Here is a 72,089-nt window from a genome sequence, read left to right on the forward strand (position 1 = left end):
GATACCTGAACTTGTTTTGAAGATATACCGCTGGGGATTTATGACTTCTGCTTGGGGATGAAAGCAATTTAAATGATTGATCTTGATGTACCCTGACTGGGGATAAAAGTGATGGACAATTTTGAAAAGAGAATTATCGGAGGCTGGGTGATGTCAAAGATATAAACTCCGTTGGGGGACTAAAGGTCCTTTTGGTGGAGATCTTTTGAGGATGCAATGCTCTGTGGGGATTCCTCCAGATTATTGACTCTGAGGGAGAACTTCTGGATTACTTAGACATTGTCTAATTGCCTTTCCTGTCTTTTACAAACATACAGATATTTTACAAAGGAAAGTATAAATGTTAATCATGTTCATATGCATATGTTCATTCAAGATTACCATTGGACGTTTGCGCATTCGAGAAATAATGAAACACTCAGGAGAGTAGAAAAGAAAATGATTTGTATTAAGAAAGAGCCATGAATAGGCAAAAATGACAAGAGAACAACGTTGTGTGTTTTTTTGAAAAAAGGTACAAAGTAAAAACAGAAAGAAAGATAGCTATGTGAAAATGATCCTATTGAGTTTCAATTCTGCTATTGCCATTATGTCTTCAAGCATCTCATCCCTTGCTTGTTGGAGAAAGGTGATTGAATTGGTTGGTGCCTTCTGAGCTTCATATTGGTAATAAAACTGAATGATGAGTGATCAAACGAGACATAGTCGTATGCCTCAATCCTTAACTTTTTCCTAGGCCGCCTTTTCAGGTTTTCAACCTACCAGGATACCCTTTTTTGCCCAAGTCGCCCTTTCGGGTTTTCAATTTGCCGGGTGTACATTATATATATATATCCCTAACTTTTGCCCGAACCCTTTTGGTTCGCCGGGATGCCCTTACTTTTGCCTAGGTACGTCGACCTAGCGGGTCTTATTTATGCGTAGTATTTTTTGACTATGTCCGCGTTCACCGGGTGTGGAAATTCTTCTCCGTCCATAGTAGTGAGTATCATAGCTCCTCTAGAAAATATCTTCTTGATTACAAATGGTCCCTCATATGTGGGAGTCCACTTGCCCCTAGGATCACCTTGTGATAGAATGATTTGCTTTATTACCAATTCACCAGTCTGGTATGCTTGTTGCTTGACTCTTTTGTTGAATGCCTTGATCATACGCTTCTGATACAACTGCCCATGACAAACAGCTGCAAGCCTCTTCTCAACAATTAGGTTTATCTGGTCTAGTCGAGTCTGGATCCATTCATCTTCATCTAACTCTGCATCCTTCATGATTCTTAGAGATGGAATCTGAACTTCAATTGGTAAAGCTGCTTCCATGCCATAGACTAGTGAGAACTGGGTTGCCTCGGTTGAAGTACGTGTTGAAGTGCGGTAGCCATGAAGAGTTAATGATAACATTTCATGCCAATCCTTGTAGATCACTGTCATCTTCTGCACTATCTTCTTTATGTTCTTGTTGGCGGCTTCTACCGTGTCGTTCATCTTTGGTCTATAAGGAGAAGAATTGTGGCGCTTGATCTTGAACTGCGTGCAGAGTTCAGTAATCATCTTGTTGTTCAGGTTGGTACCATTGTCTGTGATAATCCTTTCAGGGATGCCATACCGATAGATGAGGTTATGCTTAATGAATTGGGCCACCACATTCTTGGTTACAGAAGCAAATGGAGCAGCTTCTACCCATTTTGTGAAGTAATCCATGGCCACAAGGATGAAATGATGTCCATTAGAAGCAGTAGGTTTGATTTTCCCGATCATATCAATGCCCCACATTGCAAAAGGCCAGGGAGCAGTCAGAACATTTAGTGGAACTAGAGGTATGTGTACTTTGTCAGCATAGATTTGACACTTGTGACAGGTTCTGGAATGCTGATGGCAGTCAGTTTCATAGGGGACCAGTAGTAGCCCGCTCTCAGGATCTTTTTAGCCATAGTGTGTCCACTATAATGAGTTCCAAAGATACCGTCATGCATGTCTTCCATAATCTCTTCCGCTTCCTTCTTGTTTACACAACGAAGCGGAGTTGAATCATGATTGCGCTTGTATAGGGTTCCATTGCTCAGAAAGAACTTGGAAGCAAACCTTCTTAAGAACTTCTTGTCATTGATAGATGCCCCTTCGAGGTATTCTTGGACTTCGAGATATCTTTTTACTTCGTAAAACCATGGTTTCTCCTTAACCTCTTCAGTAGCTATCTCGCAGCAGTATGCCGGTTCATCATATCTTTCAATAATAACTATAGGAGCCTCATTGTCCCATCTGACCTTGAATATGGATGACATAGTAGCTAATGCATCTGCTAATTGATTCTCTTCTCGAGGAACATGTTCAAAAGTAATCTCTTCGAAGTAGGTAATTAAAGACAATACCAGATCCTTGTAAGGCATGAGATTAGGATGCTTCGTGTCCCATTCTCCTTTGATTTGGCTAATTACTAAAGCTGAATCCCCATATACTTTCAAGAAATTGATTCTTAAGTCAATAGCAGCTCTGAGACCTAAGATACATGCTTCATACTCAGCCATATTGTTGGTACAATCGAAACACAGTCTTGTTGTAAATGGAGTATGTCCACCTGCTAGAGAGATAATCACAACGCTAATACCATTTCCGAGTGCATTCAAAGCTCCGTCAAAAACCATGGTCCATCGGGATCCTGGTTCAGGTCATTCATCCGGACCAGGTTGTTCATAATCAGTAACAAGCATAACATCCTCATCTAGAAATTCAAAACTCATAGATTGATAGTCATCTACAACTTGCCGAGCTAAGTGGTCTGCCACCACACTTCCGTTGATTTCTTTTTGTGTTGTGTATTGAATGTCATATTCTGTTAGTATCGTCTGCCATCTTGCTATTCGTCTGGAGAGAGCCGGTTTCTCAAACACATACTTGATAGGATCCATTTTAGAGATCAATAAAGTGGTATGGTTCAACATATACTGTCTCAGTCGGCGAGCAGACCATGTCAAAGCGCAACAAGTTTTCTCGAGTAGTGAGTATCTTGTTTCAAAGTCGGTAAACTTTTTGCTGAGGTAGTATATTGCATGCTCTTTTCGACCAGACTCGTCATGTTGCCCCAGTACACACCCCATTGAATTCTCCAACACTGTTAAGTACATAATTAGAGGTCTTCCTTCAACGGGTGGCATCATAATCGGAGGTTCCTAAAGGTACTTCTTAATCTTGTCAAAAGCTTCTGGACATTGGTCATTCCATTTCACTGCTTGATCTTTCCTCAGTAACTTGAAGATTGGCTCACAAGTAGCGGTCATATGGGAAATAAACCTGGCAATGTAATTCAAACGTCCCAAGAATCCTCTAACTTCTTTCTCATTCCGTGGAGCAGGAATCTCTTGTATGGATTTTACTTTTGCAGGGTCGACTTCAATACCTTTACTGCTAACAACGAACCCTAGTAGCTTACCAGACCTCACCCCAAAAGTACACTTGTTTGGATTCACTCTCAACTTGTATTTCTTCAACCTATCAAACAATTTCTGCAGGTGGACCAGATGTTCTTCTTCAGTGTTGGACTTCGCAATCATATCATCAACATAGACCTCTATTTCTTTGTGAAACATATCATGGAACAGAGCTACCATTGCACGCTGATACGTTGCCCCTGCATTCTTCAACCCAAACGGCATGACTTTGTAACAAAAGGTTCCCCAAGGAGTAGTGAAGGTTGTCTTTTCCATATCTTCGGGTGCCATCTTAATCTGGTTATAACCTGAGAAACCATCCATGAAGGAAAACACTTTGCACTGCGTAGTACTATCAACTAGGATATCAATATGTGGTAGGGGAAAATCATCTTTGGGGCTTGCTCGATTCAAATCTCTGTAGTCTACACACATTCTGACCTTTCCGTCTTTCTTAGGTACCGGGACTATATTAGCCATCCATGGTGGATATCTCACAACCTTCAGGAAACCGGCATTGAACTGTTTCTCAACCTCTTCCTTGATCTTCGGAGCCATTTCAGGCCTGCTTCTTCGTAACTTCTGCTTAACCGGAGGACTGTTTTCTTTGATAGGTAGACGGTGAACCACAATATCAGTATCGATCCCAGGCATGTCTTCGTAAGACCAAGCAAATATCTCAACATTGTCTCGCAGCATCTAGATCAATCTCTATTTGACACCCTCTTCTAGCTCAGCCCTTATCTTGACTTCTTTCTTTTCTTCGTCAGTACCTAGATTCACAACCTCGATTGGCTCTTCATGTGGTTGTATAGTCTTTTCTTCTTGCTCTAGCAATCTAGCAAGTTCTCTAGGTACCTCACAATCTACTTCACCTTCGTCCTCAGCTTGGTAGATCAGACTTTTAAAGTCATAATTGGCAATAGTATAGTCGTTATCAATGGGATCCAGAGTGGATATGGATCTATAGTGTATTATGTGGGTGTGTGTAAGAACACATAGCTATTTTGAAAATAAAGAAAAGTAAAAGAAAGAGAAAATTTAAAATACGAAACGTCCAATGCTTTATTGAATGAAAATATGCTTATGAAATGACAAGCCCTAACAAATGGACCGTTGTGCGGGCAAGACACGCAGCTTTAAAGTTTGTTGTTTATTGAAATACAGAAAATAAAACTGGGAAAACATAAAGGAAAGCAAGACAAAAACTAGAAATGGCAATTACTCCTGACTATAGGAGATAGAGACAATGTCTCCAGTCTTCCAGTTGTCCAGCCCTTTGTCAGGTGTAGGAAAGATCCACTTGTCCAGGTTGTAGTCATATTCGTCTGTTCCTATGGCATTGACCCCTTTGCTGATGAAATGAGACATTAAACCACCAGGGCGAGTGGGATGATTATCCTTCTGATTTCCGGTAGTACAGCCTAAACCACTCTTGTCGGACTTGTAAGGAACATCAATAAGTTGACCCCAAATAGTGCAACCACCTTCTTCAACCACAGCCCTGGCATCTTTCAGAGAAGCCATTGTAGGAGGAATTCTGGTAACTTTAGGAACAGTGTGGACGGGCTTAACCTTAAGAGCCACTTGAGGGACCAACTCAAATTCCTGACAGGGAGATTCAAAGGCTTCTCCAGTAAACTTAACATACTTGGTCTCATCTATAAAGCTCACCACGTATTCTTCCTCGCCATACAAAGTGACGATCTTTCCTTTCGCCGGGTATTTCAGTTTTTGATGCAGAGTTGAAGTCACGGCATTTGCCCCATGTATCCAAGGGAGCCCAAGCAGACAAGAATAAGCGGGATGGATGTCCATCACGTAGAACACAGTGTTGAAAATCTGAGAGTCTAATTTGATTGGGAGCTCAACTTCGCCATATACCGTACTCATCGAACCATCAAAAGCCTTTACTATCACATCACTGGGTTTCAACACAATTCCTTCGGGGTTGAGTTTGTCCAATACCATCTTGGGCAACACATTCAAAGATGAACCATTATCAACTAGTACATGGGCCAGAGTGGTGCCCCCACATTCAATGGAGATGTGCAGGGCCTTGTTATGATTCCTTCCACTGGGACTTAGATCAGCATCAGAAAACCCAAGGTAATTGTCTATCGTCATATTTGCAATATAATTCTCAAGTTGAGTGACAGAAATCTCTTGTGGCACATGGGCAGCCTCTAGAAACTTCATCATAGCTTTAGCGTGAGTCTTGCAATAACTTAGGAGTGAAATTATAGAGATCTTGGAGGGAGTATGCCCCATCTATTCAATAATATCATAATCACTCTTGCGGATGATCTTCAAGAACTCATTTGCTTCTTCCGGAGATGGATTTTCAGTAACAATCTCAACTGGCGTCTGGATGGGTTCAAGCAACGGTCCTTCACCTCGAGTATCAGCATTCTGATTAGGAATAGAGGTACCAGTAGGTGCATCAGTGTTTGGAGAGATTTCTGGAGAAAACACTCTTCCGCTTCTTGTTACTTTACTAGTCCCGGCAATATTACCCACATCAAGATTAGCGTCTTCAGCAACCTTGTCAGCTACAAGTTCTTGTTTAACTCCCTGAATATAGACCTTGGCACCATAGTTCCAAGGGATAGCCTTATCAGAAGAATATGGAATTGGGCCAGGCTTAGTGATGATCACAGGAGCCACACGGGGTTCAGTAGAAATCTTGAATGGAGCCTTAGTAGGGATCTTCAATGGGGCTTTTGAAATTACTGATACGTCTTCAATCTTTAAGTCACGGGAGAAACCTTCACACAAACTCTCTACAGAAGGAATCTTTTCAAACATGATAGTGCGACAATCCATCCAGCCTTGAATTCCTCTCTTCAAATTCTCACAACCATTGGGTTGGGATGCAGAATAATAACAACCCATATCGCAACCCAGAAATAAACCGACTTGCAGCAGCTTTTTCTTGATGACCGGGAGAGGAGTTGACAGATCTCTCACATCATAGACATAGACCATGTCCATGATAGCGTTAATAGCTTTTTCATAATTTGGCATAGGAGCAGTAATAACATTCGGAGTTTTCAGAGGGTCAAACTCAATTTCACCAGCATCTATCATATCCTGGATCTTAGTTCTTAGTACCCAACAGTTATCCGCGTGATGTCCAAGACTATTAGAATGGTATGCACACTTTGCATTAGGGTCATAGCTTGGAGATGTAGTAGTGACATTCTTCGGAGGATCTCTTATAGTGATCAAGTTAGCCTTTAACAGATGTTGCAGGGCTTGAGATAAAGGCATGTTGATCTTAGTGAATTTCCTTCTGGGTGCGTCTGACCTACGCTGATACCCTTGTCTGGGAGTTTGCTGAGGTGTTGGTGTAGAGATTAGAACTTCCCCAACAGACTGGTTCTAATCGTTCTTATTACGACCCTTCTGATTATGCACAACATTAGACTCATTATTTCCATGATATGGCTTCTTTGTAGTACCAGAGGTAGCACCTACCTGGATCTTCCCACTTCGAATACCACTCTCAACATGTTCTCCAGTCAGTATGAGCTCCGTAAAACCAGAGGATGAACTACCCAGTAGGTGACTGTAGAACGGACCAGTCAACGTACCCATGAACATGTCAACCAACTCTCTGTCAGCCAAAGGGGTTGAACTCTTCCAGCCAAGTCTCTCCACTTCTGAGCATACTCTTTGAAACTCTCTTTCGGGCCCATAGTCATGCTTTGCAGTTGAGTGCGAGTAGGCGTAAGATCAGCATTGTATTGGTATTGCCTGTAGAAAGCAACAGCCAAGTCTTCCTATGTATGAATGTTGGCGCCATCCAGTTGATAGTACCATTCGAGTTGGGTTCCAGATAAGCTCTCTTGGAGAAAGTGGATCCAAAGCATCTTGTCAGCAGTATGAGGCTGAATCTTCCTCACATAAGATTTCAGGTGCAGTTTAGGACAAGAGACTCTGTCATACTTAGCAAAGGTTGGAGTCTTGAACTTTGGAGGGATAATGACTCCAGAGATGAGCCCTAGTTCCTCAAAATCCAGCCCAGGTACCTTCTGGATTTCCATAGCCTTCATACGTTCCTCCGATTGCTTGTATTTCACTTCAGGGTATTCCTCCTCAGAGTAATAGTCTCCTTCTTCATCATCTTGCTTAGCAGAACCGGCATTGCTTTTTGCATCAGTCTTGATGCTAACGCTATCCTCATGGTCGTCTTCTTCGTGGGTTTCAACTTCCTTGGCTTTTTTGAGAGGACCTCTGAACCTTCTTCCCATGTTGAAAACACCTACCGACTTCTTGGTCTTCTTCTCCTTCTTAGTTAGAAGGGATTTCAGCTCATCTTGTCCCTTGGACAAGTTCATGATCAAGGCTTGGAACTCAGCATTCTGAGCCTGGAGGTTCTTGACGGATTATTCGAGATCCATTTCCTAACGTGAAATAAACAGCGGATAGATGAGAGACCTGTTATAGAAACCTGTGATGCGATGTTTATGAATGATATGCGTATGCGTATGCAATGTTTTCAAGGACCTTGGAATTTAAATTTGTTTAAACAAAGGAAAAGAAACAACTTTTATTAGTGGTAATTAAATTGCAATTATTATTTTTGCCATTTTTAGGCTTACAAAGGAAAAAATAAGCAACTAAATAATAATAATAGTAATAATAACTCCTTCAAGTTTCCCATGGACGCTTTCTCTTTGCCCCAAGGAAAGTGTTGACGCTTTGCTCCGCATGAAGTTGCTTTGTAAGTTCTAACACTTGCTTCTCTTTAGCACGGAATTGGCCCTCAAAAGTATCTCTTTCTTCCTTCAATTGAAACCATGACCTTTGTAGCTCTTCTAAATCAGTAGGCATGTCTGGATGAAGAATAACCTGAGGGACCTTTTCTTCATACTCTGGTTCTACAATCACAGGTCTGACATAGGGATATGGCATAACAAAATTTTGAGCACGAGTGCGCACCCATCTGAGATAAGACTCTAAAGGAATGGAGTTCTTTTGACCCCAACTCTTGCTATCAACTTTGTATACTTTGTTCCAAGCGCGTATGAACTCTTGACGCTGGTTTTGAACATCTTCTTCGTATTTGAAGACAACCCCTTTAATAATCATGTTATGAGGACCATCCTTGCGAGCATATCCAAATTGACGTAGGGCTAATGAAGGATTGTAGGTGATTCCCCCTCTAATGCCAAGGAGTGGCACATTAGGGAATTTCCCACAATGGTCAATAATAGTGACGTACTCCTGAGATATGACGTGCCAACAGATATCTGAATGAGAAAGTGACATAATCCTTTGCGACCATTGCATCTTTTGATCATTTCTTAACACTGAACGAGGAAGGTGCGAAATAAACCACCTGGATAATAGAGGCGTACAACACATGAAGGTTCCTCGCTTCTTCATGGTACGGGTGTGAAGCGAGTGTAAAATATCTCCGAGTAAAGTAGGTACCGGATTGTGAGTCAAAAATATCTTAATGGCGTGCACATCTATGAACTGATCAAGATTAGGAAACAACACCAAACTGTAGATTAATAAGGCCAGTATATCTTCAAAAGCATGGTAACTCATAGCTTTCAAGAATGATTGAGCCTTCCCAAATAAGAACTTGGCCAAGAAACCTTCGACCCCATTTTTTGTTTCCCAATTAGAAGTGATGTCTGATCTCTTCAGGTGTAATGCAACAGCAATAGTCTCGGGTTTTGGAGTATCCTTCAAACCGGTGAAGGGCAACTGATCAAGGATGGGTATACCAAGTAAATCCGAGAACTCCTCCATGGTAGGTACCAATTGGTAATTTGGGAATGTGAAGCAATGATGTTCTGGATCAAAGAACTGGCATATGACTCTCATCATATCTTCTTCAAACTTAGAGGTGACCAGTCGGAGTAGATAACCATGTCTTTCGGCGAATTGAGAATCTCCAAGAACCTTTGAAACCAGTTCCTTAAGCTTAGAAGGTATCCCCATGAAGTTGATTCGTATGTAATCCCTAGTAGCGAAAGCCATATCCTACAAAACAGAACAAAGATAAATTTCTAGGTCCTTGAAATCGTTATTGGAGGCGATATTCCATGATGTCATGATGTTATGATGTCAAGTAGATAACAAACACGAAAAAGTCACACAAAGTCCTTAGTTTTAAGGGCTTGCATGAAGTCCATAGGTGCATACCCTCCCTTATTGAGTTTTAGTTGGTTCAACCTGTCCTAAAAGAGTAACCGGGTTCTATGGTGCTCATATCCCTGATCTTTCTCACGGGCATTATCTCAACATGGCACTCGATCGGCCAGCCAAAAACATCCCTAGAGTCCAATCTCAATTAGTGTAGCATCGAATATCAACCGGCTTCAGTCAGGAATCCAAAGCCAGCCATCTCGCTACTTCCTATAGGCCAAAGTCAAGTTCGACTAAGGTTCTAAGGGCGAACTAGTGCTTAATGACACCACGCGGTAGCCAAACGTCTCCCATGTTCAAGGGCCATCAGGACAAACCAAAGTGTCACACTAACGGTGGCCACCAGATCAACCATAACGATACATGTCATACAGTCTCCTTTGTCTATTGCCACATACCTAAGGTACACTAAATCCGGGTGTAGGATCTTTCACACAACAGAATACCCAAAACAGCCTTTAAAAATAAAGCAATCAAATCAAACAAGTGAAAACATTTAAGTGAATCCTAAACTTTAAGGTAACCCCTCTTTTTTAAGTATATCCCCAACAGAGTCGCCAGTTCTGTTATACGGTGAGAGAACTGACTTTTAGAAATGTCGCGGTTAAGCAAGAGTCGCCACCGACTTTTATTTTATCCAATATATAGAAAGGCTGAAAGAATAGAAAAAGACCTTAAAAAGATTTTGAGTTCGGGGGGTAAGTTATACAAAGGAAAGGTGTATGCACCCTTTGTATCCATGGTTATCCATGGGCTCTTAATTGCTTAGCTCACTTTTTGTTCTCAAAATGTTTGCAGAGTTTGAAGAAAAATGTTTGAATAAGAACTTTAGCTTGTAAATAAGCGTAGTCTTTTGAATTTTGATTTGAAAAGAAGTGGGAAAAGCATTTGAAATCTGAATTTTAATGGAGCAAGCAATTAAAAACAATTACCCTTAAGTTTAAAATTTCTGTTCTTTTAGACTTTAATGGGAAAGGGCTATCCATACCATAAAGAGGGCATGTAGTCCTTTCATTGGATTTAAAAAAGGGTCATCGGAGTTATCGTTTGCCATAAGACTGTCCCTGCCATAAAGTGGGCAGGTAATCTAGGGAAGGATAGAATAGTCATTTAGGCAACAGGCGAGGATACCTTAGCAATGGGACAATCATCTTATTTCTAGGGCAGCGTCGAGGGACAAAATCTTATGATGATTTTAATGAACTGAGGGCAACATTTGCTTTAGGTATCCTCGAAATCGAGGGACTTGCTATTTGATAGTAATTAAAAGGCAACAAGCAGCATAAGAAGGGTTACCCTAAAGGCGTGTGTGTGGCACAATCACGTGGTTAATTCGAATATTTATCTTGTAAATTAGTGATGCTAATTTAATTAACAGGCTTGCACTCCCTAGGATTACTAACCATGCAGTTATAAACAAATAATACAAAACCTAACTATTACAAGGCCTCGGGTGGGGGATTACATGGCCAAAACCCGTTGATATAGAGAATAAAGGCAATAAAAGAAAAATAATTAAACATATTTAAATAGCTTGAGCCTTCAATCGAACCTTCGATCAATCTTGAAAATTAAGAATGAGGAGGGAAAGATTAGTGTATGAAAGATCTTTTGATTAATTACACAAACCCTGATTGATTAAAACAAACCAGGTAAAACAATTAATTTAATATTTTAAATAACTATTAGAAATTAAGAAAGTCGAACGTGCGATTAAATGTGATAATTACATGATTTTAAATAATTATTGGATTAATCCTAATTAATTAATCAATTTACAAAACACATATGAAAAATAATACTTTTTTTATTATTAAAAACAATTATTTTTGATGTTATGAGAAAAATTGAATCTTCGATTAAATAAAATAAATGGTTATACAATTATTAAATAAAATAAGATGTTTAAATAAATTGTTTAATAAAAAACTATAATAAAAGAAAGCAAAAAAAAGTAAATAAATAAAAGGGAATTATGTAATTAAAAATAAAAAAAATTGGAAAAAAATTTAGCTTGAGCCTTCAATCGAACCTTCGATCAATCTTGAAAATTAAGAATGAGGAGGGAAAGATTAGTGTATGAAAGATCTTTTGATTAATTACACAAACCCTGATTGATTAAAACAAACCAGGTAAAACAATTAATTTAATATTTTAAATAACTATTAGAAATTAAGAAAGTCGAACGTGCGATTAAATGTGATAATTACATGATTTTAAATAATTATTGGATTAATCCTAATTAATTAATCAATTTACAAAACACATATGAAAAATAATACTTTTTTTATTATTAAAAACCATTATTTTTGATGTTATGAGAAAAATTGAATCTTCGATTAAATAAAATAAATGGTTATACAATTATTAAATAAAATAGGATGTTTAAATAAATTGTTTAATAAAAAACTATAATAAAAGAAAGCAAAAAAAGTAAATAAATAAAAGGGAATTATGTAATTAAAAATAAAAAAAATTGGAAAAAAATTTAGCTTGAGCCTTCAATCGAACCTTCGATCAATCTTGAAAATTAAGAATGAGGAGGGAAAGATTAGTGTATGAAAGATCTTTTGATTAATTACACAAACCCTGATTGATTAAAACAAACCAGGTAAAACAATTAATTTAATATTTTAAATAACTATTAGAAATTAAGAAAGTCGAACGTGCGATTAAATGTGATAATTACATGATTTTAAATAATTATTGGATTAATCCTAATTAATTAATCAATTTACAAAACACATATGAAAAATAATACTTTTTTTATTATTAAAAACAATTATTTTTGATGTTATGAGAAAAATTGAATCTTCGATTAAATAAAATAAATGGTTATACAATTATTAAATAAAATAAGATGTTTAAATAAATTGTTTAATAAAAAACTATAATAAAAGAAAGCAAAAAAAGTAAATAAATAAAAGGGAATTATGTAATTAAAAATAAAAAAAATTGGAAAAAAATTTAGCTTGAGCCTTCAATCGAACCTTCGATCAATCTTGAAAATTAAGAATGAGGAGGGAAAGATTAGTGTATGAAAGATCTTTTGATTAATTACACAAACCCTGATTGATTAAAACAAACCAGGTAAAACAATTAATTTAATATTTTAAATAACTATTAGAAATTAAGAAAGTCGAACGTGCGATTAAATGTGATAATTACATGATTTTAAATAATTATTGGATTAATCCTAATTAATTAATCAATTTACAAAACACATATGAAAAATAATACTTTTTTTATTATTAAAAACAATTATTTTTGATGTTATGAGAAAAATTGAATCTTCGATTAAATAAAATAAATGGTTATACAATTATTAAATAAAATAAGATGTTTAAATAAATTGTTTAATAAAAAACTATAATAAAAGAAAGCAAAAAAAAGTAAATAAATAAAAGGGAATTATGTAATTAAAAATAAAAAAAATTGGAAAAAAATTTAGCTTGAGCCTTCAATCGAACCTTCGATCAATCTTGAAAATTAAGAATGAGGAGGGAAAGATTAGTGTATGAAAGATCTTTTGATTAATTACACAAACCCTGATTGATTAAAACAAACCAGGTAAAACAATTAATTTAATATTTTAAATAACTATTAGAAATTAAGAAAGTCGAACGTGCGATTAAATGTGATAATTACATGATTTTAAATAATTATTGGATTAATCCTAATTAATTAATCAATTTACAAAACACATATGAAAAATAATACTTTTTTTATTATTAAAAACAATTATTTTTGATGTTATGAGAAAAATTGAATCTTCGATTAAATAAAATAAATGGTTATACAATTATTAAATAAAATAAGATGTTTAAATAAATTGTTTAATAAAAAACTATAATAAAAGAAAGCAAAAAAAAGTAAATAAATAAAAGGGAATTATGTAATTAAAAATAAAAAAAATTTAGCTTGAGCCTTCAATCGAACCTTCGATCAATCTTGAAAATTAAGAATGAGGAGGGAAAGATTAGTGTATGAAAGATCTTTTGATTAATTACACAAACCCTGATTGATTAAAACAAACCAGGTAAAACAATTAATTTAATATTTTAAATAACTATTAGAAATTAAGAAAGTCGAACGTGCGATTAAATGTGATAATTACATGATTTTAAATAATTATTGGATTAATCCTAATTAATTAATCAATTTACAAAACACATATGAAAAATAATACTTTTTTTATTATTAAAAACAATTATTTTTGATGTTATGAGAAAAATTGAATCTTCGATTAAATAAAATAAATGGTTATACAATTATTAAATAAAATAGGATGTTTAAATAAATTGTTTAATAAAAAACTATAATAAAAGAAAGCAAAAAAAGTAAATAAATAAAAGGGAATTATGTAATTAAAAATAAAAAAAATTGGAAAAAAATTTAGCTTGAGCCTTCAATCGAACCTTCGATCAATCTTGAAAATTAAGAATGAGGAGGGAAAGATTAGTGTATGAAAGATCTTTTGATTAATTACACAAACCCTGATTGATTAAAACAAACCAGGTAAAACAATTAATTTAATATTTTAAATAACTATTAGAAATTAAGAAAGTCGAACGTGCGATTAAATGTGATAATTACATGATTTTAAATAATTATTGGATTAATCCTAATTAATTAATCAATTTACAAAACACATATGAAAAATAATACTTTTTTTATTATTAAAAACAATTATTTTTGATGTTATGAGAAAAATTGAATCTTCGATTAAATAAAATAAATGGTTATACAATTATTAAATAAAATAAGATGTTTAAATAAATTGTTTAATAAAAAACTATAATAAAAGAAAGCAAAAAAAGTAAATAAATAAAAGGGAATTATGTAATTAAAAATAAAAAAAATTGGAAAAAAATTTAGCTTGAGCCTTCAATCGAACCTTCGATCAATCTTGAAAATTAAGAATGAGGAGGGAAAGATTAGTGTATGAAAGATCTTTTGATTAATTACACAAACCCTGATTGATTAAAACAAACCAGGTAAAACAATTAATTTAATATTTTAAATAACTATTAGAAATTAAGAAAGTCGAACGTGCGATTAAATGTGATAATTACATGATTTTAAATAATTATTGGATTAATCCTAATTAATTAATCAATTTACAAAACACATATGAAAAATAATACTTTTTTTATTATTAAAAACAATTATTTTTGATGTTATGAGAAAAATTGAATCTTCGATTAAATAAAATAAATGGTTATACAATTATTAAATAAAATAGGATGTTTAAATAAATTGTTTAATAAAAAACTATAATAAAAGAAAGCAAAAAAAGTAAATAAATAAAAGGGAATTATGTAATTAAAAATAAAAAAAAATTGGAAAAAAATTTAGCTTGAGCCTTCAATCGAACCTTCGATCAATCTTGAAAATTAAGAATGAGGAGGGAAAGATTAGTGTATGAAAGATCTTTTGATTAATTACACAAACCCTGATTGATTAAAACAAACCAGGTAAAACAATTAATTTAATATTTTAAATAACTATTAGAAATTAAGAAAGTCGAACGTGCGATTAAATGTGATAATTACATGATTTTAAATAATTATTGGATTAATCCTAATTAATTAATCAATTTACAAAACACATATGAAAAATAATACTTTTTTTATTATTAAAAACAATTATTTTTGATGTTATGAGAAAAATTGAATCTTCGATTAAATAAAATAAATGGTTATACAATTATTAAATAAAATAAGATGTTTAAATAAATTGTTTAATAAAAAACTATAATAAAAGAAAGCAAAAAAAGTAAATAAATAAAAGGGAATTATGTAATTAAAAATAAAAAAAGTTTAGCTCTGATCAGGTATGGTACGCTTGTGGGGGTGCATGGTGCGTTTGCATCTTCAGGGGTGTTGGATCTGATAGGAGATTCATCCAAAGGCTAATAGGCTGAGGGATCACCACGCTAGTGTACGTCTTAAAGCATAGGATCTCTTCGTTTCAAACCAAAAGCGCGCGCATGAACCAACCAATAGGTGACTGACACACAGTCATCTCCTACCTCTGGCCGTCGTTTTAGGCCCTGCAACCACCTATACCGACGGTTTCTTCTGTAGCTAAAAACTACCTTCTACGAATACAAGCAAACATGCACATAAATTTTTCGCGAGGCCATGGATGAGTTCGTCTAGGCCTCACGAATTCAACCATGGCCTTAATTTGGCCCAAAGGTACCTGCAACAAAAAGCCCTAAAACAAAACCCTAATGTCCAACAATGGCGTTTTACGATATATATATATATATATATATATATATATATATATATATATATATATATGCATGCAATTAAACAATTATCCAACCAGAAACACTGCACACATCATGACAAACAAAATTATGCAATCAAAACATGTTTATGCATCGTGAATTAAAGCAATCGAAGAAGTTAATGTTCATACAAATCGTGGCTTAATGGAGGTAATTATGGGGGTGTTGTTCGCGTGTGAGTATCCAAACAGATTCAGAAACCTTCAAGGATTGTATTGCAACCTTTAGAATGCCTGGATTCCTCTCCAAACTCCAAAACCGATTTCAAGATTTTTGTGAAAAAAATGCTCTTGAATAGGGTTCTCTCTGGCCAGAATTTCGTGTCCTTGTGATGTGAATAAGTTCACTACTTATAGTAGTATGAATTAGGTCAACAATTTTGAAGTAAATCTTGATGAATCAAAGATTGAAGTTTTGGAAAATTTGATTTGTAAAAACTTCTAAAATAGTCAACACTACTTATTGTCTAATTGATGATTGAATACGATTGGAATGCTCTCTCAATCAAATCTTTGCTAATTATCTTATTTATTTGAATTATATCACTTTTTAAATGAATAAAATTCAATATAAAATCAAATAATCAACACCAATTCGTGGCCTTGGGATTGGATCTCTTTGATGACTTGGGGAACAAGATTGGACCATAAAATATTGGGCCCATTTACAAGAATATCCAATTTGAACCATATTTGTCTCACATTTTTCATCCAAATTTGTCCAACTTTGACAAGGCATATCTCCCTCAATTTTTAAGATATGGAAGAGTTCTAAGGCTTTTTGGAAACCTCAAGATGTCCTCTACAAGCCACCTTCGAACCTTTTTTGCATTTGAGGATTTTATCTTGATGATTTTGGCTTTGACAAAAAACTGCTTTTGGTTGACTTTCAAAAAGGACCTATAATCTTTTGGACCATAACTCTTAAATGATGCATTTTTAGCCTTGGCATGTGAGAGACAAAGTTATAGGAAATTCAATTTCCTTCAAAATGAGCTTTGGATGGAGAATTTCGGATGTCCCATGTTAAAGTTATGGCTGGTCAAGGTTCACTTGACTTTTAGGTCAAAAACCCTAATTTAGAAACTTTGAGTTTTGTTGATTTCTGAACTTTCCTTGATGAGTCATGATCAATCCTTGATCAAATGATGAATGATACTTCAAAATGAGTATGTTGGCAAAAAATCAGGAGTTTTGACTGTACTTTGATCACAGTTGACTTTTAGGTCAAACTAGTCGACTATTGACTATCTGAGCAATTGACTGAGTAATCTTGGGAATTGAAGCTTGAATTTTGTTATAGCGATAGTTTGAGACATCATAAGTCATATGAAACCCATTGGAGACCTTGATTCATCAATTTTCTTGAAGGAATGCAAAACCCTAGTCCAGGAGGTCTTTGATTAGGAGAGTGAGCCTTAGATTTTCAAGTGAGCTTGAGTATAAAATATGATGGGCAAATTTTGGGGTGTGACATAATGACACTACATGGCAGCCTAATGTCTCCTTAATCATATTCAAGGGCCATCAGAACAAACCAAAGCGTCGCACTAACGGTGGTCACCAGATCAACCATATCGGGAAGAGCCGTACAATCTCCTTGGTCTATTGCCACATACCTAAGGTATCTCGAGATTCGGGTTAGAATCTTTCACACAAATAACCCCAAAACAAAACCTTTAAAATTAAAACACACAAAACAAACAATTGAAAATAATTATAAGTTATCTAAGCTCTAAGGTAACCCCTCTTTTATAATTTTTCGCCAGCAGAGTCGCCAGTTCTGTAACTCGGTAGGAGAACTGACTTTAAATATGTCGCGGATAGCAAGAGTCTCAACCGACTTTTATTTTGTCCAATTTTAGGAAAGGTATAAAAGTACAGGAAAGACCTTTAAGAAAAGAGTTTGAGTTAGGGGGTAAGTTATGAAAAGGGAAGGTGTTAGCACCCTTTTCATCCGTAGTTATCTATGGGCTCTTGGTTTGCTTAGCTTGTTTTGTTTTGTTTGAAAAGCTTGAAAAAGCATAGTGTGTGTGTGTTTTAAGAAAAGGTGCCAATTGTAGGCGGGACTTCGTAATGATTCTTGTATCAGTCCTCAAGAATGTATACGAAGTATTTTTGAAATTTGTTTGAAAAAAGCAAGTGGTGAGAAAGTATTTTTGTTTGAGCAAGCAATCTAAGAGCAACTTACCCTAATGTTTGGTCTTTCCTATACTTCCTACTTTCTTTTAAGGGATAGGACTAACCATACCATTTGTGGGTAGGTAGTTCTATCTATTGGACGTTTTTAAGGGACATCGAAGGGTCATCGTATGGTCATTGAAGGCAACTCGTAGGGATACCTTAGCATTCGAATGGACTATCATCATTTAATCGAGGGACGAGATCATTTAAATCGTAGGCAACATCGAAGGGACCATGATCTTTAAATCGGAGGGACTATGATGATTTTTGAATCGTAGGCAACATTGCTAAAGGTACCCCACGTTCGAAGGACATGACCATTTAATCGGAAGGCAATGAAGAGGGGGTTACCCTAAAGGTGCGTGTGTGAATTAGTGTGTTAATTTCAGATATTTTAATCTTGATTATGGTTAGCTAAGTTCAGTTATTAGTCTTTCCATACACGCCTAATTACTAACAGTTAAGTATGTACAGAAAATAAAGTGCGGAATGTAAAGTTCCTACGCTATTACAAGGCTTCGGGGATTAGGGATACATAACCAAAATGGGGGAAGAGGAAAGTAAAAAGGTGCGGAAATTAAAAGCCCTGGTTAAACTATTACATCCCATGAGCAGTTACATTATTTTAAAAAATAAGACGGTAAATGTACAAAGATGGAATTTGCGAGCGGCCGCAATAGTCAAAATTCTCAAGTGTGGTACCTCACAAAAACAACAAAAATGTTAGTAATGACATGAGAAAATAGCAAAGTTGTAAACAATTATCGATAAAAAAAATTAACTAACGAAAGAAAATCTAAATAAAGGCTAAATCAAATTCTAAAAAGAAAGTAAACATTTAATTAAAAGAATTAATCAACATATTTTTTGTGTTTTTATACTACTATGAAAATAAAATCTATTTCTAATATTTTTGTATTTTTAATATGAGAAATAAAATCTAACTAATCTAATAAAATATTTTTGTATTTTTCATCTTGAAATTAAAATAAAGGCAAAACAAATAGAGAATAAATAATTCAAGCAAATGGATCAAACAAAGGAGTTAAAATCTAAAAGGATGTTGGGCCCAACTAAGGAGCCAGCCCAAGAACTCAAAGGAAGTCTGCCCAAGAGGGGGTGTATGGACCGAATCGGGTTTAGCATGTGAAAAATGGATAGGGATTTTCATCCAAGCCCAAATCAACAACTCAGAATTAGAACAAAAACCTAAAAGATGATGAGGTAATCCGCCTTCCATCTCTTATTCAAACTAGCGCCTCTCTACATTTCTTCTGTTCCCAAATTTTCTCAATATTTTAAATTCCAATCAATCTCATTTACAGTAAGCCAAAATGGAACAAAACAAAGGCCAATTCAAACACATATGAAAGCTAAAGAAAGCAACATAGAGAAATAACAACCTTGAGACGGTCAGATCTGACGGAAGCGGTGGAGGCCGCGTATCGGCTCGTCACCGGAGGCTTTCCAGATGCGGTGATGCTTTTCGTTTTGCGCATGGGTGGGAGTGCGTCGGAATTGACCGGATCGGCGACAAATCGGTGGCAGAGGCAAGCTTCTCGCGGCTGCTCCGATTATGTTGCGTCATGGCTGCAATTTGAAGGGTGGTCGTTGCCAGTTGCAGATCGGTTCGTCGGAGTGGCTCGATGGCTTTGTGGGCGAGTAACCTCAGATTCCATGATCTTGTTTTTGTTACTCCTCCTTTGATCTTAGTTTCAACTTTGGCACTGTGACTTTGTTTCACTCTTTCAATTCAAGTATTTGGATCTGTTATCTTAGATAACCTGTAGGCAAAACTGGAAAACAACAATAATGATAATGATTTCTGGAAAAGTTGTGTTGTTGCAGTATATGAATTTAACTGGCCCAAAGATTCTATTACTTTGTACATACTGATTTTGTGAGTTAACAAGTTTATGCTATTAGTTAGAATGTGAAATTTAAAATTTGAGAAAAGTGATGATTATGGTTATGAGTTTCAATGGTTTGAAATTGGTAAGTTGTCAAATTTGTGACTAGCGAAAAGGTATTATATTTTCTGGAACAAAAAACTGCGCGTGGGGATTGAGTTTATACAAGGGTACTTCTAATGTTAAAAAACACATATTTGTAATGTAACTGAAAATATAATTTAGAGTTAAAGAGAAATACAATATATGAAAATTTAAAAAAAAAAAAACTTAACAAATGCAAAATAAGAATAGTTAGTAGAATTGACGAATACAATTATCAGCAAGGGAAAAAAGGAAATGCACTGACAGTGTAAAGTATTTTTACACTGTCAACCAATGAGAGACATGCATCAGAATAAAGTCCATTTTTAATTTTAAAAAATTGTAATTACATGGAAAATTAAAACATTTTGATTGGTTGTATGTGTAAAACTGATTTACACTGACAGTGCACTATCTTTAAACTCTATCAGCAATCAAGAATCCTCATATGCAACCAGTAAATTAAAACTAGAAAGAATCGGCCAAAAATAAAGGTTTTGAAACAGCCTGTGAAAAAAACAAGGATTTGTAAAACGGTGGGTGTTTTTTTGTGTAGAGATTGTGCTGGATTTTGTGAATGATTGTTGATTATTGTTGGTGATTGTTGATGGAAAAAGAGAATGGTAAGCCTCCTATTTATAGATTAGAATAAGAACATGGGCATACTTGTGTCCAGGTACGTCTAGGTGCAAACAAAGATAAAAAAAATAGTTAAAACACATAGAAATGTACCAAGAATTGAACCCGTGACCTTCTGTTTGCAAGCCTTACTTCCTTACCAATCGTGCTATGTTATTTGTTTGAAATAAAAAACCAATTGAAAGTATATGAAGCATCGGCCAGCATTTTGCTATTTATTAAAATATAAATAATTTAACAGTAAACCATTATATTTTAAAATAGACTTTAAATCTAATACTTATAAAATTCAGGATATCAATGTAAATGAACCCGAGATTTTATAAAAATCCAATTTTTTAAAATAGTTTTGAAATTTCGAAAAGTGTGGGCAAATTTAGGGTATGACAGCTGGGAATAATGCAGTTGGCTACAAAAAGTGTGGAATGGTGCGCATTTGGGTGGAATATGAAAAACTGAATAAGATATCAATTGTTTTGTGAATTTTTTATACTTGTATAATTCATGAAAACCATTCAAATTATAAGTACAATCACCCCATATTAGGTGAAAATACAGTGGAGAAAGTGTAATGTTTAGAAGATTATGCTAAGTATAGAAATGAATTGTAATGATTTAAAATAAACTTGAAACTTTGGTATAGCAGAACTCAGATGTTCCATAGGAAGTCGAGACATCTGGTCTGTTATCAACAACATATGCAAGATAAAGATAGTTAAAGTAGTTGCTGAAAAGTAAAGTGCAAACAAAATTGTTAACCTAGTTCGGTAACAAACACACCTACTTTGGGGGCATACCAAGCCAGGAATGAGATCCACTATCACTAGTATCAATTTAAAGCTAAATTCTCCTGTTTACATCTTCTCACTTAATAATCCCTACCTAATGCAACCTCTACCTAGGTCCCCTAGATATGGAATATCTCCATCCCAACTTCAACCATCGCAGTGGTGTTTTACAATTTTCCAGTCCCTGGAGCTGTACCAACGGCCTAATTTCCATAATCCTGTATCCATAGAATAGAAGACACACTTCCATGATGAGGAGACACACTCCTATGCCGGGCAGGAAACTGCACTTCCCTCCATACTCAGCTTTAACTCTAGACTAAGAACAACATCTTGGAGTTGCTTAAAAGCTTCCTCCAAGAAAAATACTCAACTCATTACCTACAGACTTCTGTGTGAGAACACGATGACCATCCCACAAACTGAGTGGTTCATCGACCAACACAACCCTTATAATTTTAAATATTGGTTGACTTGGCTTTTTAGGTTAAAATGCTTTTATTTATAACTTAGTACCCAACTGGTTTTAGGCTCCTAATCACAACAAATATGTTGTTACAAATCTTCAAAATATTCTCCTACAAAATAAGTCTTCAATCAAATCTTTCTAATTAATCTCCAAAATTATAAAGTCTTCATTCAAACTTATTCTGACTTGATTCTTCCAGATCTTTCTTGCGCCACCTATGATTGCATAATATTGGTTAGTACTATTCTGCATTGATGTTAATTGCTGAGTCAGATTCAATCAACAGTCTTGTAGTTTCAGGCGCGATGTCGAATGGCTCTGCATAAGACATCTTCTTCGACATGTTGTGCCAGATGTTGAAACATTTCAACTTAACTTGTTCTTTTGTCAAATAGAACTTCCACCTGCTTTCTCTTACAAGTTACAAATCCTATCTACGAAGACGTCGAAGACGAAGCTTTCGATGACCCCTATGATATCGACGAAGTCAAAATATATTTGGATGAGTTAAAAGAGGCACCTCCATACTCTTGTAAGTTTCTCACTCCTTCGAATGGTAAAAACCCTGTCGAAATGGAGAAGAATGACAAATTCCCTAAGAAAACATATACCTTCGACGTCATCAAGTGTGATGAAATTTTTAATTTATTAGTAACAGATGGCCAAATGATAGTGCCTCCTAATTCAAAAATTCCTCCGCTAGAACAACGGAAGAAGAGAGTTTTTTGTAAATATCATGGGTTCCTTGGCCACAAAACCTCACAATGTTTTCTTTTCAGGGATCTAATACATCATGCTATCAAGGATGGTCGTCTGAAGTTCGCTGACAAGGGTAGAAACAACATGAAGTTTGATGCTGATCCTCTCCATGTTGTTGACACCAATTATGCTAATCCTGTTGAAATTAACATGGTGAATGTGACTGAGGCTGGATTCAATGAAGATAAGAAGTTGGAGATAGCCTCGACAGGAAAGCAGGCTACTGAAAGCCTAAACAACAACATGATCTTCAATACTGATGTTGAAGGTCCTTCTAGAGGAAGGTTTAAACCAAAGGCTACTGAAGGTCTTTTTGGAAAGACACGTGAGGCTACTGAGGGCCTTAGGTTGAAGCTTGAGAAAATAAGGATTTCTGAAACCCCTACAACAGGAGTCAATATGGTGAATGTGGGTCAGCCCATTTCAGAGACGGAAGATGTGGAAAGGTGTCTGATGATGGAGCAGGAGAAGGTTAACTATGGATACCCGAAGGCCAATGAGAGCCTGAAAGAATATATCTAGAGATGCCATGAGAGAAATGTTGACAAAATGCTGATGTGCCCGAGGTGCTCGATCATGTTAAGTCGAAGGGTTGCAGAGAATTGTCGCACGCTCGCGAAAAATGAACAGAGTCGCCACCAATATATTTATCCCAAAAGGGAAAGGAATATCAGAAAACCTCACAAAGGAAGGAACACGATCTTGCGACCAGAGAATCCAGGAACGGGAGTCGGTTACGCGAGGGGAAGGTGCTAGCACCCCTCACGCCCATCGTACTCGATGGTGTCCACCTACGTCTGTTTCTATCTAAAGGGTGTGTACTATGTCTATGTCTACATGTGAATGAATGCAGAATGTAGGGAAAATAAAGAATTATACTCGCACGGGCCCTACCCCACTGCCTACGTATCCTTTTCAGGAATCAGAGTTACCGTAGCTCGGCTCACGATTTTCTGTTTGTTTTTGTGTTTTTTAGTTGAGCGGAGTTAACGTTCGCGCTCTTGCATAAGGGATCGCCTACGATGCGTACGAGCGGAAATAACAGTGCCCTTAGGTGCCAACGAGGCAAAAGAAAAAGAAATGATTGGTTTGTGTCTTTTAGGGTAGATGGGTGATGAACAGTTCCCAATACCGGGCCACTCACCACTTTCTCTACTTTGTTTTAATTTGAACCATTGTTAGGTGTTTTAAGTGTTTTTGGTTGTGTATTTTTTAAGGGGAATTTGCTTTGCAAATTGAATCACATAAAATGTATAATGATCGGGAAGCAGATTAGGGAATGAATCCCACTCACTTCCATCCCATTATGTAATGTTCGAGAAACAGATTAGGGAATGAATCCCACTCATTTCTCTCCCATTAATTAATGTTTGAGAAACAGATTAGGGAATGAATCCCACTCATTTCTCTCCCATTAAGTAGTGACCGAGAAACAGATTAGGGAATGAATCCCACTCGTTTCTATGCCACTAAGCGATTGAGAAACAGATTAGGGAATTAATCCCACTCATTTCTCTATCACTTTCTTAATGTGATTTGCATCTTCCTTTTTAAAAGTATTTTAAAAGTTGAAAAGAAAAAAAAGATGAAAGAAGGGAACTATTTCTAAATTCTAATCTAAGTTGTCTATACAAGGAGGTAAAAAAACTATACAGTTTATTAAAAGAAACTACACATGGAATATGTAAAAGGAAATCAATATATGACAAATAAAGTTGAGAGCTATAACAAGTAAATGGTATTCACAAACACACACACATCAATTAAGTCTATGGAAAAAAATCGAGACTAAAATTTATTCCTAAGTCTATTAAAGAATTATTTACAAAGAAGTACCACCAACAAAGAAAGTTCAAGTGTATTGCAAAGAAAAAGATTTATTAAAAGGATTAAAACTATTAAAAAAAATCAACAAAAATCAAAACAATTATTCACATACCCTAAAATACCTAAAATCATTTTTATACATTTTTTTTTTGAAAAAAAAGAATTATGAGTTGAGAGCAAAAGAAAACTAAAATTCTAGCAAACAGGGGGGTGCATCAGCCATTTATTGTGAACTGAAATCAATTAATAGCAATTATGGACTAACAATTAGGGGGTGTGAAGAGTGTGGGCGCGCAGGCCCAGTCCAGGAACGTATGGTGCATTAGTAATGAAGAGGTATGATTCCAGAAAGGTAACAAGGCCCAAGATCTCGCGGCCCAACGCTGCACCACTTATTTCATTTCTCTTCATTATTGTATCAGCATGTGTTTCATTTTGTTATTATTATTATTATTCAAATTTCAGTTATTACTCACATGCCTTATTACATTAAAAAAAACGTGACATGCCTGAGGACTATGTGATATCAATTGGTGCAGCATCAACTTAAGTTGAATAAAACAAAATACATGACTAGCCAATCACGATATGACACGTCTATTCCCAATGATGGAGATGAGGACAAAATAGGACCAAAAGATGAGGGAATGGACCAACAGAATAGCGCCATCTTATCTACCTGCATGAATACCCAATGTGTAAACCCTACGTCGGCCACACTTTCCGACCGTCTTCTCCGATCGACTTCGCCGGAGCTACACCGCGAATCGCCCAGAAATAAAAGAATGACACACTAATCCCCTCAGATTTTCGTGCTGAGCACGAATCTGGCCTCAGATCTTATTAATTCTATCTCTATCATGCAAACCGAGCCACGCCTTTAAAATCCTAACATGAACAATCTCTACCAAAATTCAATTTGAGCCTAACAACACGCTTATGATCCAATACTAACTTCAGATACATGATAAAGCAATTAAACGAACATTTCATCTATACCGAAGTTAAAATCTAGATCCAAAGATAATCCACATGAATACTATACAAGATGCATGACTTCTTGATTATGATCTAAGAGGCTAAGAGAGATTCAAAGAATTTACCTCAAGGTCTTGAATTGCTAGCCTCCAAGAAAACGCTTAACCTCCGTCTCTGGACTTCAGCGATAGTGACGATGACGAGCTCCAATGTTATGCTTCAGCTTCTGCGAAGTAAGCTCAGAGATAGCAAACGTTGAAGGAGCACTCGAATCTTGCTCGAACTATCAGTAATAGGGACGAAGATCATGGAGTTTGAGGTGCACAGTTTTGATGAAAAGGATCCACGTTACTTGTTGATGGTGGAGGGGGAGTTGTTTATGGTGGTGATGAGTTGAAGATGATGATGAAGATGGAGGAGGATGGTTGAGTTTGTTAGAATTTGTTACAGGATGTAACAAACTTTTTGAATGTGAGTGATGGAAGAGAGAAAGAGATCCGAGAGAGAAGAGAGTGAGTTTGAAAAAATGAGAAAAAGTGTGAGTGTGTGTCGTTGATTTGTGAAGGCTTTGGCTTTTTATATTTGAGTGTAGAAACTATAGTGTGCTATGGTGCATGGTAAGTAGTGTAGTCTTTTCCCAATCACTCTTAGTAAGCAAGTATTTCCATTTTTGATGAGATTCTCACGTGCTCTTTTATGATTCAACAACTTGCATGGCCTAATGTAGAACGTATTGGTGTGGAAGGTCTTTGAATGTTGCAGCCACAAAATCATGTATATGCCTCACTTTGTATGCTCATATCTCCCTCCATGTGACATCATTTGCTTTAAACTCAAATGCGTTGTGAAGATGACCTATAATAGAAGAATATTGGTGTTGGGAGATCCTTGAGTTAATGCCTAGAAATGGGAGAAAAGTGGCCCTGAACATGGTGAAACGTGACTGCGTGGGGTCTGCGTGCGTGTAACCGGATCTGGCCCATGTCCTTGCCCAAATGGAACTTTGCAAAGGTAGCACTTTAGAGCCTTGTATCTCATTGACTGTGCCACCAAAATTAATGTCCATTACCTTGTTGGATAGAAGGCATGGCAAGGAATAGTTTGGCGTCAATATTGATCTCAATGGAAATTTGTAGAGCTATAAAATTGGCTTCAAAGTCAGCACACCATGTGTTTGATCAAATGCGTGCGTGTGACCTGAGATTGGTGCCCAGCCTCACGCCACGAGATGGTTTTGTAAGACCATGACTTTAAGCCTTTGTAACTCACTCAATACACATCTAACTCCCAATATTTTGGTACCAATGGAGAGAGAACACGGAGGGGAATGGATTTGTACCAAGTTTGCAATCAATGGACCTTTGTATTGCTCTAAGATTAGCTTCCATTATGGCACACCACATGCTTGATGAATTGCTTCACGCGTGCCCAGCAATCTGCCCAGCTTTGTGACTTGAACAAATGAAACCTTCCAACTTCAAACTCTTATATCAAGCTTCAAATGCAAAAACTTCCAACTACAAACTTGTAGAGGGTCATGATTTGAACAACTTTGATGTTGCAATATTTTCCAGAAAGTGCCTCTAGCCACATGTAAATTGGTCATGAAGTGGACTGCTCATTAGACTTTTTAAGAGCCCAAAAAATTTCTAAGTGTGAAAACCCTTCCATTTTTGATATTTTTTCTATTTTTGGCAATTTTTGTCAAACTCTCGATTTTATCTGTTCTTTGACTTTTCTTGACCGATTTTCCACCAAAAGTCGATATTTGAGTGATTGACCTGATTTTGACCCAAAAGTCAACTGTTCTGATTTTTCTCCGATCTTAATGAAATCCCGATTAATTAGCTTCTAACCAATGGAAATCAACTGAACGCCTCCACACGGTCACCATACCGTCTTTTCTCATAAAATCAGCTTTTGATCAATGTTTTGACCAAAAAGTCAACTGCGTTGACTTTGGTCAAGAAACCCTAATTCAGGATGACCAGTTGAATTACTTGTCTACTCCCACCAGTGTCTTGAGTTGAGAATGAGAAAACCCTACTCCAGGAAAACTTTGATGAGAACAAAGCCACATAATTACCCCTCAGACCCTTATTTTTTGATCAGGGATTCTTTGCCATAAAAGCTCTTTCTTGCCAGTCTTTGAATGGTAGCAATGATATGAATGCATGAGTTGAATGACCTATATGAGATATGCGCATGAATGTAAACCAGATAATTAAGGTAGGACAAATTTGGGGTATGACAGCTGCCCCTATTTAATATTCTTAAACCTGAAGGTGAGATTGGCACTAGCCTTTCGAACATTCAAGGTAGAAGAAGATTAAATATCGAGACCAGAAATTTGTCCTAAAATGGAGGTGTAAGTGTTATCTTTATTTTTGTTTTGATATCTGTTGGGGAAAGAGAATTTTTGTTTTTTTGGTGGAGAAATATACAGTGAATAATGGATTTGAATGGTGATAACTTGTAACGTAGCCGAAGTGCCAACACAAGGTTTTCAAAGAGGATAGTTGTATGAGACAATGACTGAAAGGAAAAGATCTCGTACGATCTATGACTCAACATCGGAAGAAGATCTCGTACGATCTTCAGGACTGAAAGGAAAGAGATCTCGTGCGATCTAAAACTCAACATCGGGAGAAGATCTCGTACAATCTTCAGGACTGAAAGGAAAGAGATCTCGTGCGATCTATGACTCAACATCGGGAGAAGATCTCGTACGATCTTCAAGACTGACAGGAAAGAGATCTCGTGCGATCTATGACTCAACATCGGGAGAAGATCTCGTACGATCTTCAGGACTGACAGGAAAGAGATCTCGTGCGATCTATGACTCAACATCGGGAGAAGATCTCGTACGATCTTCAGGACTGACAGGAAAGAGATCTCGTGCGATCTATGACTCAACATCGGGAGAAGATCTCGTACGATCTATGACTCAACATCGACTCGACATCAGGAGAGGATCTCGTACGATCTTCAGGACTGAAAGGAAAAGATCTCGTGCGATCTATGACTCAACATCGGGAGAAGATCTCGTACGATCTTAAGGACTTGAAAGGAAAAGATCTCGTGCGATCTATGACTCAACATCGGGAGAAGATCTCGTACGATCTATCAGGACTTGAAAGGAAAAGATCTCGTGCGATCTATGACTCAACATCGGGAGAAGATCTCGTACGATCTATGACTCAACATCAACTCGACAAACAGGGAAACATATAAGCAAAGAGACATTGTGTCAAACACTCGTCGGGGATTGGGGATACCTCATATCGGCACCGTGGTTTGAGGGTGTTTGTGATGTGGCAGCAGATATCGAATGACATTTTCTGCGGGGATGCATCGTTGTCATGATTGAGTGCTGATCTTGATTATCTGGTTTATGCTTTTGTATGCATGTTTGAATTTTCTATGGCGTAATGCTCCATTTTGATGGATATGCTACGCTTTTGAGGATGCAATGTTATATGCAGTGAATACTATATGTAGAGTGCCAAATAAAGGCCTTAGTGGGATAGTGGAGCGTGGACCATTGGGGTCCGTTGCCTGTTGTCTTGAGATGTCAATATGAATGGGCGTTGGAGACCCTACAGTACCAAAGATTATTGGCAACTGTGCTGAGGGTTTGAGCATAGCTTTGCTGGGGAGGAAGTGACTTCGCTTGGCATTCCCTACATCCTGACTTGCTTGGGGGATCACGGACTTGAAGGGCCCTTCTTCGTTTATCGAATGGAGGAGAGGACATGGACTTCTCTAGGTGCCCCATGCTTACCAGTACTGATGAGTTACACGCTTGAACTTCTACGCGGGATGATGACGACCTTTGTGATATGAAATGGGTCAGGGTGACCAGTAGAACCTGCAACCTGCACATAAAACAATATTTGGATGCAAATGGTGCCCCTTAGAGCACTTTTGTGTTTATGTAACATCATGTTTCGTTTTGATTTGTGATTATTATTCCCCCATGTTTTCAATGCAATGTTTAATAACGAATTAAATCACATTTCGCATACGAAAAACGAAAAGTGACAAAGAAGGCTTTTTAGCAAAAGGATCATTTTATTGATGGCACGCCTATGAATAGGCTTATGTACAAGGAAGCAACTCCTAAATGAGGTAGTTGCAAAAAAGGAAAGTAAAAAAACACAATGGGCAAAATGGCAAAGAGAAGTGCTCGAATTTCCATTAAAACTAGTATTGCTACAGTTCCCATATCCTTGATCTTCTCAATGCTTTGCTTCAGGAGCGTAGTGGTTGAACTGTTCCGTCCGTATACCAAGGGTGCGCAATGGTGCTAGTGAAGGACATTCAGACTGCAGCCTCTCGCTTTTAATCCCTAACTTTTGCCTGGACCGCCCTTCCGGGTTTTCAATCCAGCGGGATACCCTTTCTTGCCTAAGTCGCCCTTTCGGGTTTTCGACTTAACGGGTTATTCTTTTTTTGATTTATCCCTAATTTTTGCATGGACTTTTCTTTTTTATGTCCACCGGGATACCCATTATTGCCTAAGTTGCTCTTTCGAGTTTTCAACTTAGCGGGTCTTTTATGTGTAGTATTTTTTGACTGAGTCTGAATTGACTGGAAGTGGAACGTTTTCCCCATCCATCTTTGTCAGGATCAAAGCACCACCCGAGAATGCTTTCTTCACAATGTATGGTCCCTCATAGTTGGGAGTCCATTTGCCCCTTGGATCGGTGTGAATTGGCAAGATCTTTCTTACAACCAGGTCACCTGTGTGGAATTCTCGAGGCCGAATTTTCTTGTCATTGTCGCTACCGCGAAAAATGGATCAGAGTCGCCACTAATATATTTATCCCATAAGGGAAAGGAATACCAGGAAACCTAACTCAGAATAAGAACAAGGTCTTTCGACCAGAGAATAGGGTACGGGAGTCGGTTACGCGAGGGGAAGGTGTTAGCACCCCTCACGCCCATCGTACTCGATGGTATCCACCTATGTTTGTTTCTATCTAAAGGGTGTCTAATGTCTAAAACCTAAGTGCGAATGAATGCAAAAAGAAATACGGGGAAAAGAAGGAATTATTTACAAGTGTGTTCGCTTAGGCCCCGCGACCCAATGCCTACGTATCCCTTTCAGGAATCAGAACGACCGTAGTTCGGCTCCATAGTTTCCATTTGTTTTGTGTTTTTTAGTTGAACAGAGATTAAAGTCGCACTCCACGATGCTCGACCTTTGGAGACTTATACGCCTAGTTATGGAATGGATTCAACATGTTCTTAAGCGCCTAACAAGGCAAAAGAAAAGCAAGAGTTTGGTTTGTGTCTTTTATTGTAATTCCACGATGACAAAGACCCTCTACAGGGCTTAGCATCGCTTTCTTACTCTATTTTAAGTCAAAGCCTTTATTAACCATTTTGAATGTTTTTGGTTGGGTATTTTTTAAGGGAGATTTACTTTGCGACTTAGATCATACCAAGAAAAAGAGTTTTGTTTTTGACTATTTAGAGAATGCACATCGAGGTCTACACCACAATCGATTCTCTAAATAACGGATAAGAAATACATCGAAATCTACATTCCAATCATTTCTTTTCCGTTTAGTAGAAAAGAACGTACATCAGGGCCTACACCCCAATCATTTCTCTTCTACTATGTGAGAAAGAACGTACATCGGGGCCTACGCCCCAATCATTTCTTTCTCACTACACATCAGAAAAGTCACAGTATGATCTTTGTCAGGTTTTTTTATTAAGTATTTTAGAGTTGAAAAAGGAAAAAGAAATGAAAGGGAGACTATCCTATCATACTATCCTAATAGTTGTTTACAAGTCTAAGTCCTAATAGAGATGTTAATGAAATCGATTCTAAAAGTCTAAGGGAAATGACTACGCCTAATGTTATGTGAATATCTACAAAATAGGCCAAAAATCTGACCAAAAAACAAGTGACAAAATCACACAACAATTATGCAAAAATAACATGAAAATGATACAAAAGCATAAGAGAAGCAATTCAAGTATTAGTACAAAATTAGTCTAAAAAATACTACTATTTTTATGATCTTTTTGTGTTAAGGGAATTCTAATTCGAGTCAAAATTGCATTAAAAGAACCTAAATTCTAATAAGCCTAAACTAAACTAGTATTTTTTATGAGATTTTTATGTCATTTTTATTACCTAAAAGAAAAAAACTATGTGAACCAAAACCTAAATCTAGCATGAATTTGAGCTGCACAGGGGGTTCAGTCATAAAAGATTGGTGTGCCTAAGATTGGTGTGCCTAGTAAAACTGGCGCAGGGCCCAAACAGGAAGCCCAAATAGATTTTTGTTCATTTAGGTTTTTCTATAGCTAAATAAAATGGTGCATGGGCCAAAAGATGTGTGGCGGTAGCAATTATGTGCAGGGGCCCAAAGGTTTTTTTGTTTGATTTGGTTCTTTAGCAGAAAGATGGTAACGTGGGCCAAAAGGGGGGTGGCGGACAGTAATGGCCCATGGTTTTCAGACTTGATCCAAGCATTTTGAGATGCCAAAAATGGCATCTGGGCCCTGGGGGTATGGAAACAATTCGGTGCATGCAGGCCCAAGGGATTGAGACAATCAGATTTTTATTCCAGATTTTCTTCAATTTAAAAAAAATAAATTAAATTAAAACTAAAAAAAAAATATAAAAATAGATATGAACTGAGAAGAGGAATTAGGGTTAAACCTCTTCCAATTTCGAACCAAGCCTCTCTCGCCTTTCTCCCAAACAGACACAGCGGCGGCCGGAAGATCTTCTTCTCCAGTGAAGTCCTCTTCCGCCGTCGTTCACTCAGGGCTTCCCTCTCATCTCTCTCGATCTCACATACTCAGACGCGACATCGTTAATCTTCTTGAGCTCAACTCTCATTCGACCGAAAGATGATTGTAGACGTGTGGTGAAGGAGTGATGAAGAATAGGTGGTAACGGTTATGGTGCGATGATGTCGAAGGTATGCTTCTAGTTTGCAAGTGCTTGCTGAAGATTCATTGAAGATGACGAACTCTGGATCGATGAAGATGAGGATTAGAGCCAAAGTTTGTTTCGAGGTGAGTTCTTGATTTCTCTAGCTCCTTCTGGTTTTTTACGAATCCCTTCTTCTTCCTCCCTCTTTTGTTGATTTTCTTTCTTGTGTGTGTTATGAACTCTGATGGAGAGAGGTTGAAGTGTTATGGTTTCTTCTGTTGGTGATTATTGGTGATGAAGATTGAAGATTGAAGGTGGTGAAGAAGGCGGAAGAAGATGCTGAAGAAGGTGGAAGAGTGAAGAATGAAGAAGTTTGAAGATGAAGTGAATTGTGAAGAATCCAGATCCCTGAGAATGATTGGAGAATTCTGTTATATAGGTGAGCTCTGTTATAACCGATTTTTCTTCTCTTCTGTTAGATTCTGTTAGGTTAGTTGGACTGTTATAGAAATTGGTTATAGGTTGTTTTCGGTTAGTTATGAGCTGAATAGTTTGTTACAGGGGTTTGGGTTCTGTTATATAGTTAGTTTAGTTAGAAATTGGTTAGGAGCTGTTAACTGAAATGTTAGTAGGTTTTGAAACTGTTAGTTACAAACTGGTCTGATAATGCTTGGCTGTTAGAAGGTTAGAATTCTAGTATGTATGCACTATATGGTTAGAAGGATTTGTTATTAACTTTTGTGAGGTTTTGAATGGGTACTGCAGGGTATTAAAAAGGGTTAATGCAGGGCTGAATGTATGTGAAACGGTTTTTGTGGATTAATTGCAGATGGCTTGAGCTGTGTTGGTTCGACTTGGTGGCTGGCTGCAAATGTTTTCTTTCTTTTTGAATTGTCAGCCATGAGCTTTTGCTTTTCATACTGTCCTGTTTCTGAACTGAAATTTTCCCACTTGTTTATCTGCGGATAGTGCTTGATGTAGGTATGATTTGAGTTGTATTTCAATGCTGCAGGGAATTTGTAATTTCTACTCATGCAAAACCGTATACAGCAGTAGGCACGTCATTGTTGGCTCTGAATGAAGCATCCTTATGACAATGTACATGAACTGTTTTGCATTGCTTGTGGAACCATTTGATGATGAACTAGTTGTTGATGTTGCTGGTTTTTGTTTGTTTATGCAGAGTTGTTCTCAACAAGGTTTGGAGCTGATGCAGAGTGAGCGATTCTACTATTGTCACGCGTATCCCGATGAACCAGCTGGTAATCGTCCCTGAGCAGTTCTATGTGCAGATGGGATAGGATTAGCATAACTTGATGGTGGAGGTCCAATGCTAACTACTGTCTTTGTCTGGCTAGAATTATGAGACCCTTCAGTAGCATGATTTGTTGACTTCTTAGTGTGAATGACTACTTGATGTTTGTAATGAACAAAGTTTCAATAAAATGGTGAAGGAAGGCCACTGCTGGAAGTTTTAAGATTGGCATGGAGAAACTTGAAACCAAGAAATTAGAATGGGACTTTTTCTTTGTAATTCAATTTTTTTGTAATTATCAATTATATGGACTTTTGGATTTTTTGAATGATGAATTGTTTGAATGGTGTAATGTAATGTACTTGAATTTGTAATGAATTCGTGATGGCTTGTTTTTACCAAACAAAAGTCTGAACCTTCTTTTTCCTTGTATGTGTAGTAATCCGAATTTCTCAACAATTTCCTTTAACTTGCACCTTCCACACTTGAATTTGCCATAGGTCAATAGTTGACAGAAAAGTCAACTATTGATCGAAAGTGTAATGAACAGAAACTCCATTTTTCAAATGAATTTTAATACTTTTCCCTTCATGTGCTTCGACTCCAACTCAAGTTCCCCACTCCTTGTACTCTGACTTATGCTTTGCAAATTAACCCATAGGTCCCATTTTGTCTTGACGAAGTTCCTTATTGAAGATAATATTTGAAGCATAGAGGAAAACCTTGTCCATAAGTATACAATAATTATGAATCCATACCATGTTTTCACAGTCCAATGCTCCAAGAAGCACGAGATGCATCAGTGCTATTTGATATGTACACCTCAAAAACCCTTAATAATTCAAGATCCTTGATCTCAATGTCAATTTTGTTGGTTAATGATGTATGATGTGTTAAATGACCTAGTGGAGGTATGTAGATGAAATGTGAAGCTAAAGCCAGTTAGAAATAAAATGTGGGCAAATTTTGGGGTGCAACAGCTGCCCCTATTTAATCGTCTTAAACCTGAAGGTGAGATTGGCGTTAGCCTTTCGAACATTCGAGGTAGAAGAAGATTAAATACCAAAGTACCAGAAAATTTGCGCTCAGAGTAACAGACGATTGTATTATTTCTTTTTTTGAATGCCTCCGCTTAACAAGCTTCAGCGAGTAACTTGTGATATTCCCGTGGGATTTCCTCGAAGGAAAGAAGAAGCATTGTAATGCCTATTTGCAACAGGCAAGTGCAAGAGATTGGTTTACCATGACACTTTTTTTTTGGGAGTATATGACAAACGTCCACAACTCGAGGGTTAGGACATTCACGACTCGAAGTCGAAAACTCAGAACTCACAACTGAAAGATTGAAAGACTCACGACTCGAGGTCGGAAACCCAAAACTCACAACTCAACGATTGGAATCTTAGAACTCTCAAATCAATGGTTGGGGAAAACTCACGACTAAAAGTCGGAAAACAAAGGACTCACAACTCAACGGTTGGAATCTCCACGAAAAAAGGTCGGAAACTCACGACTCGAGGTCGGAAAACAAAGGACTCACAACTCAACGGTTGGAATCTTCACGACAAAAGGTCGGAAACTCACGACTCGAGGTCGGAAATCAAAGGACTCACAACGCAACGGTTGGAATCTTCACGACAAAAGGTCGGAAACTCACGACTCGAGGTCGGAAAACAAAGGACTCACAACGCGAGGGTTGAAAACTGATGACTCGAGGGTCGGAAAGCAAAGGATTCACAACACGAGGGTTGGAAAACTGACGACTCGAAGGTCGGACAACGCGAGGGTTGGAAAATCGATGACTCGAGGGTCGGAAAACAAAGGATTCACAACACAAGGGTTGGAAAACTGATGACTCGAAGGTCGGAAAGCAAAGAATTCACAACACGAGGGTTGGAAAACTCACTGGATCTGAAGGGGTATGCCGATAACCACCGGACTTGAATGGGGAGGACTAATCAAAATTAGACCTGACCTAAGGATGCCCATAACCACGGGACTTGAAAGGGATGCCAATAATCATTGGACTTGACTGAAGAAGACCAGTAATGGCTAGACTTTATTGGGGATGTTGTCAAACAATGTATTTGAAAGTGATGCCAATAATCATTGGACTTGATTGAGAGAAGACTAGTAACGACTAGACTTGATTAAGGGGCGCCAATAAACATTGGACTTTCAAGAAGGCGTAGATGCTTGCGGAGTGCAAGAACTACATGAATCCCACAGGCCAACAGGCGGGGTATAATTCTTCAAAAAGTTGAAATCATTCGAATTGCCACACACCAAGTATGGTTATCCAAATGATCGAGATGTGAGATATTACCCTCACTTCAATTGCACTCGGCAAACGGGAAAATAACCACGGAGACTAGTAACCACTAGACTCGACTAGAAGACGTCAGTAAAAAACTAAAAAATCAAGGAGATATTGATGCTTGCGAAGCATAAGAATTACATAGATCCCTCAGGCCAAAAGGCGGAGTGTAACTCTTCAAGGGTGGCAATCGTTCGAATTGCCACACACATAGTATGGATTTCAAATGATTGAAAAATGAGATGGGTTGAAAGCCCACCCTCATTCGCACTCTAATATGTACGCGGCATACGGGGAAATAACCAAGGCAAACTTGCAAGAAGCAAGAGACATCCCTTATGCAAAAGGCAGTAAGGGGACTCACGAAAAGTGAATACAAAGAGAGGACTGGTGACGACCAGACTCTATTAGATGATGCCAGTAAACACTGGTCTTTGAAAGAGGTATTGTTACTTGGGGCTTAAGAACTACATGGTTCCCTCAGGCCAAAAGGCGGGGTGTAATTCTACAAGAGTGACATTCATTCGAATTGCCACACACAAAGTATGGGTTATCCAAACGATTGAGCTCAGCAAACGGGAAATAACCATAGAGACAATGATCTTGACGGAGGAAGATATCGTATCCAATCCACCTTGGAGAGAGAGTGTGAGACTCCTTCTGGGAATATATTACCTTGTGCTTTTGGAGCACGCACAAACTGGCTTATGCATCGATGCATGTTTGAATTTTTTCAATGGCGTAATGCTCCATATTCATGGAAATGCTACGCATTTTTGCAGATGCGATGTGAATGCAATGAAACTATATGCAAAGCGCCAAATAAAGGCATTAGTGTGATAGAGAAGCAAAATCATTGGGGGTCCCTTCAGAGAATCTTCTATTATTTCTTCAATCGAATTTCATCTTTGACCTCGGGCGAGGTAAACACTAGGTGAATCCCCTTAGTGTTAAGAACTATGTGGGGGTGCCAATCTTTCAAGATACCCCTTCTGGTTATTGACTTGCGAAGCAAAGCGTAACTTCTGACTTCTCACCTTGTGCCATTGCTTGGAGAATTTTTCAACTTGGGGCGATTCCCTCTTTCCACCATGGTGGGGATTAGAAATCCAGATAAGGAACCACGGTTTGGAGAAGCGGAACAACTCCTAGGAGAAATAAACTCCTATGCTCGGGGAATGGAACAAACTCTCAGGAGAAATAAACTCCTATACTCGGGGGGGAGATTTTCAGGGAGAAACAAACTCCTATGCTTGGGGAGAGAGTAACTTGTTGGGGAAAAGCATTGTGATACTTCTCTATTATGTGATGGCCAACCGCACCTTACAGGTTAATGGCGATTTCTTCAATACAAACCAAAAGAGTATGCCCCGGGCTTCCTGACTTGTGGAGATATATGATTTAACGAAGACATTTGCCTCGAAAGGATCCTTACACCACAATTACTTGAGAAAATTCTGCCCCCAGCATATTCAATTATTTGAAATGTTCTTTCTCTTGATCCACGGATCCTTGAAGAGGTTTTTCGAATCTCGACGTAATTGCCCCAGATTGAGTGAGTTTGAGAGATTCCTCGACGTCACTACCTCGGATTGATTGAAATCAAGAGAGAGATTCCTCGACTTGATTAACCCTGATTGGTCGAATTTGAGATGTCAAACCTTGATTTGCTTGCCCCAGATGGGCTGAACTCACGAGAGAGATTCCTCGTCGTGACTACTTCTGATTATGTACATCTTATCGGAATCCTTGAGTTTTACTTCCCTTAAGATCCCACAAATCGTGGAAGTAACTTTACCACACTCAATAGAGTTCTCAAAACCTTCAGGGTAATCAATCAAAGAGAGTATCCACTGCTCATGCTCAATAGAGTATTCAGACTTCTCCCCCCAGGGTAACCAATCAAAGAAGGTATAAACTCATTATGCTCACTGGAGTCTTCAGACAACATGCCCCTTGATATCAATTTCTGAAATGACTTCTTTTTTTCTCTACGGAGTTCTCAAGTCTCTTTTACTTTAACATGATCAAGCTCTTCATGGATTCTCATCATGGAAACTTCTTTGATGTTTAAGCAAATGTTTTGTATGCAAAATAATGTTGATTATAAGAATGATAATTCTAATGCAAAGCCTATGCTAGTCTTGAAGTTTAGAAACTTTTTATGCAATGAGGTGACCACCTCTTGTGGATGAAAGATAAAGCAAGCATACGATACCAACATAGATATGTGTTACGCTTCATTGGGAGTCAGTAAACACTATCTCATCTGAGTGCGCTTTTGAAATAAACCCTACTTCAATTAGGACTTTTAAGGGTTGTAACTTGGTCGGGTTCATGGTTTTCAGAAACAAAGGATTTTTAGGCTCAAAATTATTTGGTTCCCACCCTCTTCATGATGTTCTCCACTCCTAAGTTCAATTAACTCAACATGAGTGCTCATCCCTCACAAGGAATTTTTGAAATGGTTGAGGAATCAAGGAGGTTTTTCGGACATGGCAGTTGCTCGCCTTTTATTCTTTTGGTTCGTTATCACACGACTTTGTTCTTGCTTTATTTTCACCATCATTTTTCTTTTTATTGCTATATTCTTTTCTTTCATCACTTTTTTTCATTTTTCATTTTTTTGTATTTATTTTTTTTCTCTTTTTTTTTTTTGAGCAAGTCGTGTGACCTCACATTGTCTTTGATTCGTTGGAAGTGATTGCGATTGCCTCATTCCATGATTGATGAAGGATTACCATTGTGGTATCGTCATCTTTTATCCTCTTGGCGGGTGAAGGGTAACCATCACGGTTTTGACTTTCCTCAATCTTCTGAAGGATAACCATTGTTGTATCCTTAGATACATACCCTTTATGAGTTTTGAACACTTGATCAAGTTAAATGAACACTACCCTGCCCCTGGGTTAAAAAATAAGGGTTTTTTCTGATTAGAAAAGAAACTCCTACTTCAAGGCTCAAAGGGGTTAACGAGGGTCTATCTCCCTTATATCTCCAGTGTTTGGGGATTTGAAACAATGCCTGTACATCATCAGCAGGGTTTTATTCAAAAACACATGATTAGGGATTTTGCATTTTTTTTCATCATTCTCCCTCCGCTCGTTGCCTAAGCAAGCGATTAGAAAAGTAGGTATCGTAATGCCAAAACACTTTTTTTTTTTTAGTGAAAACGAATGGATTACTTCAAGACTAACATGAACAATGTATTATGATTTTCATTCAAAAATTAACAAGTTTTTACATACTAGCAATGCTTAAACAAACAAAGAAAGATTACAAATGAAAATGCAATAGAGAACTAAATGAATGCCATTGTTGAGGAGACTTGACTCCGTATGGACTTATTGCTTGAGTCAAAGGAGAACTTCAAATTTGGCCCTCAGGTGTGAAAGAGATAGCCTTGGAATCAATCAGGTCTTGAACCTTGTCTTTGAATGGCTGACAGTCTTCAATCGAATGCCCAGGTGCCCCAGCATGGTAGCCACAACTAACATTAGGGTCAAATCCCTCAGGATACAGGAAAGAAACAGGCTTCAACTGCTTTGGTTCTACCAAGGAAAGATTGATCAAGTGAGAGAACAACTTATCACGAGTCATAGGAATGGGATCATACACTCTTTTTGGCCTTCTATGCTTCTGTTTACCATGTGGGTGACGATTCTGTTGATGATTCTGCCTTGTTGGCGCCCGCTGACTTGATTGATCATTTGGGATAAGCTTTTGTTGACCAAACTGAGTGGGAGGCTGACTGAGAGTTGCAGCACAAATTTGTGGGTCATTCTGAACAGAAGTTACTACCGCTGCTTCATGACAAGAGATATGATCAGGAGAATAATCAAGAGATTCCTCTTCATAAGCAGAAACTGCATTGGTCTCTTCATTCATTTGCTTATGGAATTCAGAAGGAGTATCAACAACTTGGGCATTACCATTCCTAATACCATTCTCCATTCGTTCTCCGACAAGAACCAGTTCTGCGAAGTCAGAGGCCTTACATGCAGCCAAACATTGGTAGTACGGACTTTCCATCACATCCTTGAACATATCCATGAGCTCTTTCTCTAAGAGTGGAGGTTGAACTCTAGCAGCTAATTCTCTCCATCTTCGGGCATATTCTCTGAACGATTCGTTAATTTTCTTAGTCAAAGCTTGAAGTTGCGTTCTGGTCGGAGCCATGTTGCTATTGTGCTTGTAACGCTTGACAAAGGCTTCTGCTAGTTCTTTCCAAGTTTGGACATCGGTTCTTTCGAGTTGATTATACCACTCAAGAGATGTGCCACTGAGGCTATCCTGAAAAAAATGCATTAACAGTTTGTCATTCTCAGCATAAGGAGCCATTTTGTTGCAAAATGCCTTGACATGAGCTATCGGACACGTGGTACCCTTGTACTTCTCGAAGTTGGGGACTTTGAACTTAGCAGGAATCTTAATACCAGGCACTAGGCACAAACTAGCAGCATCTAGGTCAATGGAGTCACGACCTTCCATGGCTTTCAACCTTTCATCCAGGATGTGGAACCTTCTGTCAAACTCGTCAATCGGGAACCTGAAGGCTTCAAGTTCTGAATTATTCTCATGATGCGAAGTCTCTTTAACAGGAATTGGAATCTCAACAGTATTTCTGACATTCTGATTCACAAGACCTTCTTCTGTGTTGAGATTAACATTTGCATCCGGTCTCTGAAGAACCTGTCTCAACTCTTCGTGTCTAGCAGTAAGGGCTTGAATAGCCTCCATACAATGATTCAGGTTAATCCCCATTTCTGTCCTCATCTGAGTTAAGTCCTCACGGAGTTGTTCCATGGTTACCTTTCGAGCACGTAGCGGTGAGAAGTCAATTCGTTGCTGAAGTCAAAATCTGTGTAGAAAGGGCCCCCATAAGCTTCTGAGAGAAATATGAAATGCATGATAATATGAATGCATGTTTCATTTCTAAGGGATCCTAAAGCCTTTTCATCAACTTTGTTTCTCTTTTATTCTCTTTTTTTTTTTTGCATATAATATTTTTTCTCTTTTCTTTTTTTTTGTTTTTCTACTTTTTTTCGTTTCCCTTTTAGACTTTAGAATCCCCACAAATGAAGTGGATAAAGTAATGATGGTATGCTATTCAAAAGCATGGGATCAAGGTCCATATAATATTAGTATCCACTGTACAATCCTCTGAATAACTGATGTAGGTCAGATGTAACAGGATCAAAGGTCCGACACCTTTTTGAATACCAGGAGAACCAATAGTTACCAACAGAACTTGTACCTGCACCTGCAAAGAATATGATTCCCTCCCCACTCACGGGTGAATCTAGGTCAGGGTAGGTCAAAATGGCAACCAGCGTTATCAGTTCTCCTGAGATATCACCATTGTTGCATCTACATGCCAACGATGATACCCCATTTGGACCTCGACTGGGCGTGGGTCTCATGATCGCACTAGACAAGACCTGACATCTCATCGGCGTCATGACTATCCACTCTATCCTAGGTATCCTATGTGTCAACTCTGGCCTGGGTATTGGGCCTTTTACCTCATAGAACATCCCACCCAACCTGCAAACAGAGAAAATATGTGGCCCCCACGGGGACCCATAATATAGTCCAGATGCATGCGGAAAGTAAACATGATATGCAAGCATATATATACAGTATGTAAACAAATAAACAAACAAAGAAACACCCAATAAACAAAACAAACAAAGGCTAGGATCGACTTGCTTAGGGAGTCCCCAGCAGAGTCGCCAGCTGTCGCACGCGCGAAAAATGGATCAGAGTCGCCACTAATATATTTATCCCATAAGGGAAAGGAATACCAGGAAACCTAACTCAGAATAAGAACAAGGTCTTTCGACCAGAGAATAGGGTACGGGAGTCGGTTACGCGAGGGGAAGGTGTTAGCACCCCTCACGCCCATCGTACTCGATGGTATCCACCTATGTTTGTTTCTATCTAAAGGGTGTCTAATGTCTAAAACCTAAGTGCGAATGAATGCAAAAAGAAATACGGGGAAAAGAAGGAATTATTTACAAGTGTGTTCGCTTAGGCCCCGCGACCCAATGCCTACGTATCCCTTTCAGGAATCAGAACGACCGTAGTTCGGCTCCATAGTTTCCATTTGTTTTGTGTTTTTTAGTTGAACAGAGATTAAAGTCGCACTCCACGATGCTCGACCTTTGGAGACTTATACGCCTAGTTATGGAATGGATTCAACATGTTCTTAAGCGCCTAACAAGGCAAAAGAAAAGCAAGAGTTTGGTTTGTGTCTTTTATTGTAATTCCACGATGACAAAGACCCTCTACAGGGCTTAGCATCGCTTTCTTACTCTATTTTAAGTCAAAGCCTTTATTAACCATTTTGAATGTTTTTGGTTGGGTATTTTTTAAGGGAGATTTACTTTGCGACTTAGATCATACCAAGAAAAAGAGTTTTGTTTTTGACTATTTAGAGAATGCACATCGAGGTCTACACCACAATCGATTCTCTAAATAACGGATAAGAAATACATCGAAATCTACATTCCAATCATTTCTTTTCCGTTTAGTAGAAAAGAACGTACATCAGGGCCTACACCCCAATCATTTCTCTTCTACTATGTGAGAAAGAACGTACATCGGGGCCTACGCCCCAATCATTTCTTTCTCACTACACATCAGAAAAGTCACAGTATGATCTTTGTCAGGTTTTTTTATTAAGTATTTTAGAGTTGAAAAAGGAAAAAGAAATGAAAGGGAGACTATCCTATCATACTATCCTAATAGTTGTTTACAAGTCTAAGTCCTAATAGAGATGTTAATGAAATCGATTCTAAAAGTCTAAGGGAAATGACTACGCCTAATGTTATGTGAATATCTACAAAATAGGCCAAAAATCTGACCAAAAAACAAGTGACAAAATCACACAACAATTATACAAAAATAACATGAAAATGATACAAAAGCATAAGAGAAGCAATTCAAGTATTAGTACAAAATTAGTCTAAAAAATACTACTATTTTTATGATCTTTTTGTGTTAAGGGAATTCTAATTCGAGTCAAAATTGCATTAAAAGAACCTAAATTCTAATAAGCCTAAACTAAACTAGTATTTTTTATGAGATTTTTATGTCATTTTTATTACCTAAAAGAAAAAAACTATGTGAACCAAAACCTAAATCTAGCATGAATTTGAGCTGCACAGGGGGTTCAGTCATAAAAGATTGGTGTGCCTAAGATTGGTGTGCCTAGTAAAACTGGCGCAGGGCCCAAACAGGAAGCCCAAATAGATTTTTGTTCATTTAGGTTTTTCTATAGCTAAAAAAAATGGTGCATGGGCCAAAAGACGTGTGGCGGTAGCAATTATGTGCAGGGGCCCAAAGGTTTTTTTGTTTGATTTGGTTCTTTAGCAGAAAGATGGTAACGTGGGCCAAAAGGGGGGTGGCGGACAGTAATGGCCCATGGTTTTCAGACTTGATCCAAGCATTTTGAGATGCCAAAAATGGCATCTGGGCCCTGGGGGTATGGAAACAATTCGGTGCATGCAGGCCCAAGGGATTGAGACAATCAGATTTTTATTCCAGATTTTCTTCAATTTAAAAAAAATAAATTAAATTAAAACTAAAAAAAAAATATAAAAATAGATATGAACTGAGAAGAGGAATTAGGGTTAAACCTCTTCCAATTTCGAACCAAGCCTCTCTCGCCTTTCTCCCAAACAGACACAGCGGCGGCCGGAAGATCTTCTTCTCCGGTGAAGTCCTCTTCCGCCGTCGTTCACTCAGGGCTTCCCTCTCATCTCTCTCGATCTCACATACTCAGACGCGACATCGTTAATCTTCTTGAGCTCAACTCTCATTCGACCGAAAGATGATTGTAGACGTGTGGTGAAGGAGTGATGAAGAATAGGTGGTAACGGTTATGGTGCGATGATGTCGAAGGTATGCTTCTAGTTTGCAAGTGCTTGCTGAAGATTCATTGAAGATGACGAACTCTGGATCGATGAAGATGAGGATTAGAGCCAAAGTTTGTTTCGAGGTGAGTTCTTGATTTCTCTAGCTCCTTCTGGTTTTTTACGAATCCCTTCTTCTTCCTCCCTCTTTTGTTGATTTTCTTTCTTGTGTGTGTTATGAACTCTGATGGAGAGAGGTTGAAGTGTTATGGTTTCTTCTGTTGGTGATTATTGGTGATGAAGATTGAAGATTGAAGGTGGTGAAGAAGGCGGAAGAAGATGCTGAAGAAGGTGGAAGAGTGAAGAATGAAGAAGTTTGAAGATGAAGTGAATTGTGAAGAATCCAGATCCCTGAGAATGATTGGAGAATTCTGTTATATAGGTGAGCTCTGTTATAACCGATTTTTCTTCTCTTCTGTTAGATTCTGTTAGGTTAGTTGGACTGTTATAGAAATTGGTTATAGGTTGTTTTCGGTTAGTTATGAGCTGAATAGTTTGTTACAGGGGTTTGGGTTCTGTTATATAGTTAGTTTAGTTAGAAATTGGTTAGGAGCTGTTAACTGAAATGTTAGTAGGTTTTGAAACTGTTAGTTACAAACTGGTCTGATAATGCTTGGTTGTTAGAAGGTTAGAATTCTAGTATGTATGCACTATATGGTTAGAAGGATTTGTTATTAACTTTTGTGAGGTTTTGAATGGGTACTGCAGGGTATTAAAAAGGGTTAATGCAGGGCTAAATGTATGTGAAACGGTTTTTGTGGATTAATTGCAGATGGCTTGAGCTGTGTTGGTTCGACTTGGTGGCTGGCTGCCAATGTTTTCTTTCTTTTTGAATTGTCAGCCATGAGCTTTTGCTTTTCATACTGTCCTGTTTCTGAACTGAAATTTTCCCACTTGTTTATCTGCGGATAGTGCTTGATGTAGGTATGATTTGAGTTGTATTTCAATGCTGCAGGGAATTTGTAATTTCTACTCATGCAAAACCGTATACAACAGTAGGCACGTCATTGTTGGCTCTGAATGAAGCATCCTTATGACAATGTACATGAACTGTTTTGCATTGCTTGTGGAACCATTTGATGATGAACTAGTTGTTGATGTTGCTGGTTTTTGTTTGTTTATGCAGAGTTGTTCTCAACAAGGTTTGGAGCTGATGCAGAGTGAGCGATTCTACTATTGTCACGCGTATCCCGATGAACCAGCTGGTAATCGTCCCTGAGCAGTTCTATGTGCAGATGGGATAGGATTAGCATAACTTGATGGTGGAGGTCCAATGCTAACTACTGTCTTTGTCTGGCTAGAATTATGAGACCCTTCAGTAGCATGATTTGTTGACTTCTTAGTGTGAATGACTACTTGATGTTTGTAATGAACAAAGTTTCAATAAAATGGTGAAGGAAGGCCACTGCTGGAAGTTTTAAGATTGGCATGGAGAAACTTGAAACCAAGAAATTAGAATGGGACTTTTTCTTTGTAATTCAATTTTTTTGTAATTATCAATTATATGGACTTTTGGATTTTTTGAATGATGAATTGTTTGAATGGTGTAATGTAATGTACTTGAATTTGTAATGAATTCGTGATGGCTTGTTTTTACCAAACAAAAGTCTGAACCTTCTTTTTCCTTGTATGTGTAGTAATCCGAATTTCTCAACAATTTCCTTTAACTTGCACCTTCCACACTTGAATTTGCCATAGGTCAATAGTTGACAGAAAAGTCAACTATTGATCGAAAGTGTAATGAACAGAAACTCCATTTTTCAAATGAATTTTAATACTTTTCCCTTCATGTGCTTCGATTCCAACTCAAGTTCCCCACTCCTTGTACTCTGACTTATGCTTTGCAAATTAACCCATAGGTCCCATTTTGTCTTGACGAAGTTCCTTATTGAAGATAATATTTGAAGCATAGAGGAAAACCTTGTCCATAAGTATACAATAATTATGAATCCATACCATGTTTTCACAGTCCAATGCTCCAAGAAGCACGAGATGCATCAGTGCTATTTGATATGTACACCTCAAAAACCCTTAATAATTCAAGATCCTTGATCTCAATGTCAATTTTGTTGGTTAATGATGTATGATGTGTTAAATGACCTAGTGGAGGTATGTAGATGAAATGTGAAGCTAAAGCCAGTTAGAAATAAAATGTGGGCAAATTTTGGGGTGCAACAGTCATATGCTTTCTTGATCCTCTTTTGGTACAGCTGACCATGGCAAATAGCCGATAAGCGTTTCTCCTCAATCAGATTGAGATGGTCGAGCCTCGTCTGAACCCATTCTATTTCATCTAATTTGGCATCCATCAAGACTCTCAACGAAGGAATTTCCACTTTGATGGGAAGTACAGCTTCCATGCCATAGACAAGAGAGAAAGGAGTTGCCCCAGTTGAAGTGCGAACTGAAGTTCTATAGCCATGTAGGGCGAATGGTAACATCTCATGCCAATCCTTGTACGTTCTAACCATTTTCTGGACGATCTTCTTTATGTTCTTGTTAGCGGCTTCGACTGCGCCATTCATCTTTGGCCGATAGGGTGACGAATTGTGATGTTCAATCTTGAACTCTTCGCACAACTCTGCCATCATCTTGTTATTAAGATTGGACCCATTATCAGTGATGATCTTATTCGGAACCCCGTATCGGCATATGATCTCTTTCTTGATGAAGCGACTGACGACTTGCTTGGTTACGTTCTTGTAAGAAGCAGCTTTAACCCATTTGGTGAAGTAGTCGATAGCAACAAGAATAAATCTGTGTCCATTCGAAGCTTGCGGCTCAATTCGTCCAATCATGTCGATGCCCCACATGGCAAAGGGCCATGGTGATGTAAGAACATTCAAAGGAGTGGGAGGGACATGAATCCTGTCTGCTACACTTGGCATTTGTGACACTTTTTCACGTAAACATAACAATCACTTTCTATGGTCATCCAATAATATCTTGCTCGCAAGATCTTTTTGGCCATAGAGTGCCCACTGGAATGAGTTCCAAAAGATCCTTCATGAATTTCCCGCATGATCAATTCTGCTTTGTGTCGATCCACGCATCTGAGCAAAACTGAATCATAGTTTCTTTTGTACAGGACGTCTCCTGACAAGAAGAATTTGGATGCTAATATTCGAAGCGTTCGCTTATCACCAATTGTAGCATCTTCGGGATACTCTTGCTTCTCAACATACCTTTTGATGTCATAATACCATGGCTTTTCTTCATACACATCTTCAGTAGTGAGACAATGACCAGGGAATACATGTGCAGGCTCTTTGTAACGGAGGATCCTTATGTCTGGCACATCTTTAGGGGAGCTAACTCTGAACATAGCTGCCAAAGTAGCCAAAGCATCTGCCAACTGATTCTCCTCTCGTGGGATGTGATCGAAAGTTGTTAGAACAAGTTTTGTTCTTATCAATTATCTTAGTTTTGATGATAACAATAATATGAATTTTGCTTAAGATAATATGGTACTCTAATCCAATGCAATTTCCCTTTCAGGAAATATATATAAAGAGTACGCATAATTCAGCGCTCAGAAGATGTGTCTCAAATGGTTCAGCATGCAACATCAGAACATGGTCTGGCAAGACATCAGAAGATGGTCGAAGCAGAATCAGAACATGGGTCTATGGAAGCATCAGAAGAACATGAGATCAGAAGCACTGAAGATCAGAAGATGGTATCACGCTCAGAAGCACTTCAAGGTCAGAAGATCAGAAGATGCTGTGCACCAAGCTGTTTGACTCTGATGATATTCAAACGTCGTATTCACAAACATCAGATCAGAAGGAAGTACACGTGGCAGACTACGCTGACTGACAAAAGGAACGTTAAAGCTACTAAAGGCTACGTCAGTAGACACAGCGTGAACAAGGCTCGAGGTAGTTGACAAAAGCGTATAACATTAAATGCAAAGCTGTACGGAACACGCAAAGCATTAAATGCATTCAACGGTCATCTTCTCAACGCCTATAAATATGAAGTTCTGATGAGAAGCAAGTACAACGATTTTCGCACCAATACAATTCAAATTCACTTGCTGAAACTCTGTTCAAATCAAAACTCAGAATCTTCATCTTCATCAAAGCTCACTACATTGCTGTTGTAATATCTTAGTGAGATTAAGCTTAAATTGTAAGAGAAATATCACAGTTGTGATTATCGCTTTTTAGAAGCATTTGTAAACTCTTGAATTGATTACATTAAGTTGTAAGGAACTAGAGTGATCAGTTGATCAGTATACTCTAGGAAGTCTTAGCAGTTAGCTGAGCAGGAAGTCTTGGCAGTTGGCTGAGCAGGAAGTCTTGGCAGTTGGCTGAGCAGAAAGTCTTAGGAGTGAACTAAGCCTAGAGTGATCGTGTTGATCAGTAGACTCTAGAAAAGTCTTAGGAGTGAACTAAGCAGTTGTTCCTGGAGTGATCAGGTTGTGATCAGAAGACTCTGGAAGACTTAGTTGCGGCTAAGTGGAAAACCATTGTAATCCGTGCGATTAGTGGATTAAATCCTCAGTTGAGGTAAATCATCTCTGCGGGGGTGGACTGGAGTAGCTTCGTTAACAGCGAACCAGGATAAAAATAATTGTGCATTTTATTTTTATCGCTCAAGTTTTTAAGTCACACTTATTCAATCCCCCCCTTTCTAAGTGTTTTTCTATCCTTCAATTGGTATCAGAGCGCCGGTTCTAAGGTGCAAGCACTTAACCGTGTTTAGAAAAGATTCAGGAAGAGAAAAACGCTTCATTTAAAAGATGGTTGATGAAAGTGAAAGGACTATACCTACACCTGCATCTACATCTGGCTCTGCTGAGCAATACAACGGTAACAATGGTTATACTAGACCGCCGGTATTTGATGGTGAAAACTTTGAATACTGGAAAGATAAACTGGAGAGTTACTTTCTGGGTCTAGATGGTGATCTATGGGATCTTCTGATGGATGGTTACAAACATCCAGTAAATGCCAGAGGCGTGAAGCTGTCAAGGCAAGAAATGAATGATGACCAAAAGAAGCTTTTCAGGAATCATCATAAATGTAGAACTGTTTTGCTGAATGCTATCTCTCATGCTGAGTATGAGAAGATATCTAACAGGGAAACGGCCTATGACATATATGAGTCCTTGAAAATGACTCATGAAGGAAATGCTCAAGTCAAGGAGACAAAAGCTCTTGCCTTAATCCAGAAGTATGAAGCCTTCAAGATGGAGGATGATGAAGACATTGAAAAGATGTTTTCGAGATTTCAAACTCTGACTGCTGGATTGAGAGTTCTTGACAAAGGATACACCAAGGCTGATCATGTAAAGAAGATCATCAGAAGCTTACCCAGAAGATGGGGTCCGATGGTGACTGCATTCAAGATTGCGAAGAATCTGAATGAAGTTTCTCTGGAAGAGCTTATCAGTGCCTTGAGAAGCCATGAGATTGAGCTGGACGCAAATGAGCCTCAAAAGAAAGGTAAGTCTATTGCATTAAAATCTAATATCAAGAAATGCACTAACGCTTTTCAGGCTAGAGAAGAAGATCCTGAAGAATCAGAATCTGAAGAAGAAGATGAACTGTCCATGATTTCCAGAAGGCTAAACCAACTCTGGAAGACCAAGCAAAGGAAGTTCAGAGGCTTCAGAAGTTCAAGGAAATTTGAACGTGGAGAATCTTCTGATGAAAGAAGATTTGACAAGAAGAAGGTCATGTGCTATGAATGCAATGAGCCTGGACACTACAAGAATGAATGTCCAAATCTTCAGAAGGAAAGTCCCAAGAAAAAGTTTCATAAGAAGAAAGGTCTTATGGCAACCTGGGATGAGTCAGAAGATGATTCAGAAGATGAGCAGGCCAACTGTGCGCTGATGGCGACAGAAGATGACGGATCAGAATCTACATCAGAATCAGATTCTGAAGAGATATCCTTGGCTGCAAGAAGGACAAAGCACAACATGTCATGGTACCTGGACTCTGGATGCTCGCGACACATGACAGGAAGAAGGTCTATGTTCCAAGACCTGGTGCTTAAGTCTGGAGGAGAAGTCAAGTTCGGAGGAGATCAGAAGGGCAAGATAATTGGCTCTGGAACTATAAAATCTGGTAACTCTCCTTCCATCTCTAATGTACTTCTTGTAGAAGGATTAACACATAACCTTTTATCTATCAGTCAATTAAGTGACAACGGTTATGATATAATCTTTAATCAAGAGTCTTGCAAGGCTGTAAATCAGAAGGATGGCTCAATCCTATTTACAGGCAAGAGGAAGAATAACATTTAAGACAGATCTGCAAGATCTTATGAGTCAGAAGGTGACTTGTCTTATGTCTGTTTCTGAAGAGCAGTGGGTCTGGCACAGGAGATTAGGTCATGCTAGTTTGAGAAAGATCTCTCAAATTAACAAACTGAATCTTGTCAGAGGACTCCCTAATCTGAAATTCCAATCAGATGCTCTTTGTGAAGCATGTCAGAAGGGCAAGTTCTCCAAACCTGCATTCAAGTCTAAGAATGTTGTTTCTACCTCAAGGCCATTAGAACTCTTGCACATTGATCTGTTTGGACCAGTCAAAACAGCATCTGTCAGAGGAAAGAAATATGGATTAGTCATCGTAGATGATTATAGCCGCTGGACATGGGTAAAATTCTTAAAACACAAGGATGAGACTCATTCAGTGTTCTTTGATTTCTGCATTCAGATCCAATCTGAAAAAGAGTGTAAAATCATAAAGGTCAGAAGTGATCATGGTGGTGAATTTGAGAACAAATCCTTTGAAGAATTCTTCAAAGAAAATGGTATTGCCCATGATTTCTCTTGTCCTAGAACTCCACAGCAAAATGGGGTTGTAGAACGAAAGAATAGGACTCTTCAAGAAATGGCCAGAACCATGATCAATGAAACCAATATGGCTAAGCATTTCTGGGCAGAAGCAATAAACACTGCATGTTATATTCAGAATAGAATCTCTATCAGACCTATTCTAAACAAGACTCCCTATGAATTGTGGAAGAATAGAAAGCCCAACATTTCATATTTCCATCCTTTTGGATGTGTATGCTTTATTCTGAACACTAAAGATCATCTTGGTAAGTTTGATTCCAAAGCTCAAAAGTGTTTCCTTCTTGGATATTCTGAACGCTCAAAAGGCTACAGGGTATACAATACTGAAACATTGGTTGTAGAAGAATCAATCAATATCAGGTTTGATGATAAGCTTGGTTCTGAAAAACCAAAGCAAGTTGATAATTTTGCAGGTTGTGATATTGACATATCAGAAGTTGTTGAGCCAAGAAGCAACGCATCAGAAGCAGAGCTCCTCAGAAGCAAAGAATCTGAAGATCAAGTAACAGCTTCTCTGGAGGATCTAAGTATTTCTGAAGAACCATCTGTCAGAAGATCATCCAGACTCATCTCTGGTCATTCAGAAGATGTCATTCTTGGAAAGAAGGATGATCCAATCAGAACAAGAGCATTCCTTAGGAACAATGCAGACTGTCAATTAGGTCTTGTATCTTTGATCGAGCCAACTTCTGTTGATCATGCTCTAGAAGATCCAGACTGGATAATTGCTATGCAAGAAGAACTAAATCAGTTTACAAGGAATGATGTTTGGGATCTTGTTCCTAGACCAGATGGATTCAACATAATTGGTACAAAATGGGTCTTCAGAAACAAGCTTAGTGAGAAAGGTGAAGTGGTAAGGAACAAAGCCAGACTGGTGGCTCAGGGTTATAGTCAGCAAGAAGGGATTGACTACACAGAAACCTTTGCACCAGTGGCCAGGTTAGAGTCTATTCGTCTATTAATTTCTTTTGCCACTCAACATAACATCACTCTCTATCAGATGGATGTTAAGAGTGCCTTCTTAAATGGTTATATAGATGAAGAAGTTTATGTCCATCAACCTCCTGGTTTTGAAGACTCTATGTCTCCTAATCATGTTTTTAATCTTAAGAAATCATTGTATGGATTGAAACAGGCTCCCAGAGCTTGGTATGAACGCTTAAGTTCTTTCCTTCTAGATAATGGTTTCACTAGAGGAAAAGTGGACACTACTCTCTTTTGTAAAACCTTTGAAAAGGATATTTTAATTTGTCAAATATATGTAGATGATATTATTTTTGGAACATCTAATGCTACACTTGGAAAGGAGTTTGCTAAGTCTATGCAGGCTGAGTTTGAAATGAGCATGATGGGAGAACTCAAGTATTTCCTTGGAATACAAATAAATCAAACATCAGAAGGAACGTATGTTCACCAAACCAAGTATGTGAAGGAACTTCTGAAGAAGTTCAATCTTCTAGACTGCAAAGAAGCCAAAACTCCTATGCATCCAACATGCATCCTAGGTAAGGATGAGGTAAGTAAGAAGGTAGATCAGAAGCTATACAGAGGTATGATTGGATCTCTTCTATATCTGACTGCTTCTAGACCTGACATTCTGTTCAGTGTTTGTTTGTGTGCTAGATTCCAATCGGATCCTAGAGAATCTCATTTAACTGCTGTTAAGAGGATTCTAAGGTATCTGAAAGGTACTACTAATGTTGGTTTAGTTTACAGAAAATCTAAAGAATACAACTTAGTAGGATTCTGCGATGCTGATTATGCTGGAGACAGAATTGAAAGAAAAAGTACTTCAGGAAGTTGCCAATTTCTTGGAAGTCACTTAATCTCCTGGTACAGCAAGAAGCAAGCAACCATTGCTCTATCAACCACAGAAGCAGAATATGTCGCAGCTGCTGGTTGTAGTACACAGATGCTCTGGATGAAGAGTCAGTTAGAAGATTATCAGATATTTGAGAGTAACATTCCTATATTCTGTGATAATACTTCTGCTATATGTTTATCTAAGAATCCTATTCTTCATTCAAAAGCTAAACATATTGAGATAAAACATCATTTCATAAGGGACTATGTTCAGAAGGGTGTTATATCTTTAAACTTTGTTGATACAGACCATCAATGGGCTGATATCTTTACAAAACCCCTGGCTGAAGATAGGTTTAAGTTCATTCTGAAGAACATCAGTATGGATTTATGCCCAGAATGAGAAGATGAGAATTTCTCATGTATGAGTATCTTCTGAAATGAATATGGAACATTTTTTTAATCAGAAGTTCTGATTGAATTCGTTTAGAAATTATGATTCGGTTATTACTAACGTTTCATTGTCTAAGTTGATTCAGAACATCTTATAAAGCAAAACAGCTGTTACGCTTTATCTCGGGATGGTAAACCTGCCGTTACTATTCATGGATAAGCGCGCGTGCAGTTGAAGGGACGCCGACCATAGGTAACTGTGCCAGTCACTTCATTTGTCTTTATTATCTCTCCTCACGTCACGTAAACATTAAATGCTTTTCATCATTCGTTTCATTTTATTTTCCTTTAAATACTCTTCAAAATGGTTTTCGGTTTCCTATCTCTTTGTTTTCCTCTTAAAATTTTTTTTTTTTTTTTTTTTTTTTTCTCTCTCTCTCTCGTTTTTCTTTTCTTCCCTCAAAACCTAGCATTCACCTCAAGCCTGTTGAAGCTCCATGACTCAAAGGCGACAGATCTCTGTGCATCTCGGGATAGCTCTTCTAATACCGCTCAAGTCAGATCCTTCTTTGATGTTGTTATCAACTTTCATCCAAAGACAGAAGACTTTCTTGAGTTGTGGGAAGATATACTCAACTTCTATGTTGAGTTTCTTGACCGATTTGTGTATTTTTTAATTTTTGTAGTGATTTCCTTTTTGGAAATCCTTTTTTATTTGCTAGGAATGTTTTTCATCTTGTTAAACATAGGAACCTTTTGTAATATCTTTTGATTATCAATGAAAAAGTTTCCTTGTGTTTTACATTCCAGTAAATGTTTTCTTTTGTCGTGTTATACATCTGAATCTTTTTAAATATACTTTTTGATGTTATGACAAAAAGGGGGAGAAAGATAAATGATAAATGATTTGATTAAATCTATCAGTTGCTGGGTAAAGGCTCCCACACATTCACTAACAAGAACTGCAAGTTCTATATGGTTTAAGTGTTTTGCAGGTACAAAGAAGTGAAGTGAATCTTCAAAGCAAACACTAGAAGCAAAACCATTGAAACTGAAGCAAGCTGAGTGCTGTCAAGCTTCAGAGATCAGAAGCAAGAAAGAAGAATGAATCAGAAGCACTGATAATAGAATTTGAACATTCCTGTTCTGACAAAATTCTATTTGCCCTGTGTCATACCCCAAAATTTGCCCACACTTTTTAGTGACAAAAATTTTCAAACTTATTTTCAAAATTGGATTTTATAAAATCTTGGGTTCATTTACATCCTGAATTTTATAAATATTCGATTCAAATTCTATTTTAAAATATAGTAGTTTACTCTTAAAATTGCTTATATTTTAATAAATAGAAAATGATGGCCGATACTTCATACACTTTCAATTGGCTTTTTATTTCAAATAAATAATATAGCTCAGTTGGTTAGGAAGTAAGGCTTACATACAAAAGGTCACGGGTTCAATTCCCGCTTGGTGCATTTCCATCTTTTTAAACTTTTGGTGCATTTCCATCTTTTTAAACTTTTTTTAATCTTTTTTGCACCTGGACGCACCTGGACACAAGTACGACCAGGTTCTTAATGTTGTGGATCAAGAAGGTCCATGGGCCTTTGGGTTGGATCATTTCCTTTTTAGGAGTGGTTTTAACCTAATTCTCAGTCTATAAATAGAGCACTCCACACTCTTCCTTTCTCACTAACAATTTTTTAACAACTCTCATTCTCTCCCAATCAACAATCACCCATATTTTCTCACAATTTCTAACTCTCTCATTCATAATTTCATAAAACTTTTTTTGCATACTCTTTCAAAAACCTTTTTAAAAATTATTTTGGTCAATGATGATGCCTGAGGCCTCTTTTTCAAAATGTTTTTTTAATGTTTTTAATGTTTTTGGCCGATGATTTTATATGAGGCCTCCCTAATTGTAATTGGTTTGTTTTTCAACCGAGTAATTAAACGAACAGTTTTATAATTCCGCACAATTTAACATTTTGAAATCGTCCTTATTTGAATAAATCCATTTTTGGTGATTAACTTTATTATTCCAGTATATAATAATTCTTTTGTTATTCATATGTAATGTAACGTATTTTGTTTTATTGTATTGACCAAAGACCAATTCGCTCGCTCGTATTTACCCTTGTGATCTTCTTTAAGTTTTGTAGGATAGAAATAATATTTAACAATCAGACGCCATTCGTTTAACTATGATGATGCTTTTTTTTCTTTTCTTTTCAAATCAACTTAACCATCATTTTAACATCACATAATCAATGGACATTAACACAAATCTAAACCATAAGCTTTTTCACATGAACAGCTCCATGAAATCAAATTCATTTAACAAGAAGTATTCTCATAATACAAACAACAACACAATGCTAACGATAACGTTCAAGTGAATTTCTTATGCAGGTTCATAATGGTAACTGTAACAGAAGAAGGAAGAACAGAACATCAACCGCGGCCAACCGCCTTGAAGCACATCGATCTCCACCAAGAAACCGCCATCGTCAAGCACTGCGCATCAACCATCCAATCAAACAACAATTAACATAATTCATTCTTTCCCTTTTAATGATAGAATCAAAATTGCAACAGCAACATCATCCTAATTTCATAAAACAAATCACCACAAAAATGACTCTCAACATTTGTGTTGATGTCTTTGTCTTTTATACAGGAAAAAAGAAGGAGACGAGCGTGTAACTCAGACCCGCACTTCACCGCTTCCATACAGCGCATGACAGATACGGATTCGATCTTCTTCGGCCGCACAACCCAACCGCGAGACACCGTAACGCCGGCAAGGCCAAACTGACCACCATCTACGCAGGCTGCCGTCCATCAACCACTGTACGCAGCCTCCGACACAGAAGTCTTCATCGCAGATCCACCACAACAACAACACGTCTTCGACGCGGCCATCATCATCTTCATCGATTCAGAATACAACCACTCACCGCGAAGCTCTCTGTCGAAGCCGCACCCATGGAGCTCCATCGAGTTCACCCTTCGATCGTAACATCGCCACCAAGCCAAAATCAGAGCATCACACTGCCTTTCGACGAGCTTCAAATCGCGCAGAACCTGCAAATAAATTCAACGTCAATATCGGTAACCTTCTTTTGATTCTCTTTATTTCATTACTATAGATCTTCTTTGTTCAATAATTGCCATTCTTGATGCTTGAACCAAGAGAATTGAGAGATAGGTTGTTGTTGTTATTGTTGTAATGTGAAATTGAGAAAGAGTAGATGAATATAGTTAGGTTGAGAGAACAATGGGAGAGTTTGAAATTGCTGTTGAAATGAAAGCAGAACTGTGAGAGAGAGAGGAACAAGGGCGGCGGCTCTTCTATGATGATTACTAGGGTTTTCTTGTTGTCCTCATTCTTGTTTGATTCCGATAGGGCCTATGATAAGAAGCCCAGCGCCCTATTGCTAATTGCACTCCCCATATTCACTCTTATTCATTCTTTTAGCCCATTTTCATGTACTTACTTTACTATTTTCTTTAATTATTTCCCTTGTAATTTTGTTTTAATATTTGTTTTAATTTCTTTTGATTATAAAAATAAAATAAAAACACCAAAATACTTTAGAAATTAGTTTTTATTTTCCATATTACTAAAACATAAAATAAAATATATATTGTCTTGTGTTAATTTTTCTCGTTAGAATGTAATGTTTTTTTTAGAATGTCTCTTGTAAATTGTTTTGATTAATATTTGTCTGCATTTTCGTCATGTTCTCATCCATTATTTTATACCTTGTTACTAATGTTTATTTTGATTGCGAGGTACCATCATTGAGGACATTGAATATCTTCATGGACATCCACAAGTTTTGTTTAATACTTTATACACTTACCATCTTATTTTATTTTTTATTGTAACTGTTTCTTATTTGTAAATAGTTAATTAGGGCTTTACTTTCCGCATTCCCGCCAGGTTTTTATTGTAATCCCCTCCCCGAAGCCATGTAATAGCGTAGGAACTTTATTTTCTGCTTTTTTACTTTCTGCACCTATAAATTGCTAGATGAATGCTAATAGGATTGCATGGAAAGACTAAAACTGAACCGTTAGCCCACTAACATCAAATATTAAATATCTGAACATAACACACTCTTTTATTGTTCACACACTCACCCCTAGGGTACGCCTCTCTTGGTTGCCTTTCGAAATAAGGTCGTGTCCCTCGAATGTAGAGGTACCCGTTAGCAAAAGTCCCTCAATTAAAAATCATCGCAAAGATCATAAGTCTCTCGATGACCCACGATGTTGCCTACGATGATATGATCTAGTCCCTCGAATGGTTGCCTACGAAAGGATGATTGTTCCTCCTAATATTGCTAAAGGTACCTCTGCTTGCTGCCTTCAACGACCTCCGATGACCCTTCGATTGTCCCGAACACGTCCAATATAAACAAGGACTACCTACTTCTACATAGTACGGATAGTCCTAGGAACTTTAAAAAGCAATAGAAAAAGACCAACTATTAGGGTAGTGCTCTTAGATTGCTTGCTCAAATCCAAAACTACTTTCACACTCCTTTCAAAAACAGAGGCTACGCTTTTAAGCTAAAGTCCTTTTACTCAAAAACTCTTTTCAAAACAAACAAAACATGAGCTAAGCAAGTTAAGAGCCCGTAGATAACTACGGATGAAAAGGGTGCTTGCACCTTCCCTTTTCATAACTTACCCCCCGAGCCCGCTTTCTTTCAAAAGGGTCTTTTTCTGTACTTTTTGCCCTTCCTAACATTGGACAAAATAAAAGTCGGTGGCGACTCATGCTTCACCGCAACATTGTTGCTTTTAAAAATAAAAGTCAGTTCACCGAGTTACAGAACTGGCGACTCTGCTGGGGAGTCTTTAAGAGGGGTATACCTTAGGGCTTAGTTCATTGTAAATGTTTTTAAATTGTTTGTTTGTATGCTTTATTTTTAAGGAAAATGCTTGGGTTTGTTATTGTGTGAAAGATCCTACACCCGGATCTGAGTACCTTAGGTAAATGGCATGAGATCAAGGAGACTGCACAGCGTATACTGATGTGGTTGATCTGATGGCCGTCGTTAGTGTGACACATTGGTTTGTTCTGGTGTTCCTTGGGATCCGACTCGAGGAAATGCTTGGCTACCGCGTGGTGTCATTAAGCACTAATTCGCCCCTAGAACCTTAGTTGAAATAAACTTTGGCCTTTTAGAAAGTAGCGAGATGGCTGGCTTTGGTTCCGACTGAAGTTGGTTGATACTCGAAGCTACACTCATATGGACTGGACTTTCGGGACCTTTTCGGTTGGTGATTCGATCGCCGAACTGAAATAAGCGCCTTCGAGAAAGGTCAATGATATGAGCTCTCTAGAACCAGATCTTTATCTAGGACAGGTTGAACCAACTTAACTTCAGTGGGTAGGGTACTTACCTATGGACTTCATACAAGCCTTTAAACCTAAGGCTACTTGTGTGACTTGTTTGTGTTCATCATCTAACCGGGTGGTTTCCTTGCAGGATTTGTTTATACCCTAACCATTTTGGTTTCCTCGCAGGATTTGTTTATACCCTAACCGTTTGGTTTTCTTGCAGGATTTGTGTATACACTAACAACTTGAACTCTTTGTAGGACTTACTCGTCCTCGTCACCTAACTAACCTTTTTCAAGGATCTCAAGTATTTAGGGCGCGCAATTCTAGGTGCCATCATCAAGAGCCAGATTCCTAACAAGGGGCAGGAGGATTTATTTTCCTCTAGCCAGATACCTTCAAACTCAAAGGTACAATTCCTATCAAGGGGCAAGGGGATTTATTTTCCTCTAGCCATATGCCTTCACAATCAAAAGTACTGTACCCCGAATCAGAGGCTATGACCCACTGGATATGGTGAGCCTGATTCTTAAAGAAGGACGTTCAAAGATGGAAGTCGAAGTTCTTCAACAAAGCTGCAACTACATTTCAATGTTGCAAATTGGGTTCCAAAAAGATCCTTGAAAACATTGCATATGCATTTGCATTCAAATCATTGCATAACAGGTTTCCAGACAACGAGCTTCTCATTTTCTGCCTCAAATCCCTAAAGCTTGATACTTACAACTCCTTTGTGGCTTCGTCAGAATCTTCTTCTTAGAAGTAATCTGTAGTTCAGATACGAACGCTGGGTTTGGTTTCCTCTCTAGGGCACTTGGTCAGTCGATCGATAATTGCCAACCAGTCCGAGATAAGGTACAAGACTTGATTGATGCAAAGGCTATCATATTCACACCTGCAGGCCAGATTTGAAGTTCTCCTTCGACTCAATGGACCTTCTGAAGCAATAAGTCCATACGGAGAAAATCTCCTCAATGTTGGCAATTCGTAATTTCTCATGCATTTTCATGCGTAATCTTTCTTGTTCTTGTTAATACTGTCTATATGCAATACTTGTTTGTTTTTGAACTATAATAACGATGCATTGGATGTGTTTGTCTTGTAAAAATTCATTCGCTCTCGCTCAAATATGTTCTTATTTGCTTGTGATACCAAGCTCTCTGTGATAAAGCATGATGACTCTGAAGGGAGAATGACGAACACATAATACCAATAATCTCAAATGGTGTGCTTTCGAGTAAAACCCTGTTGATGATGTACAGGCATTGTTTCAAATTCCCAAACACTGGAGATATAAGGAAGTTAATCCCTTGTCAACCCCTTTGAGCCTTGAAGTAGGAGTTTTCTCTTCTATACGAAAAAACCCTCATATTTAACCCAGGGGCAGGATAGTGCTCAGTTAACTTGATCGAGCATTCAACATTCATCAGGAGCACGTATCCAAGGATACAACAATGGCTACCTTTCAAAATATTGAGGAAAAGTCAATACCAGAATGGTCATCCCTCGTCAATCAAAAAATGAGGCAGTCACAATATTTCCAATCAATCGAAGATGTCTCAGGGTCACATGATTTGTGCAAAAAAAAAAAAAAAAAAAAAAAAGAGAGAAAAGAATGAAAAAAAGAAGAAAAGAAAAGAAAGCCCGCTAAGTCAACAAACTTGAAAACAAGTGACTTAGGCAAAAGCTAGGGCATCCCGCTGGACTTCAAACCCAAAATTCAAAAGAATTTGTTCAGACAAAAGTCAAGAAAAAAAAAACTGAAAAGGAAGGATTGCGAAACAAAAGATCCTTAACAAAAAAGATCGTGTGATCAGACACCCAATACAAAAAAATAAAGTGACTGCCACGTCCAAACACCTCATTGATTCCTCAATCGTCTCAAACTCCTTTTGAAGGACGAATGCTCGCATCGAGTTAACTGAACTTAGGTTGGAGAACATCACGAAGGGGGTGGGCACCAATAAAAATTTTGAGCCTAAAAATCTTTTCTTCTAAAAACCGTGAACCTGGCCACGTTACAACCTTTAAAAGTCCTAATTGAGGCAGGGTTAATTCGAAAGCATACTGTAATGAGAATACGGTAAACTGACTCCTAGGAGTTTTGCTAAACGCTTGAGTTGGTATCACACCACCTTTCACAAAAATAGATGTTTTAACATCCTTTCAAAAATTTCCTCTTTAAAACTTCAAGACAAGTATGAACTTTGCATTAGAATTATATTTCTCATTCTAAACATTCTTTGCATATGAACAAGTACTTGACACCAGGAAAGCTTCCATCATGAGCTGCAGATGAAAAGTTTAATCCTTTCAAGAGACAAGTTGTCTTCAGAACTCTGTTGAGTTTGAGCGAGAATATCTCAAGTTCTGATCACCCTCAGGGGCACAAAAGCAGTTGGATACTCCGTTGAGTAATAGTTCAGTCAATCTGGGGCAATCAAGTCAAGATTCGAAGAATCCCTCAAATGCCAAATAGTCAAAGGCATACATCCCAAGCGGGTTTCAAACTATTTCCCAATCAATATGGGTTAACCAAGTCGAGATTTCGAGAATCTCTCAAGGATGCCAAAACAATTAGGGGCATCATGCTAAGTACTAGGGGCATGTCACCCGTAGTACACATGTCATAAATCTCTTCAAATTCCCTAATAGATGGGGCAAAGCAATGCAAGGCATGTTCAACGCTTTGATCAACACTCATTGGTGTGTCCCAATCAATACAAATCCAGGAATGACAGTTACTATAATACTGGGGGCAATGTTCAAGGCATCCATGCCTTCCTACAGCTTCGATTTCACAAGATCTTATCCCCACAGAGCAATTCTCAAGAAGATATCTTCAAACATACTCATCCATAACATACAAAGTTCCTCATTTATTTTGAGGGATTCATTACATAATACATGCATCATGACATTGCATAAAGATTAACCTTACCCTTTTTCAGAATACAGGTACAGACAAATGAACAAAATCTCCAACTTTCCAAGATCTAATTCAGTTACTACGAATGGTACTGACACGGTCAACGCTCGAAGATCTAATTCATTTACCACGAACGGTAATGACACGATCACTTTCAAAGATCTAATTCAGTTACTACGAACGGTACTGACACGGTCAACGCTCAAAGATCTAATTCATTTACCACGAACGGTACTGACACGGTCAACGCTCAGAGATCTAATTCTATCATCACGAACGGTGTAGACACGATCACTGACCTCCCCAGTCTAATTCAGTTACTACGAACGGTGCTGACACGACAAGAGAATCTAATTCTACCATCACGAACGATGTAGACACGATTATCTCTCCAAGATCTAATTCGGTTACTACGAACGGTGCTGACACGATCGACCTCTAAAGAATCTAATTCTATCATCACGAACGGTGTAGACATGATAATCTTTCCAAGATCTAATTCAGATACTACGAACGGTACTGACACGATCAAATCTCAGAGATCTAATTCCATCATCACGAACGGTGTGGACACGATCAACTGCTTCTAAAGTCTAATTCAGCTACTACGAACGGTACTGACACGACAAAAGATCTAATTCGGTTACTACGAACGGTGCCGACACGATCAACCTTTAAAGAGATCTAATTCCATCATCACGAACGATGTGGACACGATCAACTATTTCCTAAGTCTAATTCAGTATTACGAACGGTACTGACACGATCAATTCTCAAAGATCTAATTCATTTACTACGAATAGTAATGACGCGATCAACACTCAAACAATTACTTCTCAAACACAATCTAATGCATGACCTACTGGATGGCATCTTTAAGCCCATCCCCATCATACACCTGGATGGCATCTTCAAGCCCATCTCCGTTAAAAGTCCCTGCATCTGCAAGGGCAAATTTCTTGGTATTCTAGTGTTCAATCCTCTTCTACCTTCAGATCACGATTGGCAGACGTGCCAATCTACCTCTTCAGGTTTAAGAAGATTGAACAGGGGCAGCTGTCATACCCCAAAATTTGCCCACACTTTTTAGTGACAAAAATTTTCAAACTTATTTTCAAAATTGGATTTTATAAAATCTTGGGTTCATTTACATCCTGAATTTTATAAATATTCGATTCAAATTCTATTTTAAAATATAGTAGTTTACTCTTAAAATTGCTTATATTTTAATAAATAGAAAATGATGGCCGATACTTCATACACTTTCAATTGGCTTTTTATTTCAAATAAATAATATAGCTCAGTTGGTTAGGAAGTAAGGCTTACATACAAAAGGTCACGGGTTCAATTCCCGCTTGGTGCATTTCCATCTTTTTAAACTTTTGGTGCATTTCCATCTTTTTAAACTTTTTTTAATCTTTTTTGCACCTGGACGCACCTGGACACAAGTACGACCAGGTTCTTAATGTTGTGGATCAAGAAGGTCCATGGGCCTTTGGGTTGGATCATTTCCTTTTTAGGAGTGGTTTTAACCTAATTCTCAGTCTATAAATAGAGCACTCCACACTCTTCCTTTCTCACTAACAATTTTTTAACAACTCTCATTCTCTCCCAATCAACAATCACCCATATTTTCTCACAATTTCTAACTCTCTCATTCATAATTTCATAAAACTTTTTTTGCATACTCTTTCAAAAACCTTTTTAAAAATTATTTTGGTCAATGATGATGCCTGAGGCCTCTTTTTCAAAATGTTTTTTTAATGTTTTTAATGTTTTTGGCCGATGATTTTATATGAGGCCTCCCTAATTGTAATTGGTTTGTTTTTCAACCGAGTAATTAAACGAACAGTTTTATAATTCCGCACAATTTAACATTTTGAAATCGTCCTTATTTGAATAAATCCATTTTTGGTGATTAACTTTATTATTCCAGTATATAATAATTCTTTTGTTATTCATATGTAATGTAACGTATTTTGTTTTATTGTATTGACCAAAGACCAATTCGCTCGCTCGTATTTACCCTTGTGATCTTCTTTAAGTTTTGTAGGATAGAAATAATATTTAACAATCAGACGCCATTCGTTTAACTATGATGATGCTTTTTTTTCTTTTCTTTTCAAATCAACTTAACCATCATTTTAACATCACATAATCAATGGACATTAACACAAATCTAAACCATAAGCTTTTTCACATGAACAGCTCCATGAAATCAAATTCATTTAACAAGAAGTATTCTCATAATACAAACAACAACACAATGCTAACGATAACGTTCAAGTGAATTTCTTATGCAGGTTCATAATGGTAACTGTAACAGAAGAAGGAAGAACAGAACATCAACCGCGGCCAACCGCCTTGAAGCACATCGATCTCCACCAAGAAACCGCCATCGTCAAGCACTGCGCATCAACCATCCAATCAAACAACAATTAACATAATTCATTCTTTCCCTTTTAATGATAGAATCAAAATTGCAACAGCAACATCATCCTAATTTCATAAAACAAATCACCACAAAAATGACTCTCAACATTTGTGTTGATGTCTTTGTCTTTTATACAGGAAAAAAGAAGGAGACGAGCGTGTAACTCAGACCCGCACTTCACCGCTTCCATACAGCGCATGACAGATACGGATTCGATCTTCTTCGGCCGCACAACCCAACCGCGAGACACCGTAACGCCGGCAAGGCCAAACTGACCACCATCTACGCAGGCTGCCGTCCATCAACCACTGTACGCAGCCTCCGACACAGAAGTCTTCATCGCAGATCCACCACAACAACAACACGTCTTCGACGCGGCCATCATCATCTTCATCGATTCAGAATACAACCACTCACCGCGAAGCTCTCTGTCGAAGCCGCACCCATGGAGCTCCATCGAGTTCACCCTTCGATCGTAACATCGCCACCAAGCCAAAATCAGAGCATCACACTGCCTTTCGACGAGCTTCAAATCGCGCAGAACCTGCAAATAAATTCAACGTCAATATCGGTAACCTTCTTTTGATTCTCTTTATTTCATTACTATAGATCTTCTTTGTTCAATAATTGCCATTCTTGATGCTTGAACCAAGAGAATTGAGAGATAGGTTGTTGTTGTTATTGTTGTAATGTGAAATTGAGAAAGAGTAGATGAATATAGTTAGGTTGAGAGAACAATGGGAGAGTTTGAAATTGCTGTTGAAATGAAAGCAGAACTGTGAGAGAGAGAGGAACAAGGGCGGCGGCTCTTCTATGATGATTACTAGGGTTTTCTTGTTGTCCTCATTCTTGTTTGATTCCGATAGGGCCTATGATAAGAAGCCCAGCGCCCTATTGCTAATTGCACTCCCCATATTCACTCTTATTCATTCTTTTAGCCCATTTTCATGTACTTACTTTACTATTTTCTTTAATTATTTCCCTTGTAATTTTGTTTTAATATTTGTTTTAATTTCTTTTGATTATAAAAATAAAATAAAAACACCAAAATACTTTAGAAATTAGTTTTTATTTTCCATATTACTAAAACATAAAATAAAATATATATTGTCTTGTGTTAATTTTTCTCGTTAGAATGTAATGTTTTTTTTAGAATGTCTCTTGTAAATTGTTTTGATTAATATTTGTCTGCATTTTCGTCATGTTCTCATCCATTATTTTATACCTTGTTACTAATGTTTATTTTGATTGCGAGGTACCATCATTGAGGACATTGAATATCTTCATGGACATCCACAAGTTTTGTTTAATACTTTATACACTTACCATCTTATTTTATTTTTTATTGTAACTGTTTCTTATTTGTAAATAGTTAATTAGGGCTTTACTTTCCGCATTCCCGCCAGGTTTTTATTGTAATCCCCTCCCCGAAGCCATGTAATAGCGTAGGAACTTTATTTTCTGCTTTTTTACTTTCTGCACCTATAAATTGCTAGATGAATGCTAATAGGATTGCATGGAAAGACTAAAACTGAACCGTTAGCCCACTAACATCAAATATTAAATATCTGAACATAACACACTCTTTTATTGTTCACACACTCACCCCTAGGGTACGCCTCTCTTGGTTGCCTTTCGAAATAAGGTCGTGTCCCTCGAATGTAGAGGTACCCGTTAGCAAAAGTCCCTCAATTAAAAATCATCGCAAAGATCATAAGTCTCTCGATGACCCACGATGTTGCCTACGATGATATGATCTAGTCCCTCGAATGGTTGCCTACGAAAGGATGATTGTCCCTCCTAATATTGCTAAAGGTACCTCTGCTTGCTGCCTTCAACGACCTCCGATGACCCTTCGATTGTCCCGAACACGTCCAATATAAACAAGGACTACCTACTTCTACATAGTACGGATAGTCCTAGGAACTTTAAAAAGCAATAGAAAAAGACCAACTATTAGGGTAGTGCTCTTAGATTGCTTGCTCAAATCCAAAACTACTTTCACACTCCTTTCAAAAACAGAGGCTACGCTTTTAAGCTAAAGTCCTTTTACTCAAAAACTCTTTTCAAAACAAACAAAACATGAGCTAAGCAAGTTAAGAGCCCGTAGATAACTACGGATGAAAAGGGTGCTTGCACCTTCCCTTTTCATAACTTACCCCCCGAGCCCGCTTTCTTTCAAAAGGGTCTTTTTCTGTACTTTTTGCCCTTCCTAACATTGGACAAAATAAAAGTCGGTGGCGACTCATGCTTCACCGCAACATTGTTGCTTTTAAAAATAAAAGTCAGTTCACCGAGTTACACCCTGATACACATAATGTTATGGCTTTAATACATTATTTGCTCTGATACATGTTTTTAGCCTAAAATGCTCTGATACATTTGGCTCTGATACATATTATGTATTTGAATATACATTTTATGTTCTAACTCGTTCATGCTGACTTTTGTCGTTTAGTTTTTGTTCTGTAACATTTCAGGATGTAGAGATGCTCAAATGATGCTCTGGTACATTCAACAATGTTCTGATACAAATCTAGCATGAAGTGATGGTAGTAGACATTCAAAGTTCTGAAGCTATCCGAGGGAAGCAGAAATCAGAAGATGTGAATGTTCTAAAAGATCCAGAAATTCAAGTTCTGAAGCTGTCCTGAATGGAAGCAGAAGTCAGAAGCTGTGAATGTTCTGAAGATCAAAGAAATTCAAGTTCTGAAGCTGTCCAATGGAAGCAGAAGTCAGAAGCTATGGATTCTCTGAAGGCAGAAGCTCATATGATCGTCTCTACCGAAATAATCAGGGAAGTCTTTTATTAAAGTTCTTCGAGTATTTATTTCAGGGGGAGATTATTTATCTCAGGGGGAGATTGTTAATCTCAGGGGGAGACATATTCATATGCTTATGCTATAGCTGTGTAATTTGTCTTTTGCCGTCTACTCTTTCTGATCGCAAATTCATATCATTTATATATGTTTTTGTCATCATCAAAAAGGGGGAGATTGTTAGAACAAGTTTTGTTCTTATCAATTATCTTAGTTTTGATGATAACAATAATATGAATTTTGCTTAAGATAATATGGTACTCTAATCCAATGCAATTTCCCTTTCAGGAAATATATATAAAGAGTACGCATAATTCAGCGCTCAGAAGATGTGTCTCAAATGGTTCAGCATGCAACATCAGAACATGGTCTGGCAAGACATCAGAAGATGGTCGAAGCAGAATCAGAACATGGGTCTATGGAAGCATCAGAAGAACATGAGATCAGAAGCACTGAAGATCAGAAGATGGTATCACGCTCAGAAGCACTTCAAGGTCAGAAGATCAGAAGATGCTGTGCACCAAGCTGTTTGACTCTGATGATATTCAAACGTCGTATTCACAAACATCAGATCAGAAGGAAGTACACGTGGCAGACTACGCTGACTGACAAAAGGAACGTTAAAGCTACTAAAGGCTACGTCAGTAGACACAGCGTGAACAAGGCTCGAGGTAGTTGACAAAAGCGTATAACATTAAATGCAAAGCTGTACGGAACACGCAAAGCATTAAATGCATTCAACGGTCATCTTCTCAACGCCTATAAATATGAAGTTCTGATGAGAAGCAAGTACAACGATTTTCGCACCAATACAATTCAAATTCACTTGCTGAAACTCTGTTCAAATCAAAACTCAGAATCTTCATCTTCATCAAAGCTCACTACATTGCTGTTGTAATATCTTAGTGAGATTAAGCTTAAATTGTAAGAGAAATATCACAGTTGTGATTATCGCTTTTTAGAAGCATTTGTAAACTCTTGAATTGATTACATTAAGTTGTAAGGAACTAGAGTGATCAGTTGATCAGTATACTCTAGGAAGTCTTAGCAGTTAGCTGAGCAGGAAGTCTTGGCAGTTGGCTGAGCAGGAAGTCTTGGCAGTTGGCTGAGCAGAAAGTCTTAGGAGTGAACTAAGCCTAGAGTGATCGTGTTGATCAGTAGACTCTAGAAAAGTCTTAGGAGTGAACTAAGCAGTTGTTCCTGGAGTGATCAGGTTGTGATCAGAAGACTCTGGAAGACTTAGTTGCGGCTAAGTGGAAAACCATTGTAATCCGTGCGATTAGTGGATTAAATCCTCAGTTGAGGTAAATCATCTCTGCGGGGGTGGACTGGAGTAGCTTCGTTAACAGCGAACCAGGATAAAAATAATTGTGCATTTTATTTTTATCGCTCAAGTTTTTAAGTCACACTTATTCAATCCCCCCCTTTCTAAGTGTTTTTCTATCCTTCAAAAGTGATTTCTTAGAAAGCGGGCAACAACTCCAAGATATAGTCCCTATAAGGAACTAAATTGGGGTGTCGTGTTTCCCAATCACCTCTTACTTGATGTATGACCAGGGCAGAGTCCCCATAAACTTCAAGGTTCTTAATTCTCATATCAATGGCCGCCTCGAGGCCCATTACACAAGCTTCGTATTCTGCCACATTGTTCGTGCAATCAAAACATATTCTAGCTGTGAAAGGGATGTGAGTTTGACGAGGAGAAGTCAAAACTGCCCCAATACCATGGCCCATAGCATTTGATGCACCATCGAACGTGAGAGTCCATCGCTCCCCTGGTTCGGGTCCTTCATTATCATCCAGTTTCATGATATCTTCATCAGGAAAGTCAAACTTCATTGACTGATATTCTTCTAATGGCTGATGAGCAAGATGATCTGCAAGGACACTTCCTTTGATGGCCTTCTGTGTGACATACTGGATGTCGTATTCTGATAAAAGCATTTGCCATCGGGCTAGTCTTCCGGTAAGGGCCGGTTTTTCAAGATGTACTTTATCGGGTCCATTTTGGAGATCAATAGAGTGGTGTGAGTCGACATATACTGCCTCATTCGGCGAGCGGCCCATACCAAAGCACAGCAAGTTTTCTCGAGTAGTGAGTAACGGGATTCACAATCGGTAAACTTTTTGCTCAGGTAATAAATGGCGCACTCTTTTCGACCAGACTCGTCATGCTGGCCCAGCACACACCCCATGGATCCTTCAAGCACAGTTAAATACATAAGAAACGGCCTCCCGGGAACTGGAGGCATGAGAATTGGTGGCTCTTGGAGGTATTGTTTGATCTTTTTGAAAGCTTCTTGACAATGATCATCCCAACGTATATCTTGATTCTTGCGCAGTAGTTTAAAGATGGGTTCACAAGTGTCAGTGAGATGAGAAATGAACCTGGCTATGTAATTCAATCTCCCAAGGAACCCTCGAACTTCTTTTTCATTCTTTGGTGCTGGCATATTCTGTATTGCTTTTACTTTATCAGGGTCGACCTCAATCCCACATTGGCTCACGATGAATCCAAGTAATTTTCCAGATCGCACTCCGAAGGTGCATTTGCTCGGATTAGGCCTCAATCTGAATTTTCGAAGACGAGCAAACAGTTTCTCAAGATATACCAAGTGTTCCTCCTCAGTTTGAGATTTTGCAATCATATCATCGACATATACCTCAATCTCCTTATGGATCATGTCATGGAAGAGGGTCACCATTGCTCGTTGATATGTTGCACCGGCATTCTTAAGACCAAAAGGCATCACTTTATAACAATACGTACCCCACGGAGTGGTGAAGGTAGTCTTGGTCATATCTTTGGGGGCCATTTTTATTTGATTATAGCCAGAGAAACCATCCATGAATGAGAACACCGAATACTGAGCAGTGTTGTCGACTAGCACATCAATATGAGGCAGAGGAAAATCATCCTTTGGACTTGCCCTGTTCAGATCCCGATAGTCGACACACATGCGTACCTTTCCGTCCTTCTTAGGAACAGGTACGATGTTTGCGATCCAAGGAGGGTATTCACATACAGATAAGAAACCAGCCTTCAACTGTTTTTCAACTTCCTCCTTGATTTTCAAAGCCATATCAGGTCGAGTTCTTCGTGGTTTCTGCTTTACAGGCGGACATTCTGGTTTTAGCGATAACCTGTGCATAACTATATCCGTGTCTAAACCAGGCATGTCTTCGTATGACCAGGCGAAGATGTCAACATACTCTCGGAGCAGCTCAATCAACCTTCTTTTTACATCACTTTGCAAAGCGGCCCCTATCTTGACTTCTCTTTTTGCCTCTTCTGTACCGAGGTTGATGATTTCTATGACCTCCTGATGTGGCTGAATGGATTTCTCTTCTTATCTCAAGAGTCTTGCCAATTCCTCAGGGACTTCACAATCTTCTCCACTATCTCCATCAGCTTGGTCAATTGGATTCTCAAGGATATCAAGACGTGGAACTGTAACATTATCATTTTTGATGGAATCCGAGCTGGATCTGCACGATGGATGGTTCGTGCTTTAGAATGCAGCACATAGAGGAAATGAAAAAAGAAAGAAAATTTGCCATTTCATTTTTTTGAAAAAGTTTTAAAACAAAACAAAAAAAATGAAAGACATGGAGCAGTAATTGTATGCGAAAAATGCGATTTTTATTCATCATTAAACAGACTGAAACACATGGGGGGGCCCTCTTTATACAAGTCATCAATATGTCGGGGGCAAGACACACGATTTATCAAAACAGGAAAATTACATCTCCATAAAAGTGACTCTGGGGATGTCCACTATAGTCCAGTTGTTGAGTTCCTGTCCAGGCGCGGCTTGACAAATGAATTTGGAGAGATCTTCTTCGTCATCATCATCCACGGCGAGAACTTGACTTTCAGAACTAGTACTGGCGCTGACGAACAATTGAGAGATCGGGGGGGGGGGGGGGTCGCCTTCTTTCCCTGGGTTGGACTGAATTGAACAGAAGAGGATGGTTGGTACCCGAGCCCATACTTGTCTCTTTTCTCATAGACATCAATCAGCTTGCCCCAGGCACCATGGGGAACACCAGCTTCTAGGAAAGCCTTGGCATCATTCAAGGATGAGAGGGGTGCTCCAGGTTCCCTCTTATTCTCGACCACAGGGAGTTTGTCCACCGACACAATCTCTAAGGCTTGAAAGGGTGTCTCTTGTATCTCTCCCTCCACTTCCACATAACGGTATGTTGCCAGATTATTGACTATCAGATCCTCTTCACCAGTGATCACAACAATCTTGTCATTCACAACAAATTTCAAACACTGGTGGAGGGTAGATGTCACAGCTCCAGCAGCGTGAATCCAAGGACGACCCAAGAGGCAAGTGTACGAAGGGCGTATGTCCATAACGTAGAAGGCAATGTAGAACATGTGAGGACCAATCAAGACAGGCAGATTAATTTCCCCTTCTACGGACCTTCTAGAACCATCAAACGCTCTGACACTCATAGTGCATGGCCTCATCATAACCCCATCCATACTCAATTTAAACAAAGTAGCCTTGGGCATCACATTAAGAGAAGAACCCGTATCAATCAGAACTCGGACAACACAGCATCCAGACACTTTATGGAGATATGCAATGCTTTGTTGTGTGCTCTACCCTCAGGTGGAAGTTCATCATCACAAAAACCCAAACAATTACCAGCAGCAATGTTGGTCACGACCCCTTCAAACTGAGGCACAGTAATGTCTTGAGTTACATGAGCTGAAGCCAGGACCTTCATCAGAGCATTCCGGTGAGCTTCTGAATGCACCAAAAGAGACAAGATAGAAATCTTAGCTTGAGTTTGGTCAAGTTGATCAATCACCTTGTAGTCACTTTTCTTAATGATTCTCAGAAGTTGTTCAGCATCTTGTGCAGTACGGGTCTCAGGGGGATCAACAGCAACTTGCTTCCCCTTCGCTTGTGCATTGGCATCTTTGTTGGTCTCTTTAGGAAGTGGAGGAGGGGCAGCGAAGATTCGACCACTACGAGTGATGCCACTAGTCCCAGCAATATTAGTGACACTCGAATTACCCATTGGGGGACAGTCATACTTCTTCCCTCGAATATACATAACATTATAACTCCAAGGAACCGCCTTAGAATCACCCACAGAAGAGGAAACGGGAGATGGAGTTGAAGGAGTCAGAGGAGCACTTGGAGCCTGAATAACCAACGGAATTCTTAGAGCTTGAGTAACCAATGGAGTACTCGGGGCATGAATGACCAAAGGAGTGCCTTGAGTCTTTGACACCTCAGTAGGATAGTAAGGGATTTCTAGAGTAGCTACATCTTTATCAGAAACAACCCTTTCCACTCTAAGAATACCTTCATCCATCAGCTTTTGAATCTCCTCCCTCAATCTAGCACATTCCTCCGGATTAGAAGAACATTGTAAACATAAGTCATGTAGTTCACATAAAACCTCTTGTTGCACGAGATATTCTCTGACAATTGCAAGCGGCATCTTAACCTCATTAACATCAATTACCAGGATTTGGTTGTCACATAACTCAACAGCATTGGTCGCACCTGCGTGAGGAGGCATAGGATTATTCTGCACATTAGGACCAGTAGGAGTGAACGAGATAAGCTTGTCATC

Source organism: Vicia villosa, linkage group LG3, assembly GCF_029867415.1.
Source record: "Vicia villosa cultivar HV-30 ecotype Madison, WI linkage group LG3, Vvil1.0, whole genome shotgun sequence".
NCBI lineage: Eukaryota > Viridiplantae > Streptophyta > Magnoliopsida > Fabales > Fabaceae > Vicia > Vicia villosa.